Source organism: Idiotropiscis lumnitzeri, chromosome 17 (genome assembly GCF_059441095.1).
Source record: "Idiotropiscis lumnitzeri isolate Australia: NSW breed Sydney's pygmy pipehorse chromosome 17, RoL_Ilum_1.0, whole genome shotgun sequence".
In the NCBI taxonomy this organism is placed as follows: Eukaryota; Metazoa; Chordata; class Actinopteri; order Syngnathiformes; family Syngnathidae; genus Idiotropiscis; species Idiotropiscis lumnitzeri.
The window spans coordinates 11,933,821-11,994,768 of NC_142407.1; the positions used below are offsets into that span (position 1 = coordinate 11,933,821).

The window sequence follows — 60,948 nt, forward strand, 5'->3', positions numbered from 1 at the left end:
ATTGCGTTGTCTGAGATCGCAATGTCGGTCCCAAAACGCTAAATGGTTCAGCCCACCTCCCACTCCTTTCTAAAACATGCTGTAAACATTTATATTGGGATATTTGCCTCTCCCTCTGAGCAACGATGATGCTTTTCCTCAACTCTCTTGGAGACATTTCTCTTCTAATCATTGGAGATGCGCTGCGTTTTCCTTATATGCCTCAAGGAACAATATAGCAGAGTTAATCCTGTCAACAAATCCAGTGTTTTTTTTTTCCCCACACGTTGTATTTGAGTACATCTGCAGAGCTCAACGTAACGCAAAGCCATCCTCTGTTGGAATGTTCTCCCGTATAGCAGATCCACTAAATCACCGAAACAAAGCACATCCGTCAGTGAGTCTCATGGAAAAAAATATCACCTGCCTCCTAAACAAATCTGCTCCCTTTGACACATTTGCTGCATGTTGGACAATAAATGAGCTCGCTAGCTTTCCACCACCACCGATATTTCCAGTGAGAAGACAGAGAGAGAGTGGGGGGGCGGGGGTGCGTATGTCTCAACAGCTGATGAAACTGGCGGAGAAAAGTCATTTACTTGCGGTCACACTCATGAGCCCAGGCAGGCGTCGCTTTTTTGTGAGTCCTGAAGTGTGCAAACTTGAGAGGGATGGCTTGTGGCGGGGTGGGGAGAACATATGAGTGTGCACTACATCAATTTAGAGCGGTGGTAAAACAGGAATATGTGACGGTGGGGGCGGCGGCCTAGAGGGGTTTAAAATGTGGCAAGTCTTGCAGGAATGAAGCATGCTTCTCCAGGGGGGCCGGGGGGATGACGTCTTTGACTCTTGATTTAGTAAGACAGCCATTAAATAAAACCAGCGCACAGGCGCTCTCAAATGTGTGAATACGCACAAAGCATACACATGAATGCACTTCCTAAATGTGAAATGTCTGCACTTCACATCGGACCTACTTTCTAGAACGTGAACAAACATTTACGCCACTTAAATCCGGCACCCAACTGAAAAAAAAACGAACATTAGTTCTGTCGTTTAACACAAGTGCGTGGATGTGCCCGCGTGTTGTGTAATGACTGAATGAATAGTGCACACCGCTTCGCGTGTACATGATTTGTTTAATTTTGTCATAGCAAGGGCCGCTCGATTACTAAATAAAAATATGAACTATAAATTGAAATCAAGATTTTTCAAACGAGAACACATTTAAATTAGTGCTGTCAAGCAATTAATTTTTTTTAAACTAATTAATCGCAAAAAAGTGACATAATTGATCGCGATTAAATCGTGTTTTCCAATTACAAATTTTTACAAAGCTTGGAAACGATATTTACTTGAGTAAAATCTTGGAATTAATCATTGAATATGATTCTTTTCCTATAAATTATTGGATGGAAGGAAGAAGACGTACAAGTAATTTGTTTATTTGAATTTTGCTTTGCAAAGTGTGCCGATGAGCCGTCGAACAAATTTTTAAAGTAGAACTATCTAAAAGTCCGTCTTTGCGACAGTAACTCCCTTCCAAGTTTGACTGCACAATGAGCAGAGGTCAGCTGCTACAGGAAGTAATTACAACTGTGTTAATTTTTTTTGTGTGTTATAATATTTAAAATAATCCCCATAGTTAAAGCTTTAACTTTGACAGTTTAAACTTAAAAAAATATATATATCAAGACAAATAAAATTCTTTGAAACATTGGAATGATGCAAGTTCCTTCCGGACGAAACAAAAAATCTAAAAATGACTCATTCATTCATCCGTTGCATGTTTCAACGCACTATAAAGAACTACAAACATCCTGTCGGGATTGACTAAAAAGATCTCTGGTTCAAATTCATCTTACGGCCTTTCCTGTGTGGAGTTGTTCTCTCATGTTTGTCTTGACTTTGTCTATGCTCTCTGCTTTCTGGTCAGAAACAAAATATCATTTCCAGACAGTTCCCTTGACCAAAGTAGTGACTCAAGCCCTCTCAGTCTGTCTTCACGGTTGCTACAATGTGGCTGCCCACTGATTCCTCCAGGATGTGATAAATGCACAGCACGTTAAAGTACCTTTATCTTTATAATCTTTTTTACTTTAAATATACAGCGCTTTCACCAACACATGATTACAGGGTTCGTGTTGCCATCAGCAGTGTTGACTGGAAAAGATGTGTGTAAGACGACAGGGGGGAAGGGGAAGGGGGGGGGGGGGGAATTCGCTGGAGCTTTGCTTCCAAGGTTAAGTTAACGTCTGCTCAACAGTCTTGTCACTGGTTGCGGCAGGCTGTGTCTGACAGCTTTTCAAACATGTGCAATGGCAGAATTTGCGCCAACCTCGGATTTGCGTCACACGTCGCCACGTTGTTTTTAATTAGCCATTAAGGCGAACGTCACAAGCATCGCTACCTAGTGTCGCATTGGCTTGCCAGCTGGGCTCGAGCTGGGCTCCGTTGCAAAAAAAATAAATAAATAAATAAATAAAAAACAACAACACGGTCATTCAAATCCAGTGCCATGAAAAGCCGATCCTCCCCAATAAATGCGTTGCCCACATGCGGACAGACAACAACACAGCCGCATGCATACGGGAAACCTGTTAAACCAATACACCGCAGTCGCGCGCACACGCCGCAGTTGTTGCATGTGGATGGAACATGCACGTTAGTGAACAACCTCCTCCACATATGCGATACCTTCACGCGTCGCCGCAAAACAATATCAAAAAGGGATTAAAGGAAAAACACTCTCACCGCTTGGAAAGAAAGATGCTCTTCCTGCTGTTTCTTCTTCTCACCCCCCACCCCCCCCTCCAGTCTTTGGAGTTAATGAGGTTCTGACGCGTGGTCCGGCGGAAGGCTCTCTGCTTCCTTACGGGATTCCTTCCTTCCTTCCTTCCGTCCTTCCTTCCTTCCTTCCTTTCTTTCTTTTTTTGGTATTTTTATTATTTTTTTGTTGCTTCTTGTCAGCGGTAAAATAACAGAGAAATTGACGTCCTCTCGCAAAAAGCTCAGCCCTTCTCAAACTATTCCTTCCCGCCCCCTCCGTGTTGCCATCTCAGATTGGTGCTCTTCAGGAGGGGCAAACCCTGGAGCCGCGGGGGGCTGCGTTAGCGGCGCTGATCTGTCACGCGCTCCACTGGCCACGTGGACGCGCATCGCTTGCTTTGCGGGAGAGCTTGCGGAGTTGCTTGTAATGTTCTCGACAAACTGGAAAGGACGTACCCCCCCCCCTGTCCCCTCCCGATCAAACTAAACGTTACAAGTATCGAACATATGCACCACGTGACCCTCCGCCACTCTCGCTTTTTCTTTCTCTCTCATTTTTTTTTTTTTGCTCCATCTTGTGCATTGATGAAAAACACCGCAGAGGATGGATCCACTTGTTCCGCCCGCTTCGCAGGCAGGTGTCCAAGGTCCAGTTACCAATGACAAGAGATGCCGAGCTGACAGTGATTTAGCAACCTCATTTGAGTCAGTGCAGGGGGGGGGGAATGGGAGAAGATTACTCCCTCTGTGTGACCTTGGGGAATGTTTTGGTCTGATCAGAGAGATGAGCTCTGGAGAGAGAAAAAAAGGAGAATGAGATTCGTCTTCTTTCCAGATTGGACTCAAGGGTGCAAGGTGTCATACTTCTGTTCTTGTAGTAAACATGGGAGACTGTGCCAAAGCTGTATTTGTGAAAGCTCAAAGGAATCAGTGACCTGATATGTGTTTTATGCTGCACAGATGAGGGTCAACGTTGGATTTTTTTTTTTTTTAGATCACAAGTCAAGACATCCCAGCAGCATTGTATAATGTATTCAAAATATTTCAAAACAGCAATAAAGAAAGAAATAAATGAGACAGGAAGTAGTAGCTCATTTGTAAGGACCGGGGCTTTCATACACTAAAATGGCAACTAGTTAGCTCAAAATAGCATCTAAATTTCCCCTACTTAAAAATAAAATAACAATAATATTTTTTTCTCAAGTCAAACCTCAAACAAGCGCAGACCACACCTCGTGCACTGACTGCGTCAAACACACGCGCAAAAAAACGTTTTTATACATCTCAGGGGGCGGCCATTTTGGTACTTGCTGTCGACTGAAAATGACAACACAGTTGCTCACGTCTCAGCTAAGAACCAATCTTGGCTCACCTGTTTTTCTGAATCCTCTGTGGGTTTTAGATCAGGGGGTTCCTTTTTAGTTCAATATTTCACTCAAACCCTTTGAGACTGATCGTAATTAATGCTTGTAATACATTTACTGAGTTATAGTGAACAATGCACTATATGATGAATTGTTCCCTTTTTTTTTTTGTTTTCAAGTGCATCCCACCCCAAGCACCCGTGCATATCTGAAAGCAAAGACATTTTACATCCATTTCATGTGGCAGAAATGGTTAAATGACTCCAACATAATGTTCCATTTCCATGCTTTTCAACAGTTAGCAAGCGCCCTCCAGTTAGCTTCCTTTCATTAATTCCTTAAGCCGACGTAATCGTGTCCTCAAGCTAACAATTAGAATGTAAGCGCTGGCAAAACTGACACTGAGATACGTGAAAGTCTCGGCTGCCATTGCTAATTACTCCCTGCTTGTGGACAAGAAGTGCAAGAGTGAATGTTTATCAAAATTTGGCTCGCTGAAGTAAAGCGCATGTGTACACATCGGTCTCTATTTGTCGAGTCGAAACGAAATTGCCGCGCAGCCAGGTGCAACATCCAAATTGCTCCAATTGGAGCTGATGATTTCGTCCATGAATGGATGTAATAGTATAGTCAGTGAAAAGAATGTAATGGTGAAGGATTTTCTTACAATTTTTATTCATATGTTTGACTTCCCCGTTTTTAAGAAATGAAAGAAAAAAAAAATGCAACAATAGCACTTAGGAGAGCACAGACCTCCAAAAGGTTTCGCTTCTATACAACAAATGGAAGAGATCTTTATTATTATTTATTATTTTTTTTTTTTTGTCCTGATTTGTCTAAAAGTCTTTAAATGCCTTCGCCCCAGCATACCTCTCTGAGCTCCTCCACCCCGACCCATCAAGTCTGCGGACCAAATGCTGCTGGAGGTGCCGAGGACTCATTTATATGGAAGCAGCTATTGTGAAATGCCCTAATATATATATATATATATATATATATATATATATAAGTTTTACGTTATCAAATTGTGCAAATGATGTGAATGCTTTGGCCTTCCTGCCACCAAGTCGAAAACGTCAATTGAATAGCTAATTAACATGCTGATAAGATGCTCCCAGCACCAAATAAGGGAATGCCCCTTGCTGCCAGGGACGTGTCAAGGTGCAGTTGTTCCACTGATGCATCCCTTTTAATTTGCCACCTGTGCGCGGAGATGGCCAAGATGTTGTCAGATGAGATCTATCACTGCGTAACTGCCCACTGCAGACGATCATCGTGGCTCACCTGTTTTCTGAAGCTGAGCCATGATTGGTCGTTAGCTGAGCCTTGAGCAACTGTGATATGGTTTTCAGTCGCCAGAGGTGACAAAAAGGCCGCCCTGTTTTTTTGTAAAAAATGACTTAACTCAGATTTCGCCAACAAAATATTAATCAGACTGCCATGTTTAGACTTGTGAATGTGCATAGAACATATTCTTGTAAAGACAATTTTTGGGGTTGACGTGCCCTTTACAACATATCTCAACATATTTTATTCATATTTTTTGTCTTGGCTAGAAAACAAAAGGAAAAAAAAAATCCCATTCACAACTACAGAATATGCAACATGCTTAATTTTCGACGGGCTGATGAAGCGATACTCGCAGTGAGCATGCAAACGTCTCGCTGTGCGGCAACTGCGAATGCAGCTCTACCGCCTTCCATTTATATTATTCTTTATCATAACATTTGATTTTTCGTGAAGGGGAAAAAAAAAAAAAGGTCCACATAGTATCTTTTTTTCTCAGATGTTCATCCTCGGACGGATCCTGCAGCTTTTCCATACATGTAGCATCAATGGCATGGAGGAACCCCGCCTGCTTGCCCGCCGGCGAGCTCAGTGTGGAGTCTTCAAAGAGGTAGCGGTTGTGATGTGGATTTTAAGAAGAAGGAACTATATTCTCAGCATTTATGTGAGGTCGGCTGGCAAATTGCCCAACAAAATAAATCCTGATGAGATTTTTTTTTTCCACCACCAACAGCACTCATATAGATCACGAAAGAACCTCTTATCACTATTATTATGTTTGGCAAACTCCACACAATAGATTCACGACAACCCAAATTAACCTTTGTGATGACAACATCATTAGTTTGAAAAAAGAAAAAAATGTCATAGTCAGCCACGATTAGGCTCCAGTTTCCCGCCAATCTGAGCAGAATTTGTGGTACAGAAATGAAAAATGGAAGACACCTCTGAGTAAGTAAGTAAGCATCTATTCAGCATTTGCTTCCGCTGTTTGATTTAAAAAAAAAAATTGTTGAGGAAAAGAATGAACGCCATATGAAGGAAAATCCTCGAAGTCCCTTTGCTATATTCTTGAAGCGTCTCTCTTGAGATGCCATTGGCAGCGGAAAAGTAAACTGTTTGCCGCAGTACATTGAAGTCGTAATTCAAAGTAAGCCAACAGATATGAATAATAAATGCGTGATGAGAGACAACCATTCATCATTATGACATTTAGGTGGAAAGGAAAGAAGAATTATTGAGTAGGCACAAGTTAGGTCAGCCTCAGTGCACCCACGGGGAAATGCAAGCGCCGAGAAAGCGACCAGCTCTCTTGCCAAAGAAAATAAACACCCGCCTTTTTTTTTTTTTTACAGCAAGACCCCACATCCCGCTTTGTGTTTACTCCGGAGGGCTTTCGGTGCCACGGGAAGGTGTTGGACGCTTTAGATCAGCCGTATGGATGCAAAACGCATAAAGAGAGAAAACACTGAGCTTTAAGCCCGAGCCTGGCCATCAGCAGCTTGAAAAATGTGACCGGGGCTTGCATAAACAGCCAAAGGTAGTATCTTTAGAAGCGCAAAAAAAAAAAAAAAAGAAGAAGAAAAGAACAAGTGTCGGGTTGTGGTTGAAGCGGGAAAACTTTCTTTGTATCTGGGACGCAGTCTGAACATTAATCTCCATGGGGAGAAGCTGCTCGTGGTAATTTATGATATAGGCGCAGGTTGTGCTTCCTCAAATGTTGTTCTATTTACGGAAAAGTAAAATCTATTCCAATCACAATCTCGTCCATTAAGATGAGCACAAATCAACACTGGACATTTAATTGCTGCGAATTATTGCTCACATCTCATTTTTCGCGCTATCAATGGAATATGAAATGAACAGGCATGATGGAAGAAATTGTGTGACGTTTTATGATTAGCAGAGGATGTACAGTAGGATGATGAAAAGCTTCAAAGCAATTATCTTGTCAGCTCTTGGGTAGAATGCATGATCAATGGACCAGTGTGACCCAAAGTCCTTCTCGGTGATCTGAAAGTGTCCCTGCTGTCAGAGCAAATAATCAGAGTTTAGGATTACGCGTGATTTAAGGCCCATTTTCAAATGTATGTATGGGAGCATTTTGGCTATTTGAGGTGAAACGAGTCCTTAAATTAACGCTAAAGGATTTCGTCGAAATGCCGTCATTTCAGACAGACATGTCAAGGAAGCTGCACATACTCAACGAACACGCCGTTTCCGCAATGTAACTTCAAAATAAAGCTTAACAAAAAAGCCATTGAATCATTGATGCCAATGCGATGAGCCTTAGTAAACTTTTAATTTGTAGTTGGCCTTCGTGGTGGCGTAACAGCTACCTTGACTTCCGTTTTAGACCTTTCGGCTTGCTTTATCGCAGTTTTAATTGACATTACATATTTGCCACCAACATCAACCCAACGCCATCCTGAAATCATATTCAGTCGCTAATTTAGGACGCTAACAAACCCGCTAGTTAATTGCGTCGACATTGTCTGACACGACATGAGTCTCCAGCGTTTGTGGCTACTACTGGCTAGCAGCTAGCTGTTAGCATTAGCAACAAGCGTTAGCTTGTGACACCGGTTTCCTGTTCCTAAAAGTTAAGGACTTGCATGGCAGAAAAGAAAGGTTGGGGACCATTGCTATAGTGAACATTTTAAAGCAAAACAACATCCATTTGAGTGATTTTTCATCATAATATAAATAGTTAACTTATCTGATGCCCGCCAGTAATATTGCAGGAAACACAGGACATTTACATATATTAATACTAAACTACTAAAACCAAAGTGTTCACTGTGGCCCGACCCGGAGGCTCCATTTAATTTGGTCAGATTGATGTGGTGTTTTTTTTGTTTTTTTTTTGCATTTCACAGCACCGAGATCATTATCACATATTACACCCAACAAAGCATATTGGAACAATGATATATGATCACATTGGAAACACTTTAAGGGAACATGCGTCACACATGGCCTGGCATTTAAACAAAATAGACTGTCTGTCCTACATATTCCGCAAATGAGTATTTCGATAATGAGGTGACTACACGATCGCCCCGCAGGACACTATTTTAAATAACATTTGGGATTGGACAAAATAATTGCCTTTTGGCTCCGGGCCCAGAATGTGGAGAGCAAGCATCTTTGGTCTAAATTGGATCTGCTTGCATGGAGCTGTGATGTCAAGGTGAGAAAGGTAGACATGATGCTGGAAGACATCCAATACTAATGATCAGTATTCCTCGGAAATGATTGTGAGCGAAGGAGGCGACTAACATCCGATAGCCTAAAGGTGTCACAACGGGGGAAGTGTCCTCATGGCGCTGGTGATTCCGTTGAAATTGATCCGACATTTTTTTATATGAGTGATCAGCCTAACTTTTTCTTTTACCTGCTGATACATCTGGTTATGTTTTTTGTCAGTTTCAATTCATTCCTTTTTTTTTTTTTTAATTCCTGAGAGTCGACAAAATTAACTACAGGCGTTAGCTTCTCCTGTGATTTTTTTTTCTTCTTTTTTTTCTACTTTTACCTCAATCTCATGATTATAGAAATTCCTCTTCTTTGCCCTCTTTACCATGATTTCAGATTTGGGGAAAAAGTCCATTCATAAATTTTTAAAGGGTTTGCTGCAACTTTTAATGGTCAGTTGGAGGCGTATCTAAAAGCAAATAAATTGGGTTGTTGCGTTGGTTCGTACACGTGGGATTTATTGACGCAGATTAATAACCGGTGGTGCGTACAACTTTTTGCAAACACGCATATTCCAAAATGCAACCGCTCGAAAGAATTTAAAGCTTCGTCTACGCACAGACTGATAATGAGGCGCCTGGATTCTAAAATCTGATGTGAATGCTGCTGACGCATGACCGTGTTCCAACGTACAGCTCCAATCACATTGTGAATTTTCTTCTTCTTCCTTTACATTTCTTTCATGATTTTATGAGGATGTGATACTGGGAGCACTGTGCAGCAGCTTGCCAGAATGCAAGATGAGTAAATGGGCCCGAGTCAGCTGCGTGATGTCCATATGCAGTTACACAAAGAATGACTTACTTCCCGCAGGCAAGGTCAGCCTCCGCTTCTGTTAAATCTTTCGTCCGGCACGGCCACTTGCACAAGTGCCCATCATAGATTGTGGCTATGATTTGCATTCAACTTAAATGTTGTCTTGTTTCTTAGACAGAGCTTGAATTTCAATTACTCTAATTATTAGTCTGCTAAAACATGATTTGGGTTGTGTTTCGGGGTAGTTGGGATGGATTCATTGTGTTTCCATTCATTTCAATCGGGGAAGATGATTTGAGATATGAATATTTGGAGATGGAAAATGGAACGATTCAATTTGACTGGAAATCCGTTTTCAAATGATCATGAACAATGTGTTTTGATATAAATTTTAATTCACGTTCCAAATGCACCGACCTCCCCCGGTTATTAAAGCTCGGTTGCTGAGAAAGTGCCCAGTTTGGATGCATTTTAAGTTCATGTCAGAATATCGGGAAGGATCTCATCAAATGTTATATTAGCATCTAAAACGGCAGGTATCGCAGAAGTGGCGATTTGAGCCCTGAGCTGTGCTTTCATGGTAGTTAAATGAGCTAACCCACCAGGACACCATAGCAATCTCTTTTGCTTTTAATGATCATGTGAAGAAGGTGTCTCAGTCTTTCTCTTCCCATTTCATTATCCCTTTTCTGAGCAGTTTGTATCCTCGCTTTCATCTCCTTTTGTTAAGATCACTTCAGCTCCCAATCAACTTCTGCAATTACACAGCCAGCCGGTGCACTTTTAACAAACTCCAAAAAGTTGAGATCTTATCTTGACCACATTAAGCCTCTCTTAACAGTTTTTTTTTTTTTAATTTTTTTTATTTTTAGACAGTATATTTAAAGCCTTGTAATCCTTTCTATTCCAGCCCGCAGCCTCATATCTGCCGGCTTGGGACCTCATGGTTCTGCAAAGTCCAAAATGGAAGTTAGAGTGAGCTGAAGTTTTTTTTTTCTTTTTTAATTCAGGCAAGAATAAATACCGACTACCGACCTTGAGCCGTCATCTTATCGTAGTGGGGGGGTTTGCGAGCAACACTGATTATAGGGACTAAATTGTGCGGGCCGCTGATAGGGTCAGCCAGACCATAATGTTTAAAGTGAGGGATGTAGAAAATGCCCTTTTCTTTTCCTCTTGTTCACTATTTGCTCTTTGCTGTGCCATCACAACCTTTCGCAATAATGTACGGTGAGCCCATTCCAAATGAAAATGAAAACCGATTTAGCGAAGCTGACAAATTTATTTATTTATTTATTTTTTTTTAAATCACCTGTCCTATATGTATATCTATAAAATTGTTTGTTACCTGATCCCTGAGCAACTGGGATGCCATTTTCAGTCGACTGCAATTGGCAAAATGGCCGCCCCCTGAGATGGATACAAATGGGTGGATTTTGCTGCTTAATTCCTAATCCATGAACCCAATATTAATTAGAATATCTTGTTTAGACTAGTGGGGTTCCATAGAATATATTATTGTAAAGACCATTTTTTGGGTTGACTTCCCCTTTAATGTCAACAGCGAATGGCACCCAAAAAGAATATTGCAATATCTGCATGTAGTCATATCACAATGACCTTGGCTATGACTAAAACTTGTGATACCGGAGAGGTGAAATGACAGCAAATGTAAATCACATTGCGCTTTAGCTGATTAGAGTGCCATATGCTGTTGAACGGGACAAAATATCGAGGGCGCTGAGTACAAAACAATGCCGCAAATAATGCGTCTTCCGAACGCGAATGGATTTGAAGCAAGGACGAAAGGTTTATGTGCAGACCTTAAATGACATGCGTCCTTTGTAAAGTGAGCGAGCGCCGTGTGCCTTTGAAGCGACTTACCGTCATAGCTAAATTGACAAACTGTGGTGGTCGATGGGAATGACCAAATGGATGAAAACGACACACTGCCATGACTCGAATTAGTCGTGATGATTCCTGCATGATTATTTGGATGCTATATGGATCTTGTAATTAAAAAAAAAAAAAAAGAATTTATATTTTGATGTGGATAAAAATCCTCAGGCAATTACAGAGATGAGACATTCTGTTACATGGCAGAAGGCAGTGACAATATTTAGTAAAGCTGTTCCATTTATCAAAAAAAAAAAAAAAAAGGTTACATTGCCAACTGTGTTTTCAAATACGATAAGCTTGAATATGTGGCCAGAGTGTTGCAGCAGGTCAAGCATGACCCCTGCAAAATATAAGATAAACAAATCACAAAAGTTTTTGTTTGCTTTATCTCCAGTTGGCTCCACAAAATACATTTTGTATAATAAGTGCAGAGAATGTGCTTGAATAAAAGCCCTTCTGTCAGTATCCGTTTGCGCTCTATTCATTTGCATGCTTATTATTATTATTTTGCAGCGGCGTAGAACTGTATCGCCTAATTCTGAGGTGTTTCTACTAACTTGTATTTTGTTTTTGTCTTTGGGTTGATTTCCTTATTAAACAAAATTGAGGGGCAAACTAGTCCTCGCTGATCATTACCCAAATATTCCTTACTCCTTACAGTGTGTGCCGCTTTATTCTTTATTTGGCATGAGGCAAAGCAATCCTAAAACAAGGAATGAAGTGCAAATAAAACCTGCGACAAGAAACATTTCTATTTATGGTCTGTTTGTAAAGTCTAGACCGAGTATTGCTAATTTTATCGCACTGAAAATACACATAAAAGGAGCACGCTGCAACAAGAGAGATTAGGAAAAAGTTGAAAGTAGGGAACCCTTGACATGTAAAAATTTTGATGCGAACGTTCAAAAAGTTATCTGCAAAGTCACTCAATCATCAGTAAATGGCTAAACTGATAAATGATGTGTGTGTGTGTGTGTGCTGACTACAAAACTCCAAACGAAGTATTGTTTTTGTCGAGGCCAAGGTTTCATAACAACAGACGTCGTCGGGGAGAGTAGGCTTTTATTAAAATGAAAAGATAAGAGTTGCATCTCCAAGGACGAATGCAGCTCCGTTTTCACGGAAACAAAATTTCACAAGGAACACAACTGATCTGCAAGTGAAATAACATCCTTCAGATTGACAAAGAAGACGAAATGTTGTATATTTGGATTTTACGTGACAGTTGTCCTTTGAGCCTCATCTGGGAGGAAGGACACATGACTCCATCCAGAGGCGAAAAGTGGTACTGCAAGCAGATAGAAGCCGGGGTGGGGGCGGGCCGAGAATTTGGAGTGGAGCGAGTTAATTCCCCCGCCTCTATCATCCACAAGAAGACTTCCCGAATCTCAGTGGTGGTCACCAGATGGTGCTGCAAAGGCAGGTTTGATCAATGCTTGTCTGCTCCAGTCAGTTGAATAAAGGAGTGAGGGAGAGGAAGGGCGCTCGCATCCAGATATTCATCATAACTTTGCTGTCTGGAATCGAGGCAGGTTGCTGATGTTGGCTGTAAATCTACCTCCAGAGGAGTTAGGCATTTATGTTGGAGAGAAGAGTGATGAATTGTACTTTGGAAATTAGAAATGACCTATGGAGGCAACAAGCCATACTTTATGGAATTCTATTTATTTGAGTCCATTCTTACGTGTCTCGTCTGATTTGTCACTCATTAATTGGCATGTCTACATCACTATTGTTGTTTTTTCTAGCTGGTGTGAAAGGATGTGTTTCTGGGTCTCTTAAGATCTCCGTTTAGGACCTGCTTCTCTATACTATTTGTATCATTATTATTATGATTATTGAGCTTTGCCATCGTTATTAGGAGTTGCCTTTTCATAGCCCGATATCGATTCATAAAACCATAAATCTATCCTTCTAATAACGTCTTTGGTTGGCATTGCGTGAAATCCTTGAATGAATCGAAAATCAATCGAATCGAAAGTCAAATGTCGCCAAGTCATGAGGAGGTTGCTCCAGCACCACAATGTTCTAATCAGACATGGACAACTCAAGTAAACATAAAATTATTTTTAAATGGCGATTTTATTTATTAAGAAGAAAAATAAAACTTGAAAGCCAAATGAGTGGTGTGAACGCGTAATTGACCCTCAGTCCTCCTTACGGAAATGTTTTAATTCGGTAACAATGAAGTGTTTTTGAGCATGAATGACCTTTTTACCCGTTGAAGTGAACCAAAATATAGTTGATTCAATAAAAGCCTTTTTATTCTTCTCGTGCAATGAAAGTGACGGTATCGGAAAAAAAAAAATCATCAGGCCTTATTGTAAGCGATGATGTAAATTAGGTAGTGACAATCACTACCGCTCGCTTGGGTTGAGAGCAGTCGCACAGCAGATGGGAAGGCCTATCAGCGAATATTCCGTCTAGTTTGGGCCAGCTGTCTTCGTCTTGCTCGCTTTTTGGACCTGTCCACTTACTTGAAATCAAAAAAACAGTGCTTCAGCCTTACTTGACGTATTTTAATATCAGAATTATCATCAGGCAACGTTTCATAATTTCTTGTTTCCTTGATTACTAATAGAATGATGGATCTTAATTTACGGAAGCTTCCTTGCTCCTTAGTCAAGGCGCTTTTTTGAGTGGTTCCGTTCCATGTCGCAATCCACATATTTATATTTATATGTTACAGATGCCAGTTTTTTTCCCCTTAACTTTTGTTGTCTTTTTTTAATAGCTCTTTGTTCTCTACCCATGCCTATTTTTATCCAAGCGTTCGCAGGAGGAGTCAGAGAAATGACGAGGCTTGGGAGACTTTCTCATCTCCATGGCAACTATATTGCAAGCCTTTTTTGTCGAGCGCCATTCTTTTTGATGCCTCTCATATACCTTTCCTGATTTTTTTTTTTTGATCTCATTACATTTGTCAGTCCTATTTGACGACGCTGACCCTCCAGATCAGGAGTGGGCAATTGTGGTCCTCGAGAGCTGCCACCCTGCATGTTTTAGACGTTCCCCTCTTCCAACACACCTGATTCCAACCATCTGATCAGAAGCCTGAGAATGATCCCGATCCCCATCCCCCCCCCCCTCCTCCTTGTACTGAGAAACGTCGCTTTACAATCACTGCAGCATGGCACCCCCTTTTGACACCCACGCTGTACTGCTTGCAGGCTATGCCATTGGAAATGTTTCATCATTTAACCCTCTCATGAGCGTACGGCAAATATTCTCCGGCATGAAATATTTTTTTTTCACATCCTCCTGCCGCCAACCCTGACGTCAAATATAATCCTGTGTGCCTCCGCGACATCGGCTCAAGCAGCAAAAACAAAACAGTATGCAGTTGAGTTCCTCACACATTCCCCGGCCATTAGTCATCTCATCATTAAAATATTTTCAAGATGTCTACTTGCGAAAGAGGGCATGCATTCCATTCTGCTTGTGGGGGGATCCTGGTGGTCACGTGGCCCTGTGACGCGACAAACTCACAATGGAGGCTTCGGAAGCTTTAGGAGCAAGACAAACCCACGCGGAGATGTAAAGAAGAGGAGAATCATGGGTGCAATAATGACAACAACATGCGGGGGGGGCTTCCGTGCACATACACACGAAATGAAACATGAGCGGAAGACAGAAATCAATCAGGGAAACAGCAGACTGATGCATGGCTTCAGGTTTATAATAACAGCAGTTGTACCTCCTTTAACTCATTCACTGCCATTGACGGATATAGACGCCCAAATTTGTTTTACCTGGGCTGGCATCAAAAACGGAAGAACAAATATGCTAGTCACCGGAGTAACAATGCCAGGGGAGATAATGAAGTTAATTCCGTGTTGCCTTTCGTGTCGCCAGACGCCCCGAGGAACTAAGCGCTCACCTGTGAGCCTCCAGATTGCCTGGGAAATATGCCTTTCGCTGTTCATGGTGACCCCTCCCCTTCATCACCAAGCAGGAGGGGAGCAGGTGGGCCCAGCAGGACCGGGTGGAGGAGTCACCTGTCACACTTGCATGGATCTCCCACACATGCCAAACACAAATAGAAATGCCGGCAAGATATTGTCCAAGCGACAATACTTCAAGCAGTGCACCACCAGCACATACGATAATGACTCCGTCTAGAGCGGTGGTGCGCAACCTTTTATTGAGCCGAGGCACATATTTTACATTGGAAAAACTCACGGCACGCCACCAAAAAAAAAAAAAAAAAAAAAAGACATATACACATGCAACCCCTGGCAATAATTCAGTTGTTTAATTTTGTAGAAATCTTATATTGTTAGACCGAGCCAGTGCTTCTCAATTATTTTCCGTTTAGCCCCCCTCTCTTTGCACGAAAACAATTCGTGCACCCCCACCACCCATTCTCGGCTGTAACTATAAATTATAGCATTTTCGTTGCAAAGCAAACCTATACCGTCGAGTTAATACATTGCGCACAATGGGCAAGGAGAGCACCACCGCCATCTACTGGAATGGATGTGCAACTACACTTTATTGTAGTACGTCAGGAAAAAAAAAAAAAAAAGCATGTTCCCCAGGGTCCCATGCGCCCCCTCTGCATCGCACCGCCAGATGGGCCCGCCCCACTATTTGAGAAGTACTGGACCAAGCAAACCGGGAAAATATGAAATTCACTCAATTGTAAAGGAAAAAAAAATGATCGACCTGTAATTTTTTATTCCCTGCGCTAACACCTCCATCAGATTAAAATCTAGGTGTTACCAACGATGATGGTGAAGAACTGAAACGAACCGCCGAAAGGAAATGAGATTTGCATCCAGAAAAGCGAAATGAAAGTGTGTTTCCTTGACGTCAAGTGAGTGACAGTCAGGCAGGCATTCCACAGCAGTATCTGAGGTCATCACACAACATTCCCCCCCCCTCCCTCCCTGATATACAACACAATCAATACTGGCAAAGAGATGCAGTGTGACAAGTATTCCATCGATACCTCCCGGCAGAAAGCTACATTTATAAATCAATCCTGTCTTTCACTTTCTGACTGTACAAGATAACTCATACTGTAAGTGTTTTTTTTTTTTAATTATTTTTTTTTCAAGAATTTCCTTTTCCAGTAACGTCTTGGGTTTCAGATCTAACCCCCTGTGCTTCTCTTTAGTATACTGTACAAAGTGAATCATCTATATAGGCCTCCATATATACCAAGTAAAGCATAAATAAGCCGCGGGGAAGATTCTGTTGCTAAATTAGCGGCCACTGAAGGTCACATTACGGAAGAATGCATAATCAGGCTTGTGCTTAATTCAACACTGACCATCTCAGAGAGAGAAGTCAAGTCATTTGTTTTCTGTTTGGAATATTGACGGCCAACTGAAGTGGTACTGAATTCACGTTTTTAAATAACGGGGCTTTTATTTGAATATTTATTGTTGGACAAGCTATGCAGCATGAAAGGGATGAATTCATTGCTTTTATTGTTTAGAAAAGGGTAGCACAGCTGCTTTGAGATGGCACAGGTCCCTTGGCTGGAGCCAATTCATGTACACACACTCACACACACACACACACACACACACCCAATCCCCTTATGTGCACTCTGCAGCTGTTCCTGTTCAAGATGATATTTGACTGCGACGACTCCGGTCAGATTATAGTTTACACCGTTGCAGGAAAATTGAGGTACCTCAAGGAAGGGTGTGGTGAGTGTTAAACAGATTGCATTCCTAATCAAATATTTGCATCCTAGCAGGAATTCTATGAAGAGATGTTCTGTGATTCTATCAAGTATAAAGTGAAGATTACTGCAATGATTGTTTTCCAAGAAATATGGCATAACAACAATTTAAACCTTGTCTGGATTTGTAGTATAATTCAGTGGTTCCTAACCTCAGGGCCACGGCCCAGGATCGGTCCGCGGGCCACTTTTGACCGGGCCATACAGATGGAGAAAAAAAAAAAAAAAAAAAATCGCAGATGACGCATGTCTAGATGCTGTCTCGGTCGCATTACGCGAATATTAAACACACAAGCTAGCGAAATGAGTAACGATAGCACGCCAACTCCCCTAATGCTCCTCGCACTATAATACACACATTTTATATTTTTATGCCGCTATCAATCAGGAAAATTGACATATATCATCAGAATTGCGAGCAAAATCCACATTGAAAACCAGAGCAAAGAAAAAGTTCCGCCCAAACTTAGTGTCTAAAATAATTAGGCCATGTAGTTAACTGTCAACACTCCTTAATTCTCTTCTCCCCAGGACAACATCTGATTCATTATCTACACGGAGGAACAGGGAGACGACAGCAAAAAAAAAAAAAAAAAATCCATAAAAGGGTTAACTACCGGATTGAAAGTGGCAGTATGCCACTATAATTGTGCATGTGTTAGCGTCACACATGAGAAGCGTCGGCATAATTAGCTTCTTGAAAACTGGGCAGATAATGCTGGCTTGTTGTCCCCCCCCCCCCCCCCCCCTATCATCTGAATTGTGTCACAATAAAACGACTGATAGCTCGGCTTACTTGGATTGCGACTATATGAGGCGGATGATGTCGTGGCATGTCGTCTAATTTGCACAGCACTTGCAAACACTTCAATTAACAACAGACCTGACCTGTGGCGAACCGCACGGAGAAGCCTCGGACTTTTAAAACTAAAAAAAAAAATGGTTGTGTGGAGAAATAAGCCGACGCATTCTGCTGCATCCCACCTTGCATGTCCGTGATTCAATTGGATCGAATGTGATGTTTTCAGGTCAAGACAGTACACAGGATACTATAGTAGTATTTACAGTAAACCTTGATCCCTCATAGCCCATGGAAGGAACGCTGAATCTGTTTTTTTCCGGAGATTTCCGTATTGACAAAAAAAAAAAAAGAAATGACAGGAAGAGAATAAAACTTGGATAATGTATGAATGTGTTTATTAGTGGCGGGCCGTGCATTTTATACGTAGGCCTTCAATGAAGTCTGACTTGAATAATTCCCCCTCATATTACCATCATTTATGACACTGGCTGGAGAAATAATGAACAGAAGGATACGCACTACTGAGTGAGTGTTGGACGACTTAGCTTCTCTTGAAAAGTCTGATTTGAAAATGTGTATCTGCAATTAAATCCCTGCTTCGGCCATTGCGGTTTAAAAAAAAAGCAATAATATATTTCCGATTTTGTGTGTTGATTCCGCATAGCGCTGCCCCCTCACGAGTTGAGTATCCAATCACAAAACGCGCTCATCGCCTTCGGTGTCAGGCCAGTGAGAAGGCTCACTGTAACAACTCGTGATCTGATTGGCTATCATAACTGTCTATCAACTTCAATTGCATTCTGTATAAATATTGAAAATGATGTGTTTGTTCATTTTTGACTGGCTTGGCCTGCTATCAACACCCTCGCCCCCTCCCCACACACTTTTCACGTCCTTGTGGGAATGTGTTTGAGCAAGAGAGCCTGCGAGAAGCTTCCAGATAATTAATTTGGAGGGCACTGTGGTCCGCCGAACAAGGCCCACCCGTCCCATAATATATGTGCGGTGACAGCATGCTTAACAGGCATCGACTGTCTCCGCTATGGCTCTTGTGGAAGGATCTATGTGAACGTTTATGCCGTAATTCCAAGGGTCCCGATGAAATTGCTATTGGTAGTAAAATGTGAGCTCTGCCGAGAGGCCGGTCCTGATTTGTTGTTTCTTTCGCCGGAGGGATTTTGTCGCTGTCGGGATATGTTCGTCATTGTACGGCAACGTTGACTCGGAATTCTAATGAAGCCGTATAATTGAGAAACGTAAAAAAAAAAAAAAATCATTTGCTGCCAATGCCACGCCACGCCACAGCCTTGTCCTTTAAAGATTTCCCCTATTTGAGATTGACGACGCCCATCTTTTTGCTGATGAATTGGCCGCTATGAAGCCCTCATTCATGTTGGGGAACATCCATCTCACGGTGGCCCGCGGATGTCTCTCATGTCTCGTGAGTGACCTTCAGCTGCATGGCTTTAACATGGGAGACGACACGGTCTACGTATGTGCTGCAGACGTGTGTCAAATTTGATGCGCACCCACGCAAGCGGGGTTGTTTGAGTCGAATTTATAGCCATCTCGGACGGCGGACATTTCGGGACTTTCTGTCGACCAATCACGGCTCACCTGTTTTCTGAAGCTGAGCCATGTTTTGTCGATTTCTGAGCCTTGAGCAAGTGTGATGTCATTTTCAGTCGACAGAAAGTGGTAAAATGGCCCCCCCCCGACATGGCTGAAAAGTGGCGGATTTTCCTGCTTTTATTTCATCTTCCACAAACGTGAATCGCAATGTCACTCATTGATGAGTGGGGCTGCAAAGAATATATTCTTCTGTTGAATTTTTTCGGGATTGACTTCCCCTTTAATTATTACTATTTATTGCTTTTGTGTTTGGATATATATATATATATATATTTTGGATAATCCTTGTCACTAAACGAAGTTCATATGATTGATGATATGATTTTTTATATTTTTATTTCCTGCGACATTTTTTCCCCCCCAAATCAAACTAAAATTAAGGTTCACCAGAGTCCTGCAATGGATTGTATACAACCTCCACTAACCAGTCGAAGCAGACATTTTTCGACTGAAATCCTTTTCCAGAAGCACGGCCGCATGTCACCATGTGTGCTTCGCCCTAAAAAATGAATCGTGTCCATGCACGGCTCATTTAGCAAACCTGATAAGATCACTCGACGTACCTGGGTGACACTGTCACCGAGCCTCCCACTGATTTTCTTAATGTCTTACTCCTCTGTGCTGCTCTGATTAGCTATTATAGTTGCCTAATCTTGCAACTTCTGGCAGCTGTACGCTATCTTGTCAATTAAAAAAAACCCACAGCGGTGGATTGGGTCCCACAAGGAATCACGAGTAAATTATTATCCATTTATGGTCTGCTTACAGCTGTATAATTGCACTTGACCGCAGTTCCTCCTCCTACTGTGTGATGAGGGGGATTGCTGAAGTCCACCTCTTTTAATTAGCCTTGATGAGTAAGGCTCAGAAATGTAAAAAAAATAAATAAATAAAAATTAGATGTATGCGCCGGTTGTAATTAAGAATTGGGAAAAGTAACATATAAATAGAACAACATACACTCAGGTCAATATATTTAGCGTATTTTCCGGACTATAAGATGCTACTTTTTTTCCCTCGATTTTGAACCGTGCGACTAATACAATGGTGTGGCTTTTTTGTGGATTTTTCTTTCACCAGTAGAGGGCGCTCTATGGTTCAGAAAACACGCTAAATAAATCTTGGTTTTTTTTCTTTTTTTTTTTTTTCCTCTTGGGTCTGTTCTGTTTTAATGAGCAAAGTTGTTGCCGTGTTAAAAGGCACAGTTTTAACAATCTGTTGACTTTTATGTGCATTCACAGTACAAAATTGTTCTGTACATGCAGTAAACAACTCATTTTTTTTCAACATAGAAAACTGCGGCTTATAGCATGGTGTGGCGTGTATATCGTTTTTTTTTTTTAAGAGTTGCTGCAATATATATACAGATGCGCCTTATAGTCCGGAAAATATGGTAGATTTTGAGCTCATTTAAAAAAAAAATCCACAATAACGGGCCATCTATTTTTGTTGCAATGCATTTCCAGTGCTATTAATGTAGTTGTTTATACTAGAGTGAGCACGCCGTTTTCCAAGATGGCTCCACCTGCAGTTCCTTGCATCACCAAGCCAAGTCCTCTCTGAGCCCTTAAAAGCTTTTCAATGCATCTCAAAATATTTATGAATCAAAACGGTGTTATTTTTCCCTTCAGCAACTGAGTGCTATTGGCGAAGGCGGCGCAAGTCGACCAATGGAGTCATATTTGCAGACTCGAGCAGAGAGTCCATTTGGGCCGACTCGAGTATTGACTCACTATTAGGAGGACGCCTAATGGCACTATGAGTAGGTTCTTGGATTATCGCACCTATTTTCAAATCAGGATTGTGTCATGATGAATGAGTAGTGCACGTCGATGTGGACGTGTGTGCAACCATGCATCCGTTTTGTGGATTGAACAACAACATCACAGCCTTCTACTCCTACTTTTTTTTTTTTAGTTCAACTATGAGGCTCATGGCCTCGGGTCTGTTTCATATTGTCAATTAATTATTCTTTGCTGGAATTGTGTTTGGAAGAGTTGGGCGTGCATGCGCTCTGTTATTGCAAAGGAAGTATTATTTCCTAGCGAGCACCTTCAGACCTCATATTTTTTAATTCAATTATTTGGTGGCTTTTGCAAATGCATGTCCAATGCCAATCAGCGGGCTTTGAATTTGAAAGATTATAGCGACAGAAGAGGGAGGCGGCGTGTGCGGCGGGTGTGCAAGGTGACTAGATCTCAGACTTTACGAATCGGTGTTTGTTAAAAAAAATAAGCGGGGGGGGGTGAGGGAATGTGTAAATAAATGACAGCTATGTTCACTGGAAAGCCTTTCCACTCTGAATTTTCATACCTTTGGCACCATTGTTTTGTTCCCCCCTCCTGTGTGTATACAAGCTGCAAGCAGTCACGCGGCTGTTTCCATGGCAATATCTATCTGTGTGAGGAATTCATTAACCCTTTCTCGCAGGAGTTCTGTGCAGAAATCCCACACTGAATACGGAAATAAGGAGGGGATGCGATGGCGCTATTTTTACAACAAGTGATATTATTTATAAAATACGACATATTATATTCCTGGAAGTCGAGGGGAATTTGTGTTCTCTCTGGGACTGATGTTCTTTGTTTCTGTGCCAAGCTTTGTTATGTCAGGCTTTTGACATTTTCATTTCAAGGACAGCAGAAAAGTAAAGTATGCGCTTTCAATGGAAATAACATGACATGTTACACGAGTTACCCATTTGCCAGTGTCAAAGCAGAATGACCAAATCGTGTTGATGGAAAGTTGGCCGTTGAGGAGTCGGCACTTGGAAACCAACTTCTATCCCCTGATTGTGCGTCCGTGTGTGCCGGCGGCTTGATCAACTCCACCAAATTTGTGTTACGCCACCTGCACCGCAACTTAGACCAGCTACTTTCTGTCACCAAAATGTCTTTGATCAAACGGAACGCCCAGCGAGGTGTGACGCCGTCTGGCAAATTCTCAAACTTGACTTGCATGAACGAGACAGTTTTTTCGCCGAACGCACTTGCAAATGTCTAAGAAAATAAGGCTTTAATTTTTTTGATAAAGAGCAATGATGCTGTATTGTAAAAACATAACAAAACTGAATTTTAAGGGTTATCAAGGCAGATATCTCCCCCAATTTCAATCTCTCTCTCTCTCTCTCTCGCACACACATTCATACAAACTGTATTTGTGTAACGTGAAGGGGCGTGGCCTCGCGATTGGTGTCAGAAGCTGTGATTACATCTCAGGTTGGTCATTTATCACATGATTAGTCAATTTTTCACATCTTTTCCATGCTCCTTGTGAGTGTTTTCATGTTGGATTTTGACAGTTTTTCCCAATATGAAAAAAAAAAAATGCCCCAATGTGTGAGAATTTTACCGATTTCCGTCAACGTTCCTCTCAAGACTTACTCGTTCATTTCCGATTACCGCGGAACAACGGTGCCGGCCATTATGAGCAATCCGACTCCTGAGTTGAACAATCGAGTATGAAAAACCAAATAATAAATGTTGAAGCGGTGCATCTGTCATTTTTATGATTCCGTTTAATGGTCACAGATGGATGTAATTCATGCCACTCTCGGGCCATAAATAATAAAAAAGATTTCCATCAGGCATGCTGGAGTATGTGTATTAGACATTTTTTTTTTATCAATACAAGGTACGATTATATACGGTGCGTCATTGTGGCTGTTTAGGTGATTGCATGACGATGAGGATCTTTTTGGGTGGGGTTTTAGATTTCGATGTCGATAGAGCAGAAATATCCTTGGTTTTGAGAGTAACCAGTCTGAATTCCTCCCCGCTATTTGCTCCTTTGTGTTGCTGTTGGACTTTAACAAGCAAGACGCCAGCATGCACTCTTGAATGGGCTTCTTGTGGTAGCATAGCAACCATTGCTTGGAGCTAGCGCTTCCGAGCTGCGCGCTAGCTCTTCAAAGCCTCTGATCTCATCATCGTCATGCCAATGAGTGACGTGATATACATTGCGCTCGGACGTTCATTGTCCCCGTCAAGGGCTGCACTGACCTTTGACCCGCAGTAGACAAACAATGATGTAGAAAGAATGGTAATGATGCATCATCGTGAGTGCTAGCATCGTTGAAATGCACAAATACGAGACGATTAAGATGTCGCTAAAGCTCTTGAAGGAAACCGTGTTTTGAATAGTAACTCACTACGCTTCCATTTTAAGCGTATGCCTTGTATTTTTCCGGAGACACCTGCTGCATTGATTGAATATCCAACGGTGACTCACCGCATGTTTTTTTTTTTTTTAACTGTCCCTGAGGTATAGCTTTTTCATCCAGCAAGCAGCTCAAGCGAGACAGTGATCAAATAATATTCAAACGCAAAAAATCAGCAAAACTAAAAAAAATAAAATAAAATTCTAGGGAAGGAATGTAATCATTGTCTAAATCTAAAAATCAGCAATGAAATTTAGACAATATTAGGTCTGTTTAATGCATAAAAAAATTTGTTTTTTTAAATTTGGACATGTTCAAGCAAATTTGTTGATTGTGTAATTTATCATTAGCAAATTTTTTAATATCTGGTTATAAAAAAAAAAAATAAAAAAAAAATATTAAAATACTTTCTGTAATTATGCATTCAATGGATAGATTTCAATGATTCAGAGGGTTTGACGATTGTTGTCCGAGTGAAATACAATCTCATCCACCACACGTCAGTGGAGATCCACCAAAACGGCATAACACCACCCGCGCCACAACTTAGACCTGGTTTCACCCGCTCTAAAGTCTAGTCTACTTTCCGTAACCAAATCGTCAGGTGCACCAAGACCTTGCGAATCACAATCCCCCCCGCCCCCCATGCGCCCACGCCCATCGGCACGAATATGAAGACGTGCCCGTTTTTACGCCAAGCGCACCTGTCTTCCAAAATAGAACCCATTATGTTTCCTCGAGACGACCGGGTTTACTGACAGACGTGAATAGCAAGAGGAAAAGCGAATGACTGGAAGACACCAATGCATTAACCATGTGATGCTATTTATATCGGAAGAACAAGGTTGACCCAGTAACTCATATGTGTTATGCAACATGTGAATGAAGCAAAGTAGGAGCGTGCATGGCACATGCATGATTTTAAATAAATCCCCCGTCTTATAAATGCCAATTGTAATTAGAGACTTGACTCCATCAACATCATTCACTTTGAATTCTTCCATGAAAAATAGTGTCGGAGAAGCTTTAACCGAACGCCACATTTCAACGGTGCTTCAAGTTTCCGATACAATGCAGTCGTTCTAACTGCATGGCTATTGATGTACGGTAACTTTCAAAAAACTGCTCCTCCCTTGGGTGGCGTTCTGTGAAATTGCGAGCTTTTACCCAGATTTGAATCACAACAATGGGATATCTTAACGCATCACAGCAGCAATAGTGTCCTCTCACTTGCTTCCGCCCTGTTTTTCCGAACTTTGTCTATATCGGGAAATCCAACTTCTCAAACTCTGAGAAGCATATGAGAATTATAAGTGAGTATACCTTGCGGACTTTTTTTGGCTCCCTGGTTGCGATCAATATTTGCAGATTATTGCAATACGTGTTCTACTTTTCATGTTCATGCTGTTATGTCATCCCCCGCTAAAGTGTGGCTCATTAACGTAGACGGAGGATTGCAGATTGAGATTGAGAAGTTCCGGCAACAGATGACTTCTGTTGCATTCGAAAATAAAAAAACATCCATGAAAGCGCGACGATGAGACAAGAACGTCTGATGGTGAAGATCCCGTCTCATTTTTTTTTTTTTTTCAACAAAATGGAAACACGGTGGATCAGTTGCTGTCTGCTTTTGTCCCACTGACACCACAGTGGTGACAGTAGCGGGTCTCTTCATTTAAATGAGCCTTTGCGCATAGCCTTCGAATCACCACAACTGCATCAGTGCCGGATGGGGTTGCTTAGCAACTGGACAGCAAAGCGATCCCAGAAGAAAACCTCCTCCTCTGTATAAAACACAAGCTTGTATGCACCTTGAATGGTGATGTGCGATTTTTTTTTTTGTTAGCCGTTTCCACAATTTGTGTTGTTGTTTATACTCGTGTTCAAGTCTAAAAATGTAAAAAAAAAAAGTCATCCAAACCGATTGTTCTTGTATAGGTGCCATGCGTAAAGCACCGATTTTTGGGGGGGGGCTGTTGTCTGACGGCTATGTGACAAAAGTGGACGTGATGTGGGAGAACACACACGCCACGCCAGCACATAGATTTCCGAGAGAATGCAGGCAGTTGAGCGCATGAGCTGGCTGTCGCTAAGGAATTCACCTTAGGTGTCCCCCCCCCCCCTCCGCCCCTTTTCTCCTCCCCTCCAGCTGGATTTTATTATCATTTTTAAAATAGTTGAGAGGTGAAGGGGGGGGAGGGTGCACGCCATGTCTCTGGATGCTTGGATCTCTGTCACTTGTGCAGTGGTTCAAGGAAGAGACGAGTTGTGAACCGCGTTCAGGTGTCCAAACGCCATTTAAGGCTGGACCTGCACGGGAGACAAGTGGACTTTCAGCTGTGAGGGGAATCTCTAATACATGTGTTGTCATATTTGGGGAATTTCTTTTTCCATGAGAGCAGCGATATAGGCTGCATGTGACGTCTGCATCAGATATTACCCATTTGCTTTTTTACCCCCCCCCCCCACCCCCCTTCCCTCCCCAATGTGCATTTTCCCCTCAGTGACTTTGCGCTGATCTCCATCATCATCTGCAGCAGCGACAAGAGGGGAACGCAGGGAATGAAGATTTCATTTTTCTTTTTTTGACTTCACCGCTCCCAGCTGCAAGAAATAAAGGTTTAACGACAGCACGTCTGGTTCGCGTAGCGCCGCCGCTGCCGCCGCTGCTGCTGCTGCTGCAACCATGCCTCTTGTGCACACTTGGACCGGGAAATTTCATCCACCGATTTGAGACTACTTTCTGTCTGTTTCTCGACATTCTTGGCATCGCGTTTTTGACATTTTTTTTGTATTTAGTGCGTGCGCTTGTTTTTTTTTTTTTTTAGCAAGATGTCCGATCTGTTGGTGTTGGTCGAGGGGCTCTGTGACCTGCACGGATTTCCATAGCGGTGGCCAATTATTAAGATTTTTGACACCGAGAAGCCTGCTTGAAGACGTAGGCTAGTTTACTCGACATTCTACTCCCATTGCCCGTTTTTAGTTTGTGCATTTGCCGGAGGGACCACTGGACTGGTTGGATTATAGATACTAGAAATAAGGATTTGTGGAGATGTTGGGTCGTCAAGAAGATAAATTATGTGGATTTTTCTCTGCTCTGGCGGCTTTGTCCTTCGCGTGTTTTATTCAAAGGTAAGAAAACGTTGCCGGGGGAAAAAAAAAAAAAACCTTTCCCACCAATTGATGTGATTATCGGTCAATAAGAGGCTGAGATGTGACAAGTGGCATTAAAGGGCTGCCCGGGCCTTCTTATGAGAGCCGTTGCTTCCAATACGCACTATGAGACGCCGCTGTGGCGCGCGCCATGTGTGCACACCAAAAAAAGCAATGTTCATCATTATAGTGCGAGGTTGCCACCTAAAGAGGGAGACCTCAGCAGGAAGTTGCTGATTAGTTGATTTGATCAGTCTGATTATTTGATTGATGACAGAAAATCATTTTAATAGCTGACTTTTAAATCCCCCCCTAAACATTGTTGCTTTATTTCCATATTACGTATCAAACATCTGACTGGCTCATGGCGAAACAATCCCAAATAGATGAACACCCCCCCCCCCCCATTGGTCATCCTCTATCTCAGTCAGAAGGCAACTGTGTTGGATTTCAATGAAATATCCTCTTTCTTCACCATCAAGTGTTTCCATTGAAACGCACAAAGCCCGAAAGAGCGTAATCGCAGCAGGCAGAATCCCCTCCACAATTAATTTTGTCGCTGTGATGTAGTGTGGCCTGCTCCTTTGCCTTGTCCGAAGTCACCCACGGCCTCAAGAAGCACCTCTCAAGGCTCCCTTGCACCTTTTGACATCTCGATTCGAATAGAACGCGCATTTGGAGGAGGGGGGGGGGGGGGGGATAGCCAGGTGGTCAATCTTGTCAGTTGTCATTCAGCTCCATCTTGTAATGATGCCCTCAGGTGTCCAACCCACAGGTTCTGAAGAACAGCTGCACTTTCTATATGAGCTAATTGAGCAGCGTATCCCCTCACTAAGCCGCCGGATATAGTCTTCCTACCAAGGGAGGTATTCTACCCCCCCCCCCCCCCACTCCATCCCCTTGTAGCTAAATTCCATGGAATACATGTTAACTCTCCTATTGTGTTGCAATAAATTACGCAGGTTTTTTTTTTTTTTAAATGAAAGCTCTGCAAGTGCTTGGAATCAACATATATATAAATGTGCAAGAGTTCCAGAGCAGCAACAACCTAACAGGCGGGTTAAAGATGTCAGTCAGACTTGTGCTGACTAAACGATGCTCTCGGGGATCTGTTTCCATGCCCCGGCCATCCTAACTTGTGTCTCGACAGCATGGTGTGAAGCGTTTTTTTTTTTTCTTTTTAACCCAGCATGAGATTATGCAAATGCAACCTCATGACTGGAACATTGACTATTTTGGATGACCTGCTTCCATGAAATCCTAGACAGCTGCATATTCATTGCTTGAATCGATGACATAAATATACATGATAGCGGGCTGTGCATGTTATGATACGCTAGAGTGCAGATTCAGCTCTCGCTCTCCTCCAAACGGCTCCGATCGGAAGATACAGGACTCCCTGTCCTCATTGATGCTTTGTTATTGTGGGGCATTTCTCCACTGTAAGGTTTTTTTTTTTTTTTTTTTTGGAAAGTATTACCTCATCTTATCTTATCAAGATATTTTTAAAAAAATTCCGTCTTTTTTACCCCGTGGGAAAAGTTAAATCTAGCATGACTGCGCACCATTGCACATAACAAAATTATAAAAGGTACGCTTGAATAAGACTTTACAAACCCTGACCTAAACCCCATGGAGAACCTCGGAAATGAACGAGAGTTGTTACTTTGAACCAGGTCACGACATTTTTATTTGAAAAGAAACAAAACCAAAAATCTTTTGACCTGCTCCGAAATCCCTCCATCCATCCGTTATCTGAGCCGCAACCCGTCACGTTTAAGCCCTCGGTAAATGTGTGTTTTTATTTGTGCTTTCTGCCGCCAGCTCCACTGGAAGCACCGGAATGTCTGTGGCCAAGACTACCGTGGACAAGTTGCTGAAGGGATATGACATCCGTTTAAGGCCGGATTTTGGAGGTAGGTGTCGCGAACTTCCACATCGGGCGCTCAAGCTCTTTTCGATCAAGTGGATTTCCAAGTCCAAGTTTCCGTGCAATGTCATCTATGAGTCACTCCTCTGAGAATCTGTCCAAGAGCTCGCCTGTGGCAAAACATGGCTTTGAAGTGATTGCAAGCATGTCATGACTATGCATCTGTTCACATATCGAAGATGGATGCCCTGGAAAAGTGGGGCAAACGCCGAGCTACGCCGGAATACACACAATGCGCTGTTAGAAAACAAACATGCTTACTTCCTCACATGGACATGATATCCAAAAAGTGGCAAAATGAAATATATTTGTATCTCACCGCACAGCACGCATTGGCTTGCTCAATTTCTGTTTTCAGTCCCCCCTCCCCGGTTTAATTCCCGTATTTTCTGGACTATAAGATGATACTTTTTTCATCGATTTTGAACCGGGCGGCTAATAAAACGGTGCGGCTTTTCTGTGGATTTTTCTTTCACCAGTAGGGGGCTCTATAGTTCAGAAAATACGCTAAATAAATCTTTATTTTTTTTTTTATTTTTTTTTTTTTCTTGGGTTTGTTCTGTTTTAATTAGCGAAGTTGTTGTCGGCACTGTTTTAACAATCTGTTTATGTAGCTTTATGTGCATCCACAGTACAAAATCGTTCTGTACATGCAGTTTTTTTTTCAATTGCGGCTTAATACCTGGTGCAGCTTGTAGTCCGGAAAATGCGGTACCGTAATTCTGATATGACTACGGTTTCAGTGTCGATTGGTGATAGACGATGGCATGTTTGGAGTTGGTCACCGTTGTAGGAATGAAACTCTGACGATGAGCATCTGAATTATATTCTGTGGGCGTCCATTATTGTCTTTTGAGTACATTGGAAAAGTGCATATTCGACCCAAGGAATAAAACAGCTAGTAAAAAATTAGCCACACCTTTGGCTGTTCCTTCCAGTCGCGAAAGTCTGTATTGAGTCGCTTTTAAAAATCAAACGGTGGTGCAAAGCTGACTTTTCATTAAAAAAAAGACATGTTAATGAAGTGTGATGTTAATTAAACCGCAATCGTCTGTGGTTGGCCACTTAAATTTACAACAGAGTTGCCTGGCCAGAAATGAACGTACAGTAAATGGAAACATATCATCAGGAAAAAGCTCATGGTGCTTTGAAATTTTAGGATCATGCATGTTCTGCCGCATTAATTTCATTTTAATGTCTCTGTGCTAAACAAGTTTATGGGATCCCTCTGTTGCTTGGATCTCAGGTCTCTGTGCACATCGTATTCAAATTGCTTCCAAACAAATGAATTGAGAAGGAATTTGCGTTGAAGGAAGCCAGAAATGACAGTGTTGATGTTCAAACTAATTCGAGTGGCGTGATGATTTTTCGAGTCTGCAAAAAAAACATTACAATGGAAGTGAAATGTTGCCATCCGGAAAATGTCATGTGATACGGACGCAGACGTAACCGCGCTCGGCTTCCCAACATCTCTGACACATTAGTGGCTCGGGAAGCACTGATGGGCATTTCGGTCACGTAAGTGATGAGATGTGCTCCCGATAGACGTCCGTTTGCTATTCTGTCGGCGGTTCTGGCTGAATATTTGCAGAGCGATCGCTTGTTCTTTGATACGTAACGCAAAGTAATCCGAAGTGTAAGCTGACAATTGTGTCAGGCCTTTTATCTGAACACAACATTACAAGTACGAGCAGTCAGCAGTGACCTGCTTAAAACCGCCGCATGCTTGATTGCGAGGCTTTATCCGGGAACGTGCTTCGGCACAATTAAATCAGACCATTTTTTTTTTTTTTTTTTTCGATCGCATTAGTTAAGTTCAGACATTTGTTTACGTTTACAGATCTTCTATTTACTACAAGGCCAAATTCTGGACCATGAGGAAACTCAGATATTTTCAGTTTTCAAAATGTGCCTCGTCCAACTAGCAAATTTATCCATATATATATATATATATATATATATATATATATATATATATATATATAATTTTATTTTTTTAATTTTATTTTATTTATGCCATTTGGTGTAATGTCAATTAGAGAAAAATCAAAACGCAAACAAAAGATATGAGAAGAACAGCAGAAACAGCGACATTCTCATGTTGAGTCGAAAGCTATAGAATAAAAATGTGTCTTCAAACGAGTTTCAAAAGTGGACAGGGAGGGGGGCGGGGCTTGCCTCACATTTAATGGGAGGTCATTCCATAAGGGAAGGACCGGCAACAGAAAAGGCGTGATATGGAAGAAAGAGTGGACACTACTAAAAATAGTTTAGACTTCTAAAAATGCAGTCACATGTATTAATACATGACAAAGTCCTCAATGAAAATATAAAACATGATTATGTATGTGTAAAATATAATCGTGAAATTTGCAGAGGGCTTCTTTTTGTGTTGCGTACACAACTGCTGATCATGCTGCTCATGATCAGCAGGCCCCACTAAATCTAGCCGACACATGACTCTGGGAGGGCCTCGTCCTGGATGAGGGAATGCAATTTTAAATATGCGGTTAATTGCATGTGATGGCGACATGTTTGAGATTGAAATCTTTTGTTAAAATGTTGCACCCCGAAGCCAGCCGCCTACCGAGCGACACCACCGGACGCAAACGAACTATGAACAATTTCTGCGACTAGTTTGGAATCACAAATGGATGGCGTTGCAGCATCACAGATGTTTACTGCCATTGGCAGCTTCCATGTCGAATGAGGAAATATTTCACGACAAATTGTTTTTAGGAGATGCTCTATTCTGCCCCAACATACATGTGATCGAGATGTTCTTGACTGTTGCTTTTGCCGACGTTTCTTAAATGCTTTTCCTACAGCGGATGATTAAAAAAAAAATCAAACAATTTTCCATTAAAAAAAAACATTAATAAATAAAAAATATTAATAAATAATAAATTTTGTAAATGTCTGACACTGATTTTTTTTTTTCAATTTATTTCTTTTGTAATTTTTTTATTTTTTGTACTGGCCATGCTTGCGTTGGATAATGTGCCATGCGGCATTGCGGTGATGAAGAAAAGGTTTCAGTTCAAGTTGTATTAATAAATGATCGCTTCTGTCGCTTTTAGACCGACAGCACAGAAGGGAGGAAAGTACGCTGCCGGGATTGCCATGTCTGGATAATGAATCGCTCTGCTGAGAGTAAAACCGAAGAACGAGCTGACTGTTGGGGTCCCTGATGGTTTCTCTGGGTTGCAGGAGCAAGTAACCTGTCCTTGTAAAGGGACACTTAAGGCTCTTTCCTCTTAGTTAAGTGTCGGTGATGAGACCAGACATGTTCTACGGCGAGAAATGAGGTCTCGCAACCTTGTGCGTATTACACATTATTTATTGTGGCAAAAAAAAAATATAATTATTTGTTAATTTATTTGTTTCCAATGGTTGAGATTTATTATTCCAAACGCCGAGTGGGATTAAAATACTCAAATTTGGTTCTCACTTTTTCTTTTTTTTTTTTTTTTTCTTAAATTTATTCAGTACAATTCTAAAAAGAAATCCATTAAGCTCATACGAGCCTCCCAAACAAAGAGCTCGAGCACTTGGATACACGTTTCTCTTCATCTTGAGTTGGTTGCATCATCGCTTGCCCCTGATTAAATAGTGTCGAAGAATGTATACGTTCGGCAAGCTGTAACACTTGGCGAAGCCACGCACATTCACACATGAATGCCATGTTGCGTATTCCTGAAGCAGCTGGATCCTTCTTTGCAAGTGAACATTGCCGATGTCTGCCGCCGCCACGATTGCCGACGCTTTTTGAATCAGAAGCGATGCAGACTCATGAGAAGATGACAAAACACACTTTGTCATTTCATGCTAGCATGCTACGTGTTGCGATGTCGCAATCTGAGACTGAAGCCCAAATTTTAAAAATGTAACAAGCAGGGCTGGACGATTTTAGGGGAAAAAATGGTATTGCGATTTTTTTTCCAAACAGATATTGCAATTTTGATTTGATTTGCGATTTACCATTAAAAACAATAAAAGCTATTCCTGTAATAATGCAAGGACATTAAAAAGGATTTGTGGGCGGTGGAGTTAAGTTTTTAAATACTTCATGCTGTCAAGTATAATTTTATATTCATGCGTAATTGAATTTTTTTTTTTTTTTTTAAACCATTTGGCTTTTTTGTCACGATGACGTCAGTGAGAGCGCCTGCTAAATTGCTAATGTAGCCGGCATCTTTTTTTATATATCTTATATCTAGTTACGTATTGATTGAAATGTTTTTTTTTCATAGCTGCCCTCCTCTCTCCCCACTTACTCAGTTATAGCCTGACTTCTGTTAAAAGTCGACAGTACTTTCGCAACGCAGTATTTCACTTTAGCGATTAGCACGCTTCGCAAATTTTATTTTATTTTTTTTTAATTATGTGACCTGCCGGAGCTTTGACTTTCTCAAAATTGCGTCGTCTGAGTTTGCGATTTCGGCCCCAAAGTGTCTTATTCCAGTTGTTTTGCTCGTTTGTTAATAGCAGAACATCACGTTGCGGTATTAATTGGACGCGAGGTGCCGCCTTTAAAACACCAAAGACTTTTACACGTGTCCTTTAAGAGACTTGAAGTAAATTTAGTGCGCGTGAGCGTGTAGTATACTGTATGTTGAAACGGGACAGCTTTTCTATGCCGAGACTCGATATTCATCACAATGCACTTAAGCTTTAATGGTTCCAGCTGAAAGAGCATTAGCGTACATGTGACACTTTAATGATCTTGAACGTTAAAAAGCGTCAGTAGGTGCCAAGACCAGTGGAAATGCAAAAGCCAGACTATCTATGAGGCACAAAGTGGCTAGAACGGTAATCACCTGATCTCGGCAGTCATTTTTATTTTTGGGGGTGGGGGGGTCTGATTCGTCTTGGCCGAAGTTCCGCCGGCAGCCATGACACCAAAGTCGAGTCACCTGCCGCCGTCTCTTCCACTCACAGCCCGGGCTTTTTTTTTTTCTGATTTCATTTCCCATTGACCCAAATGAGTCCCAGCTGCAGCTTGATCTTGTTTCTAATGGAAAAGCATTAAATGTAGCCATGAAACTGAAGATCAGCAATGAGATTGGTGTGTGGAATTGACACCTAATTGACTGGATAGAAACGGGAGCGCCAGACAGTATCGTCATCTCACTTTGTATTGTGGAACGGACTGGATTGGCAACGGAGATGGATTCACTCTGACAAAACAAGATTACGCTCGGTAGGGATGGCGCGACACTGGGGCAAAGGGGGGGGGGGGCGATTGCACCATCAGAAGTCTGCCATCCGTGTCTAAAAAAACAAAACGACCAAAAGCAACCTTTTTTGGATTTTGAATCATTATTTTCCTGTATTTCCGGAGTCAGACTTTCAGCCTTGTTGTTGCGGACTTTTGCTGATTTCATATTTTTCATTGTTCCAAATGTCTTGTTTGCCCTTTTGATATTTTAAAATTTTATTTTATTTTATTTTTTTTTTAATAATTCCAGTCCTTCCGATTGCCTGCATTTGGATTCTCATCCATATTCAACAGTGACAATATGAGTTAAAAAAAAGATTAGTTAATAAACTGTTCATTATCAATGATAATAATAATAATCCGAATAATTTTTTATGTCATCACATTTATTTTACTATTAACACAGTATATTTAAGGCTGGTCCCTCTTTGTCAAATGTTGCAAAAAGATGCAAAAAAAAAAAAAAGCTCAAAATGCTTGCTCAACGTTTTTTTTTTTTTTTTTTTTTTTTCTAGTTTTTTTTTTACTGAAGTGAGGTCCACTGAGATTTGCCCGGATCTCAGAAGGTTATCTTATATTCAAACTCAGAAGCTTTTCTGCACCTCTGGCAACTTTTGTTCCAATTTTTGGGTTGCATGATTTTAAGGCTTTGGAGGTTCTACTGTACTGCTCATATGAACTCTGACCTGGTACCTGCCGGACATTTTTTGGCAACTTGCCTTCTTGTATCTGCAGCTACGCAATGACATACGGCAGCCAGTTCTTCCAAGGCCAGCGGACACTTTTACAATACTCGGGGCAACCTCTGTGGCTGTGTGCTGCCGCATGTCAAACTGTGGGGCTGCTTTGCATTTGGGCCGATAGTGGAAGGCCGTCGTAATTCAGGAGCAACGTAATGCCTATTCAGCAGAAAACACGAGCGTGTTGTCAGAATCCCAGAATGGATGTTGGGGCATGTACAAGTGATATCTATCCTGATGAAAAGAGAACGGCCGGTGATTTATTACACAGGAAACACAGGAGAAAATGCTCAAGCCGGGCGCTTTTCCCTTCACTTAGATTTTCGATTTGAATTAAATGAGGTGTGCATGTCGGCAGGCGGAGGTGGGGGTGGGACGGGGCGGTTTGAGATAGCGAGTAGGACACGCGGAATACTTCATCCTCCCATTCAGAGTGTTGTTTTCAGCAACTTTGAAATGGAGGTAGAAAATGCTGATCGACTGGAGAGTGCAAAATAAAATAAATAAATAAATAAATTAAAAAAACACCGGGTCAGATATTAGTGTGGGAACCTGCGTAGTGGACACTTTCCCACCTTTTTTTTTTTTTTTGGTGTGTGTGTGATCTTGAAAGTGCAGTGATTGATGAGAGGTGTGACCTTGACGGGGCTAAAGGACTGGCATAGCCGAGGGTAAAATGCGGCCGCTCAATTGTATCTGGAAAGATAAACAAGGCAAGAAACGTCATTTGTCGTCTAGATAGATGTTGTCAGCCGTACTAACAGGAAGCACACTTAAAAAGCCTTCGCATTATTGAACCCCACAGGCAAGCGTATAAATAAGCTTTGCACTGAAACATGATAGACAAGTCATGCAGAGCTGAAGGGAAAAAAAAAAAAGAAAAAAAAAGCGGGAAGAGGAAAGGAGATTTATTATTGTAAATAAATGATTCGTAGTCAGATCAAGGTCAGGTGTGTTTTTTTTTTTTCTCGTTTGATCGTTGATGGTCAGATTTGTCAGATTTTAAGACTGCCCTGAACTAAATGCAAAGAATACACCATCTTGGATTGCGCTTTTTCAATTTTGCAGTTCACTTTGTATTGGCGCTACTTTAAATGTGTGAATGTGCATGTTGCACGCTTATCCACTCACAATTGGAACTCGATCAGGTTTCAGAGTCGAGCTTCACGGATGCAATTGAACGTAAAAGCACTTCTAACCGGACGGAAATCTGAAGAAGCATCGGTTCACTCAAGTCTTGGTTTCATCGTTACACTAACATCGTATGCATGGAAAGGAATCATTTGTCAAATAAAAAAAATATATAGCATACAATTAATACAGGCGTGGGCAAACTACGGCCCGGGGGCCACATGTGGTCTGTTAAACGTTTTAATCCGGTCCGCCAAACTTGGAAAAAAATGAAATGAATCAGCCCTGTTAATGTTTTATTTTCTAAATACTCAAACACAGGTATTTTATGGAATGCTTTTGTTCACTTTCATTTCAAATTAAATGTATTTTTTTTTCCGATGAGGTGAGGTTACCAAAACGCCCCATCTGTCAAATTTTAGAACCCATTGTGGCCCACCAATCAAAACGTTTGCCCACCCCTGAATTAATACAATGATGCGATTCAGCATGCACTATACCACAGTCGCTAAATTTGCAACGATCGCTATTTTAAAGCGTCGCATCCCGCCTTCCTTTTATGTATTTGAAGGAAAACACACTTGACCAAGCTGTCACGCTTCCGTTTGAGTCCGTTGCTTTCATTTGCTGTGCTTGAGTTCATGTTGTCTTTCTAACATTTATGCTGCTTGTTTTAGATATTCTTGTTCTCTTTTTTTTCTTTTTTTCCTTGTTTGTCACTTTGACTCCGCTATCCAAAGACTTGTTTTTGTCACATTTGCCGTTTCTTCTTTTTTTTTTTTTTTTTGGGGAGGTGATGTGGCCTTCAAAAGTTCTTTCATCTCAACCCGCACGACGTGGCTGTCCGTTCTTTTGGTGGATCGTCATTTTATGTTCAAAAAGCTTTAGTTGGCATTATGGGCGATACGAAAAGAAACGGGACATGGATAAAGGCAAATGGCGCATCAGATTTGTTTCACCCGCGGTGATAATCTGTGATCTGGAGTATATGAATAAAAAATGGATGCTCGTTAACGAACACCTAAAGACCAGTTTGTTTGTGTTGCTAATTGTTCCGCTCATAAGCGTTTGCATCTGTTTTCGACTTGACTGAATTATACATTAAAACAAAACGAGGTCATCCGCGTACGTTAACTAGAACGTTTGTCAAAACAAGAGCCGGCAACACTAATTGCTGCAGAGTAAGTGTGATGATCACATTTGAATAAATCCTTATGATTCCGATCCAGGTGGTTTCACACCTCCAGCCTTGACTGCATCGTACACGCTGCGGTACGAGTTATTGGTTTGGGATTTACTGCAGGTTACATGCACGGTTGCTCGGGAGATGAGTTGAGCAACATGATGTCAGCTCAAAGAATCAACGACAGCTGTCCTTCCCCACTTGCCCCCAATACTGCATTTTATTTTTTTTTCTCAAGATTATAAAAGGGACATGCATAACACTGCCAATGTGCGGCCTCGATGAATAAATCAAGCCATGTGAATAAATCATACGTTGTACCACAAACCGCTAATAAATGAATGAGACACTTCTTGAAGCAATTATTTTCCAAATGGCTTTGGGATGCACATTAATGATAAAAAAAATAAATAAATCAATCAAAATTCTGAGAGCAAATGAAAAAACAAGAATCACTTTTTTTTTTCTCTTATTCTTTGAACCCAGTGCTTCTCACATAGGGGGCGGCCCCCCCTGGAGGGGGGAGGCGGTGGGGGGAGGGGGCACAGTGCGATGCTGAGGGGGGCGCATGTGACTCAGGGCGACATGCTTTTTTTTCCCCGCCGTACTACATTAAAGTATAATTGCACATCGACTCCAGTAGTTGGCAGTGGCGCTCTCGTTGCCCATTGTGGGCGAGTATTAACTTGACGGTGCAGGTTTGTTTTGAAATAAAAATGCTATTATTTTGAGGTGTGGCAGGGGGGCAGTTACAGATATTCATTGAGATGCACTGATTTAACCAATCACTGAAATGAAAATTGAGCATGATTATATTTGTAAAGCAATATTACGATGTAGTATTTTTTGGGGGGGGGCACAACATGCCGTATATTGTAAGTGTACATCAGAAAAGCAACATCTGACAAGTTATCTAACGTCTTTCCTTCACATTGCTGAAGTACTGACATACTAACTAAACAAACTTTTTTTTTTTTTTTTTAATCACCCGTGAGCAAGCTGAGGTGTGTTATTAAAGCTTCGTGCGGGGACGGTGATTTATGAGTCAGAAAGTCCCCGGGTAATATGTGCAGTGTTTCATAATTCAATGACAATATCGGTGCATGCAAAAACGAAAGGGTGTTCACATTATGTAGCTTTTTAGTGCAAACGCTTAAGTAGGTTTCATTCATCAGTGCTGAGCTTTGTGACAGGAAAGGACGATAAGATGAGGCCACCTTTGCTTATCCTCCGTCTTTGTGACTCGTGGTGATCTACTGCCTCTGCTCTCTTGCTTTACCTCATCATTTTCTTTTGCCTTCTGTTCTGGCTCTTTCTGTTCCCTGTGTCGGAGCTGCTTTAATGATTTCCCGTTATTCACCGGCATTCCTTCAGCCGTACCGGCTGCGTCAGTATGCAGCATCTTCACGACTCGCCTGCACTGCAAATGCGGTATTGGAAAAGTTTTTACCGTGTCTAGCGCGACACAGTGCATGTGTACCTTGTGACCAAGGCTCAGCAGATGCCGGATCGAAAATATTTCTTGTCCGGCATGAGAATGGGCAAACTTGCAAGTAGCCAAATATCACTAAGGACTATCATAAAGGGGTTTGACGTTTTACCAACCAATAGCACATGCTCAGTAGAAAAAGGAGGAATGACTATAGCAGAAGTGGGCAAACTTTTTGATTAGTGAGCCACAATGGGTTCAAAAATTTGACAGAGGCGGTCGGACCAGGAGCAGATGGATGGAGTGTTTTGGTCACCTCACCTCATCAGAGAAAAAAAAAATACATTTAATTTGAAATGAAAATGAACAAAATAAAACATTAAGAAGTTTAATTCATTTAATTTTTCTCAAGTTTGGCGGGCCGGTTTAAAACGTTTAACGGGCCGCATGTGGCCCCCGGGCCTTAGTTTGCCCACCCACAGGAACTATACGGCATCAACTGTATTTCTTATTCTAACCATGTTGTAGTCATTGCAGTCATGTCTTGAGCTGTGTTGCTTTAGGCGTCACCAGTGCGGCTTCACAATCTTTGCATTAAGCTGTGCCGTAAATATTTATATGTAGCTGTGAAAACATTGTGACCGTGTGTGAAGTTGTCCGTATATATGTTGGCAATGTGATAAAAAGGTGACCTGGCCATGGTGAATTCTCAGTCGGGCTTTGACCGCAACTCGTTGCATGATGTCGGAAGAGGCTTTTTGCTAAAGTGACTATGAAATATGTAATGAACCAAAATTTGATCAGAAAATGTTGTAAATGAAATTGATTTACAAAGAAGATTTGAAAGGTCCATGTTGGCAGATAATCTGGGCTTCAGGAAGCATGAAAAGTTTGAAGAGGAAGGGTCCAAGTACATTGCCCTGTGGCACACCTTGATCAGGTGGTAGCGGGCTGACTCATCGTTAAGGTGATTGCAGCGCACCTGCGGTACAGAAAATGGACGGAGGGATCATTTTATTACTGCGTCAAATTGTGTCGGATTAAAAATGATCTGGCTTATTTGGTCTTTGAATACGTGAGCAACAAAATCATTTGTGTTCTGTGTGGATACACAATCGGCCAAATGTCGGCACAAGAGAAGTTGTTCATTTCAAGCATGTCGGCGTCTTTGCTGAATCACGGCGTTCGACTGTGTTGAGCGAAGATTGCTTTCCTGCCTTTGTTTTCTGGCTTCTCTCTGCTGAGGCAGAAATAATTGATGTGAAACACTGTATTAAATGTGTGTGGGGGGGGGGGGTGTGGGGGGGGCGAATTTGGCGCAACATCTTGTTTTAGTCGTTCGATTCTTGAGGAAAAAGGGTTTCATGAGTGCAGTCGCCATTGAAAACAAAAGCAAACACACACTCGACTGGATAAATCATGCTTCTCTTGCAACACTGGAGGGAAAATGCTGCGCTGTTGCTATGGAGCCCTCTGTTGCTAGGCGATGGTTTTATTTTCTGACTTTTTTTTTTTTTCATTTTTTTTTTTTATAAGAGGCGGAGTGGTGTTTTCTTTGCTGTCCAGCAAATGTGTTTTCAGAAGGCTTGGCGAGAAACAAAATCTGTTTTATGACACAATTCTCCAAAGCAAAGCATTCTATTAAAATAAATCGTTGCATGTTCAAATGAGCATACATTTGCATAAAACGTGAGCGTCGTGACGTGACAGACTCACGGGGGAAGCAATGAATAAATACATCGACGATTGGAGATTGGAGAGCATATTTCGAAACAATCGGCGTTCTTAAACCAGATTTCACGTACGGGTCATGTTTTGTTGTTGTACGTGATGAAATTAAAAATCTTCCTGTCTTTGGACTTTCACTTGAATCAGTTTCAAAAAGCATTTTACGCTGCCGCTAATCTCACTATTTGTATGTGATTTAATGTTTTATTTCATGATTTAGCTATTTAAGAGCAGGTTGAAGCAAGAATGAGAAGTTTTTTTTAGGGGGGGGGGGGGACGTGATTAGCAGTTTTTTTTTCTTTCTTGCCATTAGTGCACTTAAAATCCTCATCACACAAGTGGCACAGCTAATGGCAAATTTTGAACGCAATCCTCCTTGATAGTCCAAAATGTCTAATCAAAAAACTAAACAAATGATAACAGCAGGGTACTTTCACTCGACATGCTTTTGGCTCGCCAGCTTTTCTTTCCTTTTTTTTTTGTTCCCACGAGTGCAAACGCTTTCTGTTTCATGACGTCTGTTCAACGTTAGTAGTGCGATGAAGGATTCGCGCAAACCTGCGCTCCGCTCTCATTCAAACACTCCCTGGCAGACGAGTACTCGACTCCCTCGACAACCGATGAAGCCCGTAATTATCCAAATGGCAGCCTTATCGTGTTACATGAGGCTTGAATAAACACCGTTAACCTGAACAAACACCAAACCTTGATGTGGCCACTAAAGTCCAATGCGACGTCACGAACATGCTTCCATCTCACATTCGGCAGTGGATCACACAGATGAACAGCTAGAAAACATATTAGACGTGCCGAAAATAACACGATGGCTAATTGTTGATTTTCTCGTGGACGATCACGTCAATAGTATCGTGGTTGCTCCGGCCGCAATTGGCAGCCCATAATAAAAGCATCTTGTGTTGAGCTGGTTGCAAGCCAAATGAGCAACGCTCACTATTTGACAGACTAACGGGAACCACATTAGCAACTATCGACAACTTGTGACAGCACTTATCACAATTGGGCTGACGTTGCATGCGTGGGCACTTTTTTATGTCCGTTGCATACACTCGAGGTTTATTTCGAATTGTGCAGCGCCTACAGATAACGTTGCATTTTGGAATTGTGATCAACTGCTAAGTCAATAATAATAATAATAATAATAATAATAATAATAAATACATATAAAATACTTTGAAAAAAAATAACAAAAAAAAAGAGCATTGGAGTGTGGTCAGAAAAAGGGTTACATGGAGGGATTTATTTTCAGACAGCGCATCTGCGTTGGTTTGCAAATGCCGGCAGATTCAGATTTTCACGCAAGCACAAGGCTCATTTGGACGACCGGTCTCCGTCAAGCTAATTGTGCCGGCACAGCAGAGGAAATGTCGTTGGAGAGGTGCCTGGCTGTGTGTCTATTTGATGGGCGAAAGTCGATCTAAATTCAAGCTTGCACAAACTGGGTATAAGTGTGACACGGTTGAAAAATTTGTCGCAAACGGTTTTAGTGAATTGGAGATTCTCATGCATGATTAACAAGCAGCATTAAAAAAAAAAAAATGAGATGAGCTGCTTTGTTGTGTAATATGATTGAAGTCAGCTTTGACCATTCCCACTGCGGCGCAGCTCTCCCTCTCGGAGCCGTCAGCTTGCCGGTATAACCTGTGTCCGTGCATCACGCACCGCGTCCGGAAATAGATTAAAAAAAAAAAAAAGATCTTCTGACTCGATTAAGAAAATAAATTGTTCCATTCCGCCTTTACATTGAAACCTGAGCTGCCAATCTCAGATTTTGTATGAAACAAATTATAGCTGTCCTCATTTTGAAAGTAACCTATCTGCATTCTGTTTTACAGTCCAATCAATTTGATAACGACTGTTTGGCTTTAAATGGATCACTTGTGGTTGAGGGCTGTTATAGTGATTACAATGTCAAGGTAACAGATGACGCTGACATCATTGCTCCCCAATCAAAGTGATTGATTATGAAATAATTGTACAATTGACTTATGTATGCCTGTTTGCTCGAGCCATTGTAATTTCCACTTCACCCGGCGTGACGCTCTTTCTTTTCAGCCAACATTTGTTTTTCTTTCTGTCCTTTTTGTTGTTGTTTGGACAGATTGTCTCCGTTCACATCTTAAAGAAGCCAAAACATCCTCATCACTTTATTTATTTGCCAAAACAGCAGCTATGATGCCTGAATTCGATAATATTCAAAATAAGACAAGATGTGAGCCACAAGTGAGGCCGTAGCAGATTTATTTTTGAAGAAGCCGTGCTAACAAAGCGAGAGCGCCGAGAGTGAGACTTTGCTTTCTCGCTTCCTCATGTCGCAAATAAACTTTGATATCTCTGGGGAAAACGATTACTGGTTGTCTTCTCAAAGCACGATGGAAAATGGGCCCTACTTTCCCCTCGTGTTTTTTTTGTTAGTTTTTTTTTTCAGTTTTGCGATGGGTCAGGGAATATGACAAAGCTTCAGGGCATTTCGAAATGGGGAGAAAGTAAGATTATAGGACACGAGACAACATGTCTTGTGCGATTAGATTTCAAATATTTCAACAAACACTAATTAAAAGTGAAATAATGAAACTAAATTAAAATAATAATTATTGATGTGCCTTGGGACTATTTATAGTCAGCAAAATCAGTTGAAGCCTGCAATGTAGGTCATTTTTATTTTGCCACAAATGTTTTGGGACATTTTTAATTTTTTTTTTTTCTACAGGCCTTTTTTTTTTTTTTTCACCAATTCTGTTTAATCCAAAAGAACATTTGTCAAGTGTTCCTCTCCCTCTTCTTAACTGGTGCTTGATTTCAGTTCCTGCTACAGAGTTGTTGCTTTTTCATGCACGACCAACAGGCTCTGAATAGTTTTTTTTAATTATTTTTTTATAGGTAAAATCGCAGTTTAAAAACTGCATTTTGAGCTGTCTTAGTGGACCTATGCAAAAAAAAAAAAAAGTAGTTTTTCTACACCCAGATCTGAATAATTCCTTCATTATTTTGTTGTCACAACCTTCTGAAATTAAGAAGGTTCATCTTGACGCCGATGATAAGCGAGAAGCATCTTTCGCATCACGTCAGCTCGTGTTGATTGTTGGCAAGTTCGTTACATGCACGGTGCAAATGGATTCTCCTTGTAAACCAACTTGTCTGAATATTTAACCGGGCATAAGTGTTTATAAGAACATGTTTGCAACTTGCTGCGCATATCTGTTGACAAGATGTACCGCCATCATGTAAATGAGGCAAAGTTTGTTCTTGCCGCTGCTTTACATGAATTTCTCGCAGACACTTTTGCGCGCATGACTGCGTGTTTTTACGTTTTTTTGTTTTTTTTTTTGTTTTTCCTGTTTTATGACCACTCTGGAAACAGCAGCAACCGATTTAGTTTGTCGCTGTCACACTGCATCACCGGTTTGCAGAGTAACATTTGCAATTGTGCGTTGTGTGCTTGAAAAATGGCATTATCATAAAGTACATGTTCTGTATGTGCAAATTGGGAATAATCTATTGCACAAGATTTTTAATAAACAGTGTGGCATAGTAGACCGCCGCAGATCGTTTCATGCAAGTGTTAAAATTTTCATTATATATTTAAAAAAAAAAAAAATTGAAATACTGATGGGTTTTTTTTCCTTTAATTTTTATCGAGATACTTTAGAACATATCTTCTTACTGCTTTTATTTTTATTGACATGGTTTCTCCTTCATTTCCGCAGGTGCTCCAGTCATAGTCGGGATGAGCATCAACATAGCGAGCATCGATTCCATCTCAGAAGTAAACATGGTGAGTTTCGCAACTCGTTGTTTTCATTTTAATGAAACCGCCCAAAAAAAACAAAAAAAAAACACATAACAACGTGTGTCAGAAATATTCCAGGACTTCAAACCCAGATTACCATTTTTCTCCTTCATGATCAAGTGGCATGTCTACAAAGAGATTGTGCCGAGATTTGTTTCTTTTAGTGTTTGAGAAGAGACAAAAGTTTTGGCACGACAGTTCGTGGCTGTTCATCATGACGGCCCACCTAGCTCAATGCCCCTGAGCATCTGACAGTTCCTGCCAGTGAGGAACATTGCCATGCCGTAGCCACCTCAGCTGACTTTGGTGCCATGTGATTTCCTTTTTTTTTTTTTTTCCTCTTTCCCAAACTCAGTCAAGTCATCTAGGGCACTTGTTTTAAAGACATGGAAGGATATCAACCAGCCTTGGAAGATCTCAGCAAAATTCTTTGAGAAGCGTGTGAAGGCATGGCAGAGAAGAAATTTGTTTGAAGGGGAAAACTCATTGATTGTAGTTTGAGTGAAGCAGACATTCTTTTTTCATAACACAAATGTATTGAAAATCCAATTTTCCTATTTTCCAGGACTACACCATCACAATGTATTTCCAGCAGAGTTGGCGAGATAAACGTTTGGCCTACGGTGAACTCAACCTCAACTTGACTTTGGATAACCGTGTCGCAGATCAGCTTTGGCTCCCGGACACCTACTTCCTTAATGACAAGAAGTCCTTTCTCCACGGAGTGACGGTTAAAAACCGTATGATCCGACTTCACCCCGACGGGACCGTCTTGTACGGGCTGAGGTAAAAACACTTTGAGCACTCACGGGACACAACATAAAGTGCCGATCCGAGAAAAGTATAAAAAAAATGCTCATTTTCATTTTGAAATGGTCGCATCTGAGCTCAAAGAGCACGAGGCAAGAAATTTGACGGACACAAGAAAGGCTGAGAAAAAAAAGTTTTATTTCAAGTCACATCCTGACAGTTGATAAAATAGTAAAAATGCACAGAGGCGACATATCGAAGATGCAAAAACAAACGCAGTGTCCCGAGGTTTCAAAATGTGAATTAATTCAGATGCTTTTTTTTCACAAGTCTCCAAAATAAAGTGCCGTAGAGGAGTGGATGGAACTGGAAATAAGTTTTGTGCTATGAATAAAAATGGCAGTGACAAGGTTTGGATCACACGAAGGGATGAATTATTAATGTGACAATCAGTGTTCCGACTCTCTGAATTACTGAATTTGTTCTGACAAAGAAGGAGACGGAATCGGAAGAAGTTTTCTCTTTTCGCCTTTTATGACTCTTTAGAAGGCTATAAAAGTACCAGCGCAATAAAAATACAATGCTGTGGCGGATCATGCTCTCGAACAGCGGTGGGCAAACTACGGCCCGGGAGCCAAAAGCGGCCCGTTAAACGTTTTAATCTGGCCCGCCGAACTTGGAAAAAAAATTAACTGAATAAACCTTGTTAATGTTTTATTTTCTAAATACTGTGGTTTTCCAAAGGAAAAAAAATCTGAGACGTCACTGAGCAAAGGATGTCAGAATCCTGCCATCGGATCAAAACTCATCACGGCAGACGACGAGAATCTGTACGCTTGCCATCGATTCGATGCCCTGAGACTCGTATATTCCTTTTTTTATTCTTGGCCTAAAATAAAGACCCTGACAAAATGGCGCCAAAACCCATCGCTTCCTAATCTGAATTAACATTCCCAGCTGCACCGCTCCGGGTAGGCAAGGTTCCACTGGAGCCATAAAAGTACCATCACGAGCTGAGAAGATTGGATGTGAGCCAGAAGAAAATGGGATTACACCTGCACTTGCACATCCGCTGATTGTGTGCTGTAAGAAACGGGAATCTTGTTGGTACGGATTCTGGCATTAGCTCTTCCTCCCAACATCTGCCGAGTTGCTTCTTTGTTATTATCACCCTTTGCATAACGCTTAGGAGCAGATTGCATCAAGACCTCACTGCCATTTTGTTCTCACCACAACGCATTTCGGAGCAGGGCAAACTATATATATTATTATGATTATTATTAGATGTCATACTTGAGAAAACTTCTATTTTTGCTCTCTAGTATTCGCAGCAACATAGATCAACACTTGGATCATTTTACGCATTACATGAATCATCTTTAACTGAAAAAAATAAATAAAAGAAAAATATATAAATAAAAGAATCTCCTGCCACTTGTCCATAAAGCCGATGGGAGTACAAAAAAAAACAAAAAAACGTTTTTTTTCCATTTTAGTTGTCCGGTATGTGATTTGTATTTGTTTTCTTTTTAAATCCACCAATGTCCATGTGCTGAGTGCTGGGTCAGTATAAATTAAAATTCATTTTCTTTGCATATTATGCAATTTAATGAGTAGACTTTTAACTAAACGGGATTTGTGAAATAATGTTGCTCGTACACACTCGCTAAACTGAAGAAAAAAATGCCGATTAATTTATTTATTTATTTTTTTTTTTTTTAAATGACTGGTTGCTAATTTAATTGTAAAATCACCACACTTTTGGCTCATGAATTTATCTGGTTTTTTTTTGTAATTTTATTGAAGTTCTTGTGAGGTGACCACATATTTTCTGCTATTTTCTCCTCAAGCAAGCTGCATCAGCAGTCTGTGTAGGTGTCAGTAGTGTTGCTCATGTATCTGACACAGTCTTCCTAGTCTGGAGTCCACCTCCAGACCCAAGACAGTTACAATAAATTCACACTTGCAGACTAGAAACACACTTGACTCCTTTTTTTTTTTTAACCATTCACAAGTGTTTTCCTCAAAATATTCATGAGGCTACTCTAAATCTGCGCAGGAGCAGGTTACATCGCATTTTGTCTTTTTCAGAGGATAGGAGTTGTTTTCACCGGGATGGGACGGAACAGGATTTTATTTTTATTTTTTTAGGTCCGTGATATATATACTTAACTTGTGAGTGTGTGTGACCTCACAGGCATTTTTTTCAAAAACTCCAAAACTGCAGGAATAAACATGTTACACCTCTCTGACTGTGAAAGGCAAAATTTTATGTCGACTCCCTGCCCAATCATATAACGCATGTGTACCTAATTGTGTGACCAGTAAGCGTGGTTTTGTATTTTGATTACAAGCTTCATTTGCTGCATCTTGTTATTTAATGGCGATGTTGCTTATTTGCAACTTTTTACACGGAAAGTCTAATTGTCAAGCGACCTCTCAGATGAATGTAATTAGGTCTGATGTTATCTCCTCTCGCCACCGCTGTACGCCGTCAGCGCAGGAGTAGCACAGCGGAGTGGTAACAAATGCAGTCTGAGCAGCAGAATGCTTGTGCAGCACAATGCAGCTCCGTGTCATTGTGAATAATAGATATCACACACCGGTCACACACATTTCCTTTACTAGGCTTCTTCGCCTGCCTCCCGATATTATCAGATTCCGTGCTTAGGGCTCGTTGTTGCCCGTTTCTAGACTGCGTCAACGGCAATAATGTGCCGACGGTTTTAGGCTTGAACATGAATTATTTGATATCCACTAGAATGGATCCTTCTGACTTGACTTTTTCCACAGACTTCATAAAGAAAGCTGTGAAACCCCTTTTCAAAGTGTTTTTTTTGTTTTTGTCTTCTGCCCCTCTAGAATAACCACTACTGCTGCTTGTATGATGGACTTGAGGCGATACCCTCTTGATGAACAGAACTGTACCTTGGAAATTGAAAGCTGTAAGTAAGAAAGATCCTTGCAAACAAATGTGATAGTTGCTGATATCATCGCCTTCAATTCAAATGATGAATGAAGACATGCTGTCGAGGAAGTTTTTGGGGCGAGCTAGCTTATTTATTTATTTTTTCCTTTTTACACCTCTCCGGGGAAAGAAAGCAAAGTCAGCAAATGCAGCCCATTCGCCACTCCAAATAAATACATCGATGAGCCGTGATTGGTCGTTAACCGAGTCCTGAGCAACGGTGATGTCGTTTTCATTCGACGGGTGTAACAAAATGGCCGCCCCTTAGATGGCTAAAAACATGGAACGTATGATTGTAATGACATTTTTTTGGGTTGATTCTCCCTTTAATGATCTTGTGACTAAAAAAGGACCTATTGTAGAAGTAGTAAGTGCTGATTATGTAACCCGATGCAATCCGCACTTCAAAAATTAATTTAAATTAATCAAAAATTTGACGTAAATTGACGTGGAAAAAAATAAATGATTAAAAATTAAATACAAATGAAAATAACATTTTAACGTGAGAGAATATTTCCAAGATTGCAATCTAAGATTGTCTTATTGCTAATTTTATTTGATTACCTCGCAGTATAAAAATACATATTTAGTTAAAAATAGTCATTCAGTTGACAAAGAAATCACAACACCACGGATACGTTCGTGAATTTAATACCACGAGTCTGTACAGGTCGCTAGTGGAAGGCGAAATGGAGTCAAACGGAGCGACGGTGTTGCGGTGAATGCGGACTGGCCCATTGACATAATCTACAAATGGGATCACGTTGGATTGCGCTGCCAGCTGAGAATGTGCAGGACGGCCAACTGACACATGCTGATGAATATTCATGCCGGGTGGGAGGCAAGAAGGGATGTCGCTCAAAAAAGGGGGGAGGAAAGCTGAGCATGTTGATGTGGGCAGGCAAAAAGCAAAGTCTTTTTGTTCTTGCGCCGGTTGGTGTGCATGAGCTTAACTGGGAAAACTTCCAACCGAAAAGCACTTATTATTATTCCGACTCGTTTTATTGCTTGTTTTACTAAGGTGATAAAAGGTTGACAAAAAGAGTTTTGCAAACTACGTGCGTGAGATTGTGTTACTGTAGGAGGGCTAATAATATTTGGCAGGTTTTGTGGGCAACTGGGAGATTAAAGTGAGGTAGTCCAAAGCACTGTGGCGTTCTGAATTGCTTTGGCGAAGCTTTCCGCAGCAGTGGCGTGCAAGTCAACGTACATTGAAGACAACTAAGTGAACTCAGTGCACGAGTCTCCCGACAGGATTCTCGTCCGTGAGCCCCCCCCGATCGCTTTCCCACGAACATTTCTCAGATCCCGTAAATAGAAGACGTGAAGACAATTATGCACAGTTTATAGGTTTTGCTTCCATTTTATAATGCACCTTCATTTCTAAACACAGGAATTCCGGTAGAAGATGCAAAAATGATCGTCTTATTTTTATTTATTTTTAATGTGCACACATCTAAAAATAATTTAAGCTGCATGCTCATGATGCTTCGATACATAAGACAAGCTCCTTTCTGGTTTGATGTTCTGCTCTTTACGTGCGAGCCGACTAGTCGACTTATCTCGACCGCTATCGTTGACTAGTCGACTAGTAGAATAGTCGTTTGTGGCCGCTCTTAAATGCGATGCTCTTTTTCAAAATTACCATCTTGACGTAGCTTCCACAAATTCATCAATACAACTAAACCATATATAGGCAATGATTTGTTTTCATAAACCACGAGCCAATGCACGGCTTGCTTGCGTGTTATTCAATCCACGAGACGTCTTTGCAAGTCTATTTGAGGAAACGAGCAATGGTGACTTGCGAGAAACTACGTGGTGGAGTGTGCGCTTCACGTGTGGGTGGTAGCCAGAATCAGAATGTCTGTTCTAGTTCCAGCGTGAGGAACTGATTCAGACACTGTGGTTGCAAAGAGTTTGGGTTTGTGTGGGAATAACAAATGTCTCGCTCAAGTCATTCTGGGATGTAATAGCGTTGCTCGGTGAAATGGTTTTCAAAAGTCAAGCTATCTGCTGGGATCTGAATGACTTTATAGCAGAGTGCATCGTTCATCAGAGGAGCGTCGACTAGTTGTCGCCGCGGTGTAGCGTTCACTAGATCCATTGTGTCATTTCGTGGTTATTTCTTGACCGTGTGGTTTTGTTTCTTATTCTCTTCCTGGGCCGTGAGACAGACGGATACACCACGGATGACATTGTGTTCTTCTGGCAAGGCGGGGACAGCGCCGTGACGGGTGTGGACAAGTTAGAGTTACCCCAGTTCTCCATTGTGGACATCCGCTTGGTCTCGAAGGAAGTACGGTTTACGACAGGTAAGGCATTGGTCACCGTGTTCAAAATGGTAAAATAGGAAAATGCATACATTTGAATATTTGAATCTACAAGCCCAGGCAAAAATATGGAGTCACTCAATTATGAGGGAGAAAAAAGTGGAATAAAAAAAAAAACGCCAGCATTAGCTTTGATGGTTCAATTCCTGGCGGTGACGGGAAAATGAAGCTTCAATTTTGCTTCATGAACCAGTTGTATTTTTTATTTATTTATTTTTTTTAATCATCTAAATGACACTTTAAAATCTACATTGGGCTGACGTGCCATCTAGAGGAGTCCAAAAATTTAAAAAAGTACAACTGCTTCATGAAGCAGATTTGAAGCTTCATATTCCCCATCACTAATTTAACGGTACCTTTTTACAAAAAAATAAAATAAAAAAAATAACTCATTTGAACAAATCTTTGTACAGCAATAACAAATTTGCAGCTTCATCTACTCAAAGAATGAGTTTGCAGTTTTAAAGCGCCGTCTGCACACTCACTTTGTGCCTGCAAGTGCATTGCAAATATTGACATCACGTCAGTCACCCCTCCTGATTGGTTGTTTTTCCTTAGGCACTGCGTTTTGTTTTGTTTTTGAAATTTTTTTAACTCAAATGTATAAAATGGGGCCAAGGAGGGCTGATTTTAAAAAAAAAAAAAAAAATTCCACAACTTACTGTTAAAACGGACAAATATGTCAAAAAGAATTGCCACAGCCACCGATGGGGCAAAATAGACAAGCAGGGACGGAATCATACAAACGAGCTGAGGGAACTGTCCGGTTGTAATCATTATTTCCTCCAAGGTCACCACGCTTGAGGAAATATTTACGGCAGGAGGTGATAAATGTTGTCTCTAAAACTGACGATTTTAATGTCATAAAATGGCATGAAATAATCACCGCTGACAGGGCGGGTCCGAGCCAAGGTGGCGCCCAAGAGGAGATTTCATATGGTGACCCGAAACCCCTCCTCGTCCCCCCATCATCAACGATTTACAGTACATATGCTTATAAAAAAAAAGAAGAGTTTTATTTATGGGATAACACCAAACGATTTTAAGCATGAAATTTTTTTTTTTTTTTCATTTCATGACAGTTTGGTTGCGATCAAACAAGTGCCAGGGACTTGCTGATGCGACATCTAACTGGTCAAACCAAGACGAGCAACAACTTGACCTCTCTAGCTCCCATTTTCACTCATCTTCTTCTTTCCTACATTTTGGTCATTTTGACATGCTTGCAAAAATCTGTGCACTGCTTGAAAGAGATTCATTTATTGGCAGATTTTTGTTTTGTTTTTTTGTTTGATTAAATCCATCATGCTCATCTTCGCGCTTTCCTGACAAAGAATTTTCAGTACAAACATAGATGGAGTGTACTGTTAGATTTAACCATTTTTAAAGTAAGCTTTTGAGTTTGGAAACAATAAATAAGTCAATATAGATGAAGCGGAGAGCTCTTCCCTGGTTGCTTTTATTGCTTTTCGCATCAGCATTTTATGTTCCGGCTTGTTTGAATCTAACTGTAATAAAAAAGTAAAAATGAAGAAAAAAAAAAAAAAACGGGTGCAACTATTTGACATTTCTCAGCAAAATATGCACTAAAATGAGCGACGATAGCACCTTTGAAATATGCGTTTTGTCCTTTGGTGTGCTGCCGTGCATTGCAATCACCTTCTAAAATGGCCTTTCAGTAATGTTTAGAGGACAGAGGGAGCGAGAAGGAAACAGCGAGCAGCTCCCTGTGACAAGTCTCAGAGGGATGCTGGAGCGGCCTGCTGAGATAGGGGCTTGCAGAAAAATCTGCCGTGTGTGCGACTTTGTGCCATGTTTAATTGGAATCGAACTTGTCCCTGGAAAGGAATCCATCGCTTTGGGGAAATTAAGTGCTCCATCTGAACAAACGGAGAAATGACTACCCTGCACGTTGTCAAGTGCAGAATTTGGAGCTCTTAACACTTTCCCCCTTTTCACTCTTCCCTGATCTTATCGGCGCTGTCACTTTGTTGTTTCTGCTTACAGGTTCTTATCCAAGGCTTTCGCTGAGTTTCAGGATTAAGAGGAACATTGGCTATTTCATCTTGCAGACATATATGCCCTCCATCTTGATCACCATTCTATCCTGGGTCTCCTTCTGGATCAATTATGATGCCTCTGCAGCTCGGGTGGCCCTGGGTAAGTTACATCCATACACATATTTAAAAAACTTGAAATGAGGCAATGTCAATTATCCCAAATTCAAAATTGCCGTTTTAATATTACTATTAGTAGCAGTTCAATTAACAGTACGTACTTTTAAATTTCAATTATTTATATATATATATATATATATATATATTTATATATATATATTTATATATTTATTTATATATATATATATATATTTATATATATATATTTATTTATTCCTACTTTTTGGTTGATATAATAATAGAAAATATAATATTATGTAATTATAATGTAAAATGAATTATCTTTTTTTTTTTTTAATGTTAATGCACTCTTTTGTTTTTATTCTTTTTGGGGGGGGGGGGAATTGTTCCTTGCCAAGCAATGCTTAAATACGATTACAAATATTGACGATCCCCTCACATGAAGAAGTGCACATGCAAATATGTTTATATAATTTAGTTTTAGATAGCAAGTAAAAGTGACGTTTTTCTCGACTATTTAGTCACTGGAACATAAGATGGTCTATAGCCTCTAGGTCAAATGTGGCTTTCTTTGATTTATGGGTATCTGTGTTTGTGTTTGTGTGTGTGTGTGTGCTGCCTGTGTTCAGGTGTGACAACGGTGCTCACCATGACAACAATTAACACCCACCTTAGGGAGACTCTCCCAAAGATCCCCTACGTGAAAGCCATCGACGTCTACCTCATGGGCTGTTTTGTGTTTGTGTTCCTGGCCCTGCTCGAATATGCCTTTGTAAATTATGTGTTCTTTGGCCGGGGCCCGGCACAACAGAAGAAAATCAATGAAAGGCTGAATAAAGTCAACAATGAGCGCACACGATATGAAGAGAAGCGACTAAGGGAACAGGTTTGCATCTTCATCTGCTGCCTTTATTATCATTCGACTTTACTACGTCAGTCAGACTTTATCTAGACAAAAAAAAAAAAAAAAGTTGAATATTTTTGGGGGGGGAATATTTCTGACCGCCATTTTATTGACATTCCTGACCGGAGTAATCTTCCCGGAGCTGAGTGTTGCCACCGCAGCCGATTCACCAACCATCATCCATTGCTTTCCTCTCAAGCAGTGATTGCTTTTTATCGAGCATAGCCCCTTTTTTCATTGAGATAGCCATCCATTGAGCCCAACAGTGCTTTATAAACGTTCTCATTTCTTATTTAGGCGGTTGTCACTGTTGGCTTCATTCATTCTCACCCCCGCTACCTTGTAGTTTGCCTATTTGACACGCTTCGGCGTAATGATGACATTTTAGATAGAATGGTCAGACTGAATGACGCCTCCCGTTTCTGTGCGTCAGATACTAATGCTAAGCAAATTTTTTTTTTATGTGTTTAATGCATTGTGTGATCAAATGAAAATGTGCTTGTTTGCTTGTCTTTGATAGTCGTTTTAATGTTCTCTTCATTTTTCTTTCACATTGCAAGGACTCCATTTCCGTGCCGTTTCAAAGCAACACCTTCAGGTCATTTACACAGCGAAGAAATCTGTATCTCGAGGAACAAAGAAAAGTTGGGGTACATGTATTTAGAAATCATATAAGCTGTTAGGCCATCCTTCACGATAATTCACTTGCTTCAAGTTGTTTGACGGCCAAACTGTTTCCAGAATAGTTGGTTGCCAGTTAAAATAGGAAAGCGTCGATACTTTCCAAATTTAATGTGTGTTCAGAATGTTTTTTTAGACTTTTTTTTTTGTTCAATCTACATGAGCAAAAAATTGTCACTCAGACAACAATGGTAAAAATTCATTAACTCATTCGCGATCAGTCGAGTTTAAAAAAAAAAAAAAAAGAAAAAAAAAGATATTTGACGTATTTAGCCGTCAATGGTATTAAATGAGTTAACTCTCCATACTCAAAATTTCCCATTTGGTCTTCATTATTATTATTATTATTAGCCTTGCTCTCGACCACCGTTATGCTAATAAGTAGCGTGTGGACATAACACAACTTTAAGATGGTCTTCCAGATAGATCGGTGTGTGTGTTGACATATCAACACCTTCACCCAAAATATCCCAACTGTTTTGGAATCAATCACTCCTGTATGTCATAGGGCAAAAGCAATTTTTTGGCATGCTAGCAAAAAAAAAAACATCCCATGTCACCTCTGCATTTTCCTTAACTTTGAAAATCTGAGAAACCTTCCGGGATTTAGTAGCGTTTAATAATTGTGGGCTATTTTGACTTGTGCGTTGGCACCGCCCCAATCTCCCCCCACTCTGACGCCTCTGTCTCTCCGCCCCCTTCACAGGTGGACGCGTACGGCAACATTCTCCTCACCACTCTGGAAATGAACAACGAGGTGATGCCTTCCGACGTGGGAAGCAGCGTTAGTGACTCTCGGAATTCCGTCATGTCCTTTGACAGCTCTGGGGTCCAATTCAGGAAGCCAATGGCGCCCCGAGATGGCTTCAGCCACCACTCGCTGGATCGGAGCGCTATGCGGAGCCGGGCCAACTGCCGACTACGGCGGCGCTCGTCCAAGCTCAAGTTGAAAATCCCTAACCTGTCCGATGTAAGCACCATTGACAAGTGGTCCCGGGTCATATTCCCGATCACCTTTGGATTCTTCAACCTAATCTACTGGTTGTACTATGTGAATTGATGTGCATCCCACTAGGAATCATGGGCCATATTTTGAGAGCACATTAAATTGGCTTTGATACAGTTCCAAAATATGTATACACATACAGGTTGAACATATGTATATGCATATTTCTATACAGTATATTATATTTCTATATACACACACATGAAACCTGAGAGACCTTTCTGCTGTACAAAGTATTAATAGGATGACTTGAATGTTTAAAAGAAAAAAAAAATGTGAGAAGAATTTCAAGGCTTTGAGTTCCTTTTTCCTCACGAAAACAAGCAAATGAACAACAATGAGATACCCCCCCCACCCCCGCGCAGGGATTTTTGGAACTACAGACTGCATGATATTTTTGCTACTAAAAATGGGAAAAAGAAGGAGGAAAAGAAAAAAAAAAAGAAGTGAAGTGAAGCGAAAGATCTTGAGGGGAGAGAAGACGCCCCATTGACTTTTTATTGATTCTTGTTGTAATCAGAAATCCTCGACTGCAGCTCATGAAATCAGTGGTGGCTTGTCTGGTCAGGCAGGCGTCCGCTGAGCAAGGTCCTCGAACACCTCCCCACACCCCCCCCGTTCTCCCGCCCGCCCATGTAGCCCATAAATACAAAGTGCACGAAAATCTCCGGTTCCACCATGTACAGCAACCTTGTTTGGAATACGTGTTGTTCTTTATTTTTTTAATTTTATATTTCATTTAAAGTGGTAGCGCTCTCTTGATCCGACATCAATCACACGATGTTGGATCGCCACCAATTGTGCACCCCGAGTCGACGTAAACTTGGAATTCTATTTTCAGGTGATGGGAGGGCCGCGGGGGTCGACTTTTCCTTACGGTTTCAAACAAGTGCTGATTATTGTAGATATGATTTTTGTCTTGAAAAAATACTGTGATTTCAGAGTGTCGGAAAATGTTCTTTAGCTAGGGCATTATGAGATAAAAGTGAGAGTTTTGCATTATTCATTTTGATTGGGGGAAAAAAAATCATTGTGTACATTTTGTCATTCGATATTCTCATGAAAGTATATTTGTACTATTTTTTTTTTCTCTTGTTGACTTTTATGATCTTTCGATGCAGCGTTCATGGACGTCATTCCTGCTTTGTGAAAAAAAAGGGAAAATGGGAGGGGCTGGGGTGGGCGTGATTCGTCACTTTTTGTGAATCGTTTGGAAAAAAAATATGATTATGTATAGAGTCAACATATCAGGCCACATTTTTATTATGTGGTTTTCATTGTTAATTTGTAATGTTCCGCATTTTTTTCAGTTTTGGATTTGTTGCAGTGCCACAGGAGTCAAATAGTTAAAGGAGCCCACGACTACAATAATTAATTGCGTCAAATCGAAACAACAGCCAAAAATAGTCCCGTGTTTTGTTCTACTTTGTCAAGCAAAATGTAGCCTCTGAGGTTAATGGAGACTGGAAAATCTGAACCTTTATTCTTGTCTAGTTTGTACCGTAGCGCTCCCCCCCCCCCAAAAACAAACAAACAAAAAAAAAACGCATAACACTTTCATTACCATTGACGGCTAAACACGTCAAAGATCCATTTTTTCTACTCAGCTGGTTGTGAATGATTTCAACTTGCATTCAGGGGTGAAACGACTCAAAGGCCGAGACTGTGTAGCAGACATACATGTATTTTTTTTTTCACGTCATAACTATAACCCTAATTTGCATACCTTTAAACATGAAGTCTCCCATAAGAACCAGCCACTTGCTAATTAGAGTCAATTTTGCACATTTTTAATTTAATATATATTTTTTTAAATCGCATATTTCAGAGTTAGTTAATGATCACAGATGTTCATAATCACACTTATTGTTTCCAGTGTCCATGTCCCTGGTATCATTGTGAGATTGTGAGGGCAAAGTTTACTTGCGGTACAGGTTCTTTTTTCTTCTTTTTTTCTCTACTAAGGCAATGTGATGGATCGCTGCAAAAAAAAAAAAAAAAAGTGGTATTCGCAAGAAATGTATTTGTGTTTGTATTTGAAAACCAACTCAAATGTTTCACTCTCCTTTACGTTAACTAAAAGCAGCCCTTGCATGGATCACATTCTATTTACCTGTCACTGCTTTCTGGGTGTGGAATTCGCACATTCATCCCAAAAAGCTGTGAGGACCTTCTTTTTGACGGTTTACTATTAGTACATGTGTTTCTACAAGATAGAGCTTATGTTTGTTTAACACATGTTTAAGGTGTGGAAGGGGGAGGGGGAGTGGGGGGGGGGAGTGTTGATCTGAGTTCAATGTGAATTTTTCTTGCCTCTAGTGTATATGTGTAATTACATGTGAATTGTACTGTAAATATGATATCTTTCACTTAATACTTCTTAATGCATGAACAAAAACACGGCAGTTCGTAAATACCGACTAGCCTCACTGCTAATGGCATGGACAGCTTCTCTAGCATTGGCATACTTCAGCAAACAAAAACAAAAAAAGACACAAGTGTTGACAAAATAATGGAGAATTCAACAAGTCCTCTCACAGTGATGGAGTTTGTGGAGACTCTTGAGGTTCACCTGTCCCCCTCGAGCGCAAAGCTAATGTTGACTTAAGGCTTTGGCTCGCTGTCAGCGAACGGGACAGCGGCGACTTGAATGACAATTTCTTGTTGTACTCGGCCGAACCAACTGCAGGATTTGCAGGAAATTTTCAGCACAGTGTACTTGCAGCGTTTTACCTCAGCCATCAACCAATCACTGAATCACTTCTCTTAATTTATAAATAAATAAATAAATATATATATATATATATATATATATTAGGGAAAAAAGGGCATTATGGCCAAGCTGGCTTCTAGTGGCTAGAGGAGCAGGATTTGCCTTAAGAAGGCGAGTTGGATGTTCTTTCCTGTTCCTCAAAAAATTAAAAAAATAAAAGCTGTCATGTGTGCCCTTAAGCAAGGTACGTAGCCAAGTCCTCGTGCAGCTGCTCCCTTGCCAACAATAGATCTTAACGTGTGCAGAGGTTAATATGTTCAGCTACAGTATGGCCATTGTCATCGTAAGGGGTCATTGATTCCTCGAAAGATGGACTGTCAAAACACTGGAGAATAGACAAAGAATTATTGAGTGTGCCCCCCCACCCCCAAAAAAGAAAATTACAGAATAAAGTGGCAATATCAATTGTTGTATTTCTCGTATTGGCACGGTTCATATTAATGATGATATTAATGCAGTGCTTCTCAATTATTTTCTGTTACTACCCCCCATCCCCCGCCCTCCCCCCAGCAAAAAGAAAACAATTCGTGCCCCCGCAGACCACCCACTCTCCGCCGCAACTATAAATAATCGCATTTTCGTCGCAAAACAAACCTACAGCATTGAGTAAATCCTCGTGGCGCACAACGGGCCAGGTGAGCGCCACTGCCAGCTACTGGAGTGGAGGTGCAATTACACTTAATTGTAGTATGGCGGGGGGGAAAAAAGCATGTTCCCCAGGGTCACATTGGATTGCACCCCCCCCCTCCCAGGTGTGCCTGCCCTACTATTGAGAAGCACTGTAATAAGGAAAGCTCGACTTAACTTGACAAAAATACTTAATCCGAATGCAGGCGAACACTTTCTTTGACCTTATTCTCGTTCAATTTTCTTTCACATATGCTAAGAATTGATTTTGCCTATCTTTCTGACTTTATTCTCCCCATTTTGCCCTAACAATTATTTGTGTGAAATAACACTCGCCCCAAAATGACTTCAATTTTTTTTGGAAAGCGAATACAAATAAAACGTAAAATAATAGCTGCAATCGAAATAAAGTGGCAAAATTTCACATGCAGACTTCTCACTGTTGGAAGAACTTGAGTTGGTGCGTTCATTATTTTGTGTACACCACAATTTTTTTGTTTTGCATGACCTGACCTCTGGAAGGATCTTTTCTTGACCTTGCCCTATTTTTACACTCGGCATCATCCGATTCATCACCGCAGCCAGGATAAGAAAGATCCAGTGTTTACATGCTCGGATTGCACTTGTTTTACAGCCAGCTCGATTAATCAAAGCGTATAAATGAGATCAAATGTAAACATGGAGAATGTACATCTGGAAAATGTACTCGTGCTTGTTGCAAACCACAACAATTTGGAAAAAAAAAAAGTGGTTGGATCAGGTTCAGCATGCTCATCAACTTCAGTCACCCTTCAGCTTACCAAGGATGTAAAGGACGCTCCAGCTGTAGCGTCCGACATAAGCCATGTGATTGCACACTGAGCGGGCGCCCCCCCCCCCCCGTATTTTTTCCCGTGAGGAGCTGCCTTTGGTTATTATGGTGTGTTGTTGATTGCCGTATGGCGATATTTGCCACAATCTTCCCAGTTCAGCGCGCCTCGCTCTGTGACATTTGCCGAGCAGGGAGACCAGCTCACAATTTGCTGGTAGAAATTGGCAAAAAAAAACAAAACACGATCAACAAAAAAAGCCCCTTAATATATTTTTTTTTTTTTGGGACTATAAATTTAAAAAAAAAAATTATTTGCTTCATTCTTGTGTTCGTTTATTATTTGGTGTATTTGTTACATTTGTCACGGATTGTTATCCTTGTTGTTTAATCATGAGAAGGAAAATGTAATTCATCAGATATAACCGGCACTGGAGAAAAAAATTGCATTTTTTTTTTTTTGGAGGGGGGTTTATGTTCACATTGGAGCGCTTATTTCAGTTGTTTAATGAGGTGTTTGATTTCATTTGGAGTATCGGTACTCATGGAAATCAACATTTGTGTGGTATGATATTGTATTCTTGATTTATTTTGTCAGTGGAAATTAATGTTACGGTGTCAATCGGCTTTTTTAGGTGTTTAAATAAAACGTGTTTTTTTTTTGTTTGTTTTTGTTTTTTTGTTTTGTTTTGGGTTTTTTTACAAATACAAGGTGTTCAAGTATGTGGTATTAAAAAAAAAAGGGTTATCATTCAAACGACAGACTTTTTACAAATAAAGGCTTATACAATAAAGAAAGTGATGTCTTTTTCATTTGCCCTTTGAGGACTAATAAAACATCAGTGGTGGATGTTTTAATTTGTTTGTTTTTTTTCTCCTGCAATATTAGTCCCCAAAAGGTCAAATCAGAAATCTTATATTGGGGTTCCACATTTTTATCAGGGCGCTCAGGAATTTTCCCGAAAAATTGTTAAATGACCAAATTTAAGTTTTTCGGAAAATTCCGCACTTGAGAATGTCCCGAATAAAATGCAAAGAAGCTGACCAGTGTAAAATGTGCACAGTTGGATTCCAACAGGAAAGGTGATCTACTTTACTGCAGGCGAGCCAAAATGGCACTGCAGCTTTTTTTTTTTTTTTTTTTTTTTTTGTGCCGGCAGTCCAAACTTAGAGGACATACTAAGTAGCCGATAACTAATTTGTTTGGTTTGAAGGACAATGCGCCGCAGTTAAAAGTCAACGTTTGCACTCTTGTAAAGGACACGCCGTTGCTGCAGCATTTGGATTTTCCCTCTCCCCGGGACGCACACTTGAACTGGAGTATTTCAGTGCTGAAGGTGAAGTGAACAGAACAGCCTCTAAATGGGAGTGCACTTAGAGCGGTGAAGAAGTAATGTGGGAGTGAGACATCTAAAACATCGTGTTGCTCATGCGAAACAATGAATTGCAGGCGGAAGCAGCTCATTGATTTTACAGATTGATTGTCGAGGTGCTTTGGAAGCCGGTGTGCACTGGGTACCAAAAAAAAAAAAAATCATAGTCAGCCTCCCACCCCTCCCTTTAAAGTTGACATTGCTACATTTTTAAGTAACCCCCCCCCCCAAAAAATAATGGAGAGATTCCCACTTGATGTCTAACGTGGGTGCATTATTGCATGTCGCGAGGTAGACAAGCAAATCGGTGAAAGCTGACAAGCGCAATCATCTCATGCCTTCTTGGCCTCGTCCCCACACGGTCGTCCGGTGGAGACCTTGAAATGGCTCCGAGGTGCCAACGTGAGTGCGAATGTGAGTGACGACACACGTGTTGTCTCCGTGATAGACTGCTGGCCTGACACGTCCTTGGTGAGCTTCGCCCGTACGTTGCAACATTTTGCAAGAATCATATCCTAGTTGATGGAGCGCCGAGACGTTCCCCGGCGCTATAATGCGTCACCGTCATACGACTCATGACCTGCGGCCTCGTGTAAATGATGTGCACAAGTGCATCCAAATAACAGGCAGTGGCGAGGCTTTCCGCAAAGCATCCCGAATC

General features: G+C 41.0%; 3 protein-coding genes across 5 annotated transcripts in view; 2 read left to right on the forward strand and 1 right to left on the reverse strand.

The window, feature by feature from the left end:
- The window catches only part of gabra3 (gamma-aminobutyric acid type A receptor subunit alpha3), a 51,143-nt gene extending 47,977 nt beyond the window's left edge, over window positions 1-3,166 (reverse strand). For both annotated transcript variants that reach the window (XM_088279225.1, XM_088279224.1), the window contains exon 1: window positions 2,734-3,166. The gene's annotated coding sequence lies outside the window, so the exon portion shown is untranslated. The remainder of the gene's footprint in view (window positions 1-2,733) is intronic.
- LOC148320283 (uncharacterized) overlaps window positions 1-6,871 on the forward strand; it is a 63,156-nt gene extending 56,285 nt beyond the window's left edge. Inside the window, exons 3-4 of the mRNA XM_088280253.1 lie at window positions 5,899-6,009; window positions 6,755-6,871. Of these exons, the coding sequence (XP_088136379.1) occupies window positions 5,899-6,009; window positions 6,755-6,871 (228 nt within the window). The remainder of the gene's footprint in view (window positions 1-5,898; window positions 6,010-6,754) is intronic.
- Window positions 6,872-25,825: 18,954 nt separating this feature from the next.
- Window positions 25,826-59,712, forward strand: gabrb4 (gamma-aminobutyric acid type A receptor subunit beta4). Of its 2 annotated transcripts, XM_088279222.1 has the most exons (10): window positions 25,826-26,735; window positions 28,581-28,672; window positions 43,844-43,911; window positions 44,492-44,712; window positions 47,539-47,621; window positions 49,822-49,959; window positions 51,985-52,137; window positions 52,745-53,001; window positions 53,580-53,669; window positions 54,407-59,712. In XM_088279222.1, exons 1-10 carry the CDS (start codon window positions 26,656-26,658, stop codon window positions 54,758-54,760), a joined length of 1,536 nt encoding a protein of 511 aa, XP_088135348.1. In that variant the 5' UTR covers window positions 25,826-26,655; the 3' UTR covers window positions 54,761-59,712. The 2 variants fall into 2 exon arrangements, with proteins under 2 accessions (XP_088135348.1, XP_088135349.1); XM_088279223.1 differs by lacking the exon at window positions 53,580-53,669 and having other exon boundaries at window positions 25,828-26,735.
- The last annotated feature ends 1,236 nt before the right edge of the window (window positions 59,713-60,948 follow it).

What these genes read in the sequence shown, in the direction of transcription:
- gabrb4 (XM_088279222.1), top strand. Translation starts at nt 26,656, where the DNA reads ATGTTGGGTCGTCAAGAAGATAAATTATGTGGATTTTTCTCTGCTCTG. An exon ending in TACCTTGGAAATTGAAAGCT is followed by an intron (nt 47,622 to 49,821) that starts GTAAGTAAGAAA and finishes GCCGTGAGACAG; the next exon opens with ACGGATACACCACGGATGAC. An exon ending in GGAAGTACGGTTTACGACAG is followed by an intron (nt 49,960 to 51,984) that starts GTAAGGCATTGG and finishes TTCTGCTTACAG; the next exon opens with GTTCTTATCCAAGGCTTTCG.